Source organism: Malania oleifera, chromosome 4 (assembly GCF_029873635.1).
Source record: "Malania oleifera isolate guangnan ecotype guangnan chromosome 4, ASM2987363v1, whole genome shotgun sequence".
NCBI lineage: Eukaryota > Viridiplantae > Streptophyta > Magnoliopsida > Santalales > Ximeniaceae > Malania > Malania oleifera.
In genome coordinates this window covers 87,493,484-87,565,572 of record NC_080420.1, presented here as the reverse complement: position 1 = coordinate 87,565,572, position 72,089 = coordinate 87,493,484, and the positions used below count along the sequence as shown (strand labels likewise).

The 72,089-nt window shown below is 36.0% G+C and overlaps 3 protein-coding genes, 2 long non-coding RNA genes and 1 pseudogene across 5 annotated transcripts; all 6 read right to left on the bottom strand.

The window, feature by feature from the left end:
• Positions 1–5,468: 5,468 nt before the first annotated feature.
• Positions 5,469–6,201, bottom strand: LOC131154507 (protein METHYLENE BLUE SENSITIVITY 1-like). The gene has a single exon (XM_058107317.1). The coding sequence runs from the start codon at positions 5,922–5,924 to the stop codon at positions 5,610–5,612; it is 315 nt and encodes a 104-aa protein (XP_057963300.1). The 5' UTR covers positions 5,925–6,201; the 3' UTR covers positions 5,469–5,609.
• Positions 6,202–27,472: 21,271 nt separating this feature from the next.
• Positions 27,473–29,817, bottom strand: LOC131154506 (uncharacterized). The gene is made up of 3 exons (XR_009136457.1): positions 29,646–29,817; positions 29,325–29,516; positions 27,473–27,796 (listed from the first exon to the last, which is right to left on the bottom strand). It is a non-coding gene; the product is annotated as an uncharacterized LOC131154506 (long non-coding RNA).
• Positions 29,818–44,309: 14,492 nt separating this feature from the next.
• LOC131153868 (putative pentatricopeptide repeat-containing protein At1g12700, mitochondrial) lies at positions 44,310–45,677 on the bottom strand. Its single transcript, XM_058106318.1, has one exon. The coding sequence runs from the start codon at positions 45,675–45,677 to the stop codon at positions 44,310–44,312; it is 1,368 nt and encodes a 455-aa protein (XP_057962301.1).
• A 1,904-nt stretch (positions 45,678–47,581) lies between these two features.
• Positions 47,582–48,081, bottom strand: LOC131154503 (putative 4-hydroxy-4-methyl-2-oxoglutarate aldolase 2; annotated as a pseudogene).
• A 2,990-nt stretch (positions 48,082–51,071) lies between these two features.
• Positions 51,072–62,293, bottom strand: LOC131154505 (uncharacterized). Its single transcript, XR_009136456.1, has 3 exons — positions 62,084–62,293; positions 61,569–61,701; positions 51,072–51,549 (listed from the first exon to the last, which is right to left on the bottom strand). It is a non-coding gene; the product is annotated as an uncharacterized LOC131154505 (long non-coding RNA).
• Positions 62,294–63,670: 1,377 nt separating this feature from the next.
• LOC131154504 (putative 4-hydroxy-4-methyl-2-oxoglutarate aldolase 2) lies at positions 63,671–64,120 on the bottom strand. Its single transcript, XM_058107316.1, has one exon. It carries the CDS (start codon positions 64,118–64,120, stop codon positions 63,680–63,682), a length of 441 nt encoding a protein of 146 aa, XP_057963299.1. The 3' UTR covers positions 63,671–63,679.
• Between the last annotated feature and the right edge of the window lie 7,969 nt (positions 64,121–72,089).

Below are 72,089 nucleotides of genomic sequence, written 5' to 3'. Positions count from 1 at the left end.
CCCAATTCACCCCCCCTCATGGGTTGCTTGGGCCAACAAAATCCATATATATATATATATAGCATTTTGAAACATGGTGATCTTTCCATCACTTGTCAAGCAATGATAATACAACCACAAGTATCACCTTCTTAAGGGATTTGTATCTTGGGGATCAAAGAAACAAACTTGTATAACACATTCAATTATGGCATTGAGTTTGTGGCTTTAGCTTATGGTAAATTTTATAATGGAAAATCCACATAATTGACTAAGACAAATTTATGTCATAAAATTACTCAATGATGGACCAATAATAATAGGATTTGTAGATTCTTGCGAAATCTAGTGGATCCTCCTACATGAAGACTTACAAAACACTTAAGTCTTTGAACACTCCAAAAAGGATATGGTCTTAAGCCCATTTCTGCTAACCACCGATGATGGAAACACAACTCAATACTTGAAATATAAAGTTCTTGATCTTAATGAGTAAAGTACATCATATGAAATGATTCAGGTGCTTAATGTATATATCCCAAGATAATATAGAGTTGACTTAAATCCTCTTCATAAACTTGAAAGTTCTTGTAATATAGGGGCATTAAGATCACTATACTTATGTGTTTAATGTGGTGCTTTCTTCTATGAGTTAAGGCCTTAACTCTAAAGCACTCATGAATAAGAATATAGACTTAATGGCCATCCATGTGTTAGCTTGCATGAAATATCCAAAAAAAAAATTAAAATTTGTGCATGAAGTTATTTCTAGTAAATCATGTAAGTTATTGGTTTCAAAGACATGTCTCCGAGATGTTCTTAATTAACTTTGATCTGAATTCACTAGGTAATGGTTCAAGCCATTGAGACATCATTACCGAAGCCCAAATTTGCTATGAATCTACAAGAACTTTCTTCATGCATGTTGAAACTTTGTTGGAGAATGTGGGGAAATTTTCAAAATCATTGGATCATTTCGTTGGGGGATTACGAAACCTCTTAACACATTCCGCACATTTCAAAGATGCATAGAAAGTATCCCTCATTGGAAAATTAGGAAAATAAAAATGTTTATGTAAGTGTTTTAAGTGTGTATCACTTTATCGAAAAATGCATGGGCCAAACCATGGATAGCCCACAATTGCAAGTGTGCCCCCTCCCCCCAAGGCGCACACACGTGCACATGTGGCAAGGGCAGTGGGTTATAGGGCGCTAGTGGCATATTGTCATTTTAGTGGTAAACTTTGCAAATGTTCAAAGTGCAAGGGCTAGAAAGTGATGGGCTTTAGCTTCTATTAGTTTATCCACTATTATGCTTGTCAATCCAAGAGGGAGTGTGAAATAAACATTTGAACTTCTACTAGTGTCTTGTTTGATAATTTCTCTTCATTTGTTCAGACTTGCAAGGTGTGAGAGCCAATAGAGAGTAAAAAAGTTTGGAGTAATCTTTGAGGTATTTGCCTTTGGTGACTTATGTCCATAGCTTTTATGAGTGTAGAAGAAGAGCACAAAGAAGCTTCAAGGTTTATTACAAGATTGCTCTCCATTTTTCTATTGTTCTCCATTTTTCTAAGCTTGATGCCTTAAGATCTATGTGAAAAAAAAAAAAATACTCTAGTCGAACAAATGAGGCATGGATTTCACCAAAAGAAATTTGTCCAACTTTTATGTTTTGTGCATTCTACCTCTCCAAAACTTGGATTTATTTGCTAGCCTTAAAAACTAGATCAACAATCAAAAGGTTGAGATGCTGAAGGGTAGAAGTTAGAACTTCAAATATTTGTTTCTAATCATGAAGGGCAACCATCTTTACATTTTGGTTCAAAGTTAAACTTTCAAGGCTTCCATGTCAAATCTTTAGGCATAACTCTATTGAGAATCCTAGTGTTATTGGTTAACATCCATCAAATTGACCACAAATTTTATGACCTCACCACTATGAAACACATTATAAATAATTAAGATAATTGATCAAAGCCAATAAGCCGAGCGATGAACTCTCATATGCACACACAAGCATCCCCACACACACACACACATACACACAAGTATTAATAGTGCAAATCATCGTGTAAATATGAATATGGCAATTTATTATTCAACCAAAATACACTTAGTGTTTTTTACAAATGCCTTAAATTTGAAATTTTATTAAATTTGAATAAAATTATATTTAAATTTGTCCAAATCCACCCAAATCTAAATCTAGCATCTAAAATTCTTACTCCCATACAAGTATTAATAGTGCAAGTCATTATGTAAATATGAACATGGTAACTTATTATTCAACTAAAATACACTATTGTATGCTTTCAAATGCAATGAATTTGAAGTTGTATTGAATTTAAATAAAAAAAATAGTATAAAATTGTATTGAAATTTATTCAAATCCATCCAAATCTAAATCCAGGATCTAAAATCCTTACTCCCAAACACTACTTTCTTTTGTCATAAATGAAACACAATTTTTTATAAGTAAATTTATTTTTAACTTTTATTCACTCCACATCAAGCCTAGTGGAAGCAAGTATGAATAGTGCAAATTATCATATAAATTTCATTTTATAAGAAACACATTTCTTTTTGGATATAACATTTACCATACCATACCACCACACAAGTATGAATAGTGCAAATTATCATATAAATATGAAAATAGGATAAATGAGAGTTCAATTAAATTTGTTTCCCCCATCCTATGAGACTTCTATGGACAAAGTGATAGTTTTCCAAACTTGCAAATTCATTTAGAACTAATTTTAGGGCTATTAGCAAGATACCTCTTGAATTTTGGATAGGATATTAATTGCCTGGCTTCCTAAATTTTGATATATTGTCGAATTGCCCATTCTATCCACGTGTCATCAAGTGATGAGTGTATAATTCTAAAATTAATCAATATGCTCAGATAAGCTTACAAGATTTGAACCCCAAACAATACACATTGATTCACATATCAATATGCAAAACACCTAGAGGAGCTGCTTTTCCACCAAAAGGAGCTAGCACGATCAATGCTGGCCACACTAAAGAACAACTTTGTCAATCTAATTGAAACCTTCTCAAGCCTCAATAAATATATCTAATCAACAAATGAATTCATCACCGTGCGGCAAGCCAAGGCTTTGAACTCCACCTACACAAAACTACGTAAAATTATAACCACCTGTTGGCCGCAAATTTCCTCACCAGCTAGCTTTGCAGCAATTGAGGCATACATTCACAACTCCATCCCCAACACTGTTCATGTCATCTACAATAGTTCCTTGATTGATGTCATATATAGTTGGTCAGCTCTAGATTAGTATTCAGAAGGATGAAATTCAAGATTTGGAGTTGAATGTGTGATTTAAAGTAAACTCAACATAATATTATACAACATTTTCTTCAAATCCACAAAAATTCAAATCTAATTCGCAAAATCTACTCCCCAACACAGGGATAAGGCATGACTCATTATTAATCAGTAAAGATACAAGGTTAATAGTGTCATACTAGCACTACCCTAACACATTGTATATTGAACAATAGTGTCACACTAGTGTTTGATACCCAAACTTTAGTTAAGTTCATTGGGGAGTCACTTAATAATATCCCTAATTATTTATAAAATGCATCAAAATGACATTCCTGCATACAATCTTGATTAAAAAAAACAAAGGCATCAAGGCAATCACACATGACAAATTCAAGTGGAGAATGAATTAACAGTGGCCAAAAATAAAATAAAACCTTCAAAAATGGTTTCTGCACCTAAATTTGTTGGATTCCACACTATAAATACCAAGTGCTAGTTTGTAACCCTTAGTGCTGATAAGAAATCACCAACCAGTTCTACCCCATTGGACACAAATATGAACAAAATAGTACCTAATAATAGAAGACAAACACATCCGTACAATGTAAGAAAAGAACCATTCAAGCAATACAACAGCAACCATCAAAATCGAACATAAATAATGCATCAAATCAATTCATCAAATTACGGCCTAATTCTTTCCATGCTAATTATTGATTCAATCCCCATTGAGTAAAGTCAGCTAAACAAGATAGTTGGCGATCATGGAGCATGCTCAAACTTTGTATTCAATAAACACATGCCAAAATGTCGCAGCATCTCATTTCTCTAGCCCAACAAACAGCATTTGTATTGTAGTAGCAGGTTAAAGACATTCATTGCACAACAGGATTAGGCTAATACAACTTCCATATTAGCACTCTCTTCAAGGAAATAAAGATAGACCAGTGATTATTGAAGTAAGGTATGAGGTCAACCAAATTCACAAATCACAGAGCTGAATCCCTATTTTCATGTCCTATGGCATGCCCTAATATATCATCAATAATCCTCTTAGAAAATTCATAGTAGACTCAGAAGTCAGGACTGCAACCATCAAACATAATGTCCTTAAAACACCACAAATACAATAGGAAAGTTAACACTAGCAACATGTTTGGTTGGCGGAATAGAACGGGATCAGAAAGGAATGGGATGAAAAATTGAATGGAGAGTATGACCAAATCAAGTGATAAATTTGATCTCATTCCCCTTGTTTTCGTTTCACTACTATGTACTACACGTGCAATAAAAAGAGCACAAAAACTGTATTAAGAGAATGAGTCCCTATAAAATTATACAGGTAGAAATTAGAGACTAATATCATATACAGGATATACAGTTTACTACTGTCAGCTGTGCAAATCATCTGTCCAAGTAGGTGCCATTTGTTTTCTTAGGAATGTTTTGACTGGATGTAGAACAGACGGGCTTGCTTAGTCTATTTTTCTCTTCCATAGACAAACATAAGGTGGTGTTTGCTTTAGATTATGGGATAATAATAGAATCCCTACTCATCAAAACTGGTCTACAACATCATCAAGAGCCACAATATAAACTCACAACACCCTATCCCACGCAAACCAGACAGACAATGGACCAATTTTAGAATACTATAATTTTTGAAAATTCTTGTTGAACCACTAGAAATCTACCAAAACAAGGGCAAAGTAGGAAGACGGGCAAAAATGAAAAAAAAAAAAAAGCAAAAATAAAAAAGCAAAACAAAAACAAAAAGAACCAAAATATCTGAAGTTGTTCTATTCATCACTAGAAAATCATCACAGATTTTTCATAGCAAAGTGTCAAGATTTTTCATTAATCTTTTCAGTTTTCACACTAAATAAATTCAAGCAAAACAGGAGAAAATTCTTGCTATGGTTCTCCTTGAATAAAAAATTCTTGGTTTATTTTCTTTGAATAGAGTTCTCGAAATGCACTCCGCATAGAAGCGGAGAAAGGGCACGCAGAAAAAGAAGAAAGAAGAAAATCATAACCATAAAGAAGGCGTATAACCGAAAAAAAAAAAAAAAAAAAAGGAAAACCATAGCAAACACGAAAACAAAATAGCAGCTTTAGACCTATCACATAATAATAATAATAGCAATAACGATAATAATAATAATAATAATAATAGCAATAACGATAATAATAATAATAATAATAAGGGAATTCTACTATTACGCATATCAACGACGCTTTGTAAACTTCACATCCACATACAACACAAGCCAAAGATGAACAAAGTAGAATACTCAGAAGCAGAGACCTTCCTACTCAATGTTCGATTCATTCACTTCTTGAAGCTTCCGCGGACGCCGGGACGGGCCTTGGAGGTCTCCGCCGTATGGACAGCGTGAAGATTCGTGACTTTCGACTCATCAAAAGGTATTTTCGGGTGGCGCGCATCGTGGTGGATCTGCATCGACTTCACGTCGGGCGCAGTGACCTTGCAGTGTGGGCACTCGAACTTCGCGTGCCCGCCCTTGTCCTGCCCCGTCCGGTCAGCATGCCCCGCCTTCCCGCCGCCGCGGTTGGTGGTCGCCGCGTCCACCTTCGACGCGATCTCCTTCGCCGTGTGCTTCTTCGGCTTCGCCTTGCCCGTCATACTCGAAGTGCTATCGACGACGATGCGCTGCCCCTGATCCGATCGTGTATATCCTTAATCTCCGGCGATAAATCGATTATGGTATTTGACCAGAGGTGATACAGTCGATCACGCCTGGTATATAAAGGGGAATTTGGAATGGACGGGAGAATAAGAAACCCTAGTTTTGGGTAGGGAGTGAGAGTGAGGATTGGGGGTTATGGAGTGAGGGGGCAGAGGGGGGGTTGCGTTGCGTGGTTGTATAGGTGAGGTGATTATCTGTATGGAGCGGTGTTGCTATGACTTGGCGTGAAATGATTGGGTGCAGAAATAAAAGTCTTTTGTCCTTGTTTATTTTTTATTGGGTTGGGCCATTGAAACTCGTTTTTTTTTTGTTTTTTTATTACATAGGAATTCCAGTCATCAACAAGCCTTTCGGACCTCCTAATGCGATACCAAATTTATAGATTAGCATCCTCCCCTTAGGTCTCGCTGATTAGGTAAAGCCCGAAATGTGGACATGACTTTCTTGCATCAGTTGGACGTTCGATCAACCTAACCCCTAGGACACATCTCCATTACTATTCACGGTCACCGCTGGCTCATAGAGAACTATCACCATCCATGGTCCCCGCTGGCTCACAGAGCGAATTCTCACCATCCACGATTCTTACTAGCTTACAGAGTAAATTCTCACCATCCACAGGTACCGCTGGTTCCGTGAGTATATCTACCTGGGATTGAACCCTCAATACTCTTTCTTACGTACTGACGTATTTCCACTGCTCCATGCCCATGGGGGCTTTGAAACTCGTGCTCTTAAACATTGTCTTGGTGAAACTCAAATTTTGGATAGCACATAGAAGGGATTTAAGTTTCCAACAAGTTGAAATATGTATATTGAACTAAGAAGAATTTCTTTAAAGAATCTTAACCATAAAACAATAACCACTTGTTAGAAAATTTTAATTTCCTATTGTGAACTCACATATTTAAAATCAATTATGTTACTGAGTGGTTGATGGTGCAGTCGACGAAGAGCCCGTCAGCGAGCTCCGTAACCTGAACACAGGTGAGTGACTTGAGAGTCTTAATTTTGGAATTGTGGTATGGGGAGACGGTGAATTTGGAGACGATGACAAGGGAGGAAGAAGAAGAAGGCATTTTGTTTTTCTTCCTGAGAATTAAGTTGGGGGTTGCTCTGTCTTCTTGGGGAGTGAACTGAGAAATAACGGAGAGATGGATTTGCTATAGTGGCGATGGGGATTCGACTAGGATGGTGGAAGAAGGCTTACGGTGGCTAAGGCTCATGGCAGCGGCGACCCCTCACGACAGAAACGAACAGTGGCTAGGGGGAGAGGAAAAACACGTTCATGCAAATCTCGTTGGATGACCTAACGAGATTTGCTTAAATCTCATTGCAACATCCAGCAAGATTTAGGTGCTACGTGTCAGACTGTCAGTCAAGAAACCCTCTCGTTATTTAAAACTCACTAGATGGTCTAACGAGATTTGTTTAAATCTCGCTGGACCAAGCAACGAGATTACGTAAGCGTCAAATTGGGAAAAATTTTTCCAAACAGAATATTACTTAATATATTATTATAAAATAATAATAAAATGGAAAAAAAATTCGTATAACGGTTGTTCAAATACATGATATTGATGCAATTAATGCTGAAACCAGAGGAGTCATTATTGTACAAGTACACGGTGACTATATATGTGCATGTGCCTCTCTGCGCGTGTTTTTGGCTAGGCATTGTTTCCATTTTTTTTTTTTTGCCTTTTCCTCATCAAAAGGAGGTAAAAAAAATAATAAAAATAAAAAAGGTGGCGTTTCACCTTCAGTGCTTGAAAATATATATATAAAATAAAAGAGGGACTTCAGGCTTCAACGCTTGTGAAGGAAAACAAATTTTAAGATAATTTGTGTATGTCTAATGTTTCAGTATAAGTATATTGAAGTAATAAGTTGTCAAAGTAACTTCTATTATGTAGATGCATTTATATTGAAACATTAGGGACGTATGTGTGTTGCTTGTGCGAGTAATGATCGGCCCAAAGGAGGGTTATTGTTAGGCCAAACAACTTGCATAGTTGTGGTGATAAATACGTTACAATTGTTAGGTTATCCATGTGAATAATAAGTCGGTCCAAAGAAAGACTTGTTGTTTGACAGGACATACTGTAAGTATTTGATCACTGCATGAAGGATACCACTAACAAGTTAATATTTTTGTCCAAAGATAGAATATTAATGTTGTACCAGGTATCTTCAGATGGGGCCCACTTTTATTTGTTAATATACATGTCACGTATAAATGAAACTGATTTAGGAATATAATATGACTTATATATTATGACTAAGCATGTTGTTTGGTTTTTGGTTTTACATTCAGTTACTACATCAGCTCCTACGATTTTCTGCCAACATAAATTCCATTCCGGTGCTTAACGACTCCAACTTTAAAAATTGGAAGGAGAACGTCATGATTGTTCTAGACTGTTTGGATCTGGATCTTGTGATATGGACAGAACGACTTATCGCCCTTACGGATACAAGTACCTTTGATATGAAAAGAGACTTAGAGAGGTGGGAGTGTTCTAATTGCATGAGCCCAATGATCACAAAATGCTCCGTTCCAAAAGCATTCAAGGGCGCAATGTCTGATAAGGATGATGCTAAGGTATTCCTTGAGGAACTACAAAAACCGTACCCAGAGCACAAGGCTCTCACTTTGAGTGGGGTCTGGGAGAGGTGGATGTTGGCAAGCCTTACCCCTATTTTTGGAGAGACCGCACCCAAGTCTCAAACGTGAGACTTGCAAAAAATGAAAATGTTGAAACAAGCAACCTTTTGGCTAGTCTTGTTTCAATAAGGTATAAGGGAAAAAGGTAATATCAGGGAATACATTATGGAAATGTCTAACATCGCTTCAAAGCTAACGGTACTTAAGTTAGAGTTGTTTGATGACTTGCTTGTGCACTTAGTTTTCATTTCCCTTCCTACACAATATAGTCAGTTCATTGTGAGTTATAACACTCAAAAGGATAAGTGGACTTTGAATGAGCTCATTGCTCATTGTATGTAAGAAGAGGAAAGGATTAATAAAGAGAAGACAAAAAGTGCTCACTTAGCAACTTCCTCTAACAAAAGGAAGAAGGATAAGGATGCTGCAGTTGGGACATTCAAAGGAAAATTGCAAAAGAAACCAGACCAAGAATTCGGTTGCTGCTTCTGCAGGAAGGGAGGAGACTTCAAGAGGAACTGTCCCGATTACACCACTTGGAGAGAAAATAAGAGTACACTTCTAACTTTAGTTTGTTCTGAAGTTAATTTGGCTATAGTACCTTTACATACTTAGTGGGTAGATTCAAGTGCTACTGTTGACTTTTGGAGTCCGATCCTTGGTTTTGATAATGACAAACTGCATATTACTAATGTGTGAACCTAGTACTTGGACAGGTCGTTAATTCACTACACACACATGAGAAATGATTGTTGGAAGCCTGAAAGACTTAAAGATCATACTGCTGGCATACTCCATGGAGAATCCGAAGAGCAAAAGAAAGAAGAAGATTCTTATTGTAAATGCATTTATGTTTTAAATTTGGATTGTAATAATCTATATCAGTTTGTAATAATCTATGCATGTCATGCATGTAGGTAATTGTAAGCTCCATAAGACCGTAGTTTGACCATAGGGAGTCAAAGGACGTTAGGGCATCGATCGACGTTGGATTTTTTGAGTGTCCTCAAAAGACCTAGACTGACCTTAGAACTCCCATACTTCATAAAAATATGCCCTATAGTCTTAACATTAATCATTATATGAATAGGGTTATTGTATAAGGGGATTAGAACTGAAATGCATTAAAAAGACATGTTTGTTCGACCGAACCAAGATGTATAAGAACATTCGGTCAACTGAACCAGTCAGGTCAACATATTGACCATAGCATGATCGACCATACCTTGCCAAGTTCATAAAGTTTGGTCAACCGAACTCCCATATGGGTCAACGTTTGACTCCTCGGTCGACCGACCAGATTTATATGGGCAACGCTTTGGTTGATAGAACCCCCACGTGGGAGAATCCAACCTCGCGGTCCTGAACTTCATAGTTCAAAATCATCTGGTTGACCGAACCGCGCGGAAATGGAAAAATCACCCTTGGAACCCTTACTCTAGTCGATCGAACTCTCAGTTCAAATTTCTCCTGGTCGACCGAATTTTGTCACTTGGTCAACTGAACCTCAAGTTTGGTTGACTGGTGCTCTCGGGTTGAAATTTTTTTTATCGAGATTAAAAGTCTTTAAATGGGGTTAATTTTGCTAAATTGTTTTAAAACAATTCTAATAATTCCCTATATGTCCTAAACGGTCATAATTTGGCCTTGGTCTATAAATATGAGTTCATTTGTGAGGATTAGTAGGAGATTAGTAAAAATCATTAGCAAAAATCCTCTCTATTTTGAAAATCCTATTTTGCCCAAGTACTCTCATTTCTTCATTCCTTTGATACATTTTAGCATTGTGAGAGTTCTTTTGATTGTGCTAGTGCTTATTAGAAATTGCTAATACTCTCATTGCTTTGGTTGATTATTGATATTGATTTTAAGAGAGTTTAGGTAAGCTTATCCCATAGATTTGAATATAATAAATCTTGTGTTGGGATAAACTTATAAGTTTAAGGATTTTCACATTGTCATTGCAAGATTCCTATAACTATATTTTGTTGAGCAAACATTTTTACAAGCTATATTATTCTTTCAAACAACTCTTGAGCATATTTCATTAAAGAAAATATTTTTGAGTTGATTTGAAGATTGTTGCAGCATCTTTGAAACTATGATTCATTATTGAGATTTGATATAACTTGTTTAAAAAAAATAGCTTGATTGGAACACTATTGAGCATTCTTGCGATCACATCTTTTTGAGTTTGGCTTGCACAAAAATACACATCACTAAGCTTACATTTACCTATATAGTTGATGTGCATTTGATTGATTTGTATTGGTACATATCTGCTTATCGGAGAAGCATTATATTGTACATAGTTTGTATTGTAATTCGGTTGTATTCCAAGTGTGGCCTGAGGGGGCGATAATCCAGCCCATAAGGATTGTTATGGCCTTTTCCGCCCCGCAAGGAGAATTTGTAAAAGTTGAGGTCAGCCTTGTGCTAATTGACCTGATTGTATTAAGCACCGCTCCACCCGTTAAGTGAGCTTATAATGTAATCCTTGTACGGGTGTGCCAAGGCGGGGACGTAGGCAGGATTGGACGAACCCCGATATCATATTCGGTGTCACTTTTACATTTCTTACATTATATTTTGCTTTGTGCTTGATTTAATTTTCTTGCTGAATATACAACATATCTGATTGACACAACATTGTATCTGGTTGAGATATACTGAAATAGTGGTGCATGTATTGAAAATTGTTTAATATATATGTATCTACAATTTCATATATGCATAGATAGACCCTAGGTTGCGTATTACTATTATTAGACTGGTTAACCTAGGAATGAAATTTTTAAATCTCCAATTCACCCCCCCCCCCCTTAGGAATACATCAAAGCTAACTGCTACTACTCACATAAGTGTGTCAATGTAGGGCCGCCTAAGAAGCTGAAAGCCGGTTGATGCTAAAGATTAATCTACATAGGCAACGACAATAAAGTTGAGGGTGAGGCAATTAGGACATTTAGATTTTTATTTAAATCCGGTTGTATTTTGGAATTGGAAGAGACATATGTGGTACCATCTTTTAGACGGAATTTGATTTCAGTTTCTGTATTGGACAAATTTGATTATTCTTGTTCTTTCAGAAATAATAAATTTTGTCTTTTTCAATATTCAAATATGGTTGCAACATGATCTTTGGTTGACAATTTATATATGTTGGATACTACTGCTTCTAATAACGAGTCCTTGCATATTAGTTCATGAGGTATTAAATGCAAATTAACTGAGGAGGATTTTGCCATCTTATGGCACAAGCGGTTAGGACATATGTCTAAATAGAGAATGGAAAGACTTGTGTCAGACGAAATCCTATGACCCCTTAACTTAACATACTTTATTTTTTGTGTGGAATATATTAAGGGGAAACTGACAAACAAAAGAAATTTAGGTGCCAATAGAGCCTCAGGTGTCTTAGAACTAATACATATTGATATATGTGGTCCATTCCCTATGACTTCTTGGAATGTGTTGACTTTTTGAATTCGATCTCGTTTTGATAATGACAAAACACAATTATCTCATCTGTGCATTAAGCCTTTTAGCAAGATCATTACTTAGCACGCAAAGATGATACCAATGCTATGGAAGCCATGAGGAACTTGAAGCGCATACGACCTAACATATTCCATGAAATTAAAAGAGCAAAAGCATGAAGATACCTCATATTTTCAATTGTAATATGTGTTTACTCTCACTTGTAATTACATATTTCATAAGATATAGTTGGAAGCTCAAATATACCCTAGACTAATCATAGGACTCATGCATTTCATAAAAAAATTATTTACATTAGTTCTAGGTTGGATAGAAATTTTAGAGGTAAAGTAATTCTAGAAAATAGAAGCCTCATCGACGAACCCCATGACCTCATCAACGAAATCATAAGGCCACTCGGCAATGAGTTAGTGCACATGCTTACAAGAAAATACCGAGAGCTCAAAAATTTTAGATAGTCATCCTATCGACAAACTCATGTTCTCGTCGATGAACGAGTGTTGAACATGCGTCAATGAACATGTGCACTTGTCGACGAGTTCTTGGCACAAAACGGTGGTTCAGCACGGACATGGACGTAAATAATTTATTTTAAATGATTTAATGGCCAGGAATTGATCCAATGCCTATAATACATGTTTAAACACTCCTAAAACCCTAGGAGAACATAACAAGACAAGAAGAGAACAACTTTTGCTACCTTGCCAACACTCTATCACGTTCAAACATCTTTTAGGCATTCTCTCAGCCTCACAAAGGGCTCTCACACACATATCTTGCTAGCACGTTTAATATTAAGGTTTGGTGTACAAGGTTTTATATTTGGGCACTTAATCTTCATTGTAAAAGTTTTTATTCTCTCATATTTTAATAGTTTATTAAGAGAGCAAGAACCTTAAGTTTCATATTTTTGTTTGAAAAATATTGTGGGAAAAGTTCATTCTAGGACTTTAAATCTTTGAAGCATTCTTGATATTATTTTTATGCAAAATTTAATATTCGGTTATTCATGCCAAAAGTTATTTGAGAAAACCCTAGATCTCCAACACATATTATTTGAAAAATCAATTTTTGGAGATATATTGCATTGGGTGTAGATCTTTGAGAAAAATCATCATACATATTTTTATATACAAAGATCATATATTTGATTATTATTGAAATCATCACATACATTCATTGAGCTTCAAGTTATATCCTATGTGTAACGACCTCAAAATTCTTATCATTTTTTTAAAAAAATATATATATAATAAACATTCCTACACAGCGGAAACATAAATCATAAAACCATTTATACATAAACTGTATAATACCAGAATCTAGAATATATAGACCATACAAAAATATCCCTCCAGTGTCATCTACTCAAAAATATACAGCTCTAACAAAAACTCACCCTATAACCAGGGTGATCTAACTACTTTCTATCCGCGAGCTTGATCTGCTCGCCTAACTAGCTCACCTGAAAATGGTAAAATAATGGGGTGAGTCGACGCTCAGTAAGTGGAAATATGCTATTGCTAGTGTGTGGCAACTAAGTTAAGAATACTTAAAAATAGCAATTGAACTGTAATGCAATAAATAATCTGTAAAACCGATCTTTCAAATATATCTTTCTTTCTCAATTAAAATATACTATATCATATGTTTTCTACTTTTCATACTGAAAAAATATATATCATACTATTCTCATCATATGCTGTAAAACTGTTTTCATACATATAACTATTCTGTATCCCTGGAACTCTGTACGTCATGATTTGACCCCTTATAACAGGGTTGTGCGGCCCGTAGGCGAGACTCTATCTGGTCAGCCCTCCAGATAAGTCATCATACTCTACACTACCTCAGTTCAGCCAAACTGCATCCTCTCCTAAGCTTGGGACTGGCTACTACCTCGTCAAACCGGCCCCCTCAACCTAGTGTACTGAGGAGCTGCATACTCTCTGAGCACGGCTGACGGTACCTACATACTATCTGAGATATGTGGTTGCACTCTATCTGTATCTAGCAATGGTACCATGCTCTGTAATTTATATCTGTCTGTGTATCGTTCCTCAGGGATATGATACTATATACATATATACATATATATTCTTTTACTGTTTTCAAAATTACCGTAACTCCTTCTTTCTGTACTGTAAATGCTGTAATCTCTGTATATATAACATTCTATATAAAATCGTGATACACATACTGATCTAAATAAATATGCATACATGTATATGTATATATATAAATATCTGTTCATGAAACTACTCGTATAAAAATTGTATATGCATGTAAATTTCTTTGTATATGTATATCCTTATCTGTATAATCTGTATAATCTCTCACTGAGATTGAGGTGTTACGCACCGCCGTCCCTCAATTCTGTATAGTATGATATATTATAATAACTGTATGAATTTCTTCATCTCATAAAAATCTCCTTAGACCACACAAGCATTTAAACTCATATTCTAAAACAAATACTATTTCAAACTCATATTCTGAAAATTATGTACAGTAAAATGGTATAGTTATGCATCTATAAAATCTCTAATATCATTACAAAAACTCTTAGCATAGTATATTTCCTTTACCTCAACTTTAAAAAACCCCTATAAAAATCTGGCTTTATACCCGCAGGATTCCTAACTCAACATCCTGAAAACACAATGTCCCAAAACAAAACATCAATATTTCTTAGTCTACATCATTTCCTATAACTGTCAGAAAGTCAAAAACTCAATAAAAGACCTTACCCTGAATTTGGGATGAAATCCAACTTCGTTTTCTCGACGATCTGCTTCGGCAAACTTGTAAAGAATTCCGCCAAGAGCGTCGCGGTAGAGTAAGTTGTGTCTCTTATAAGCAGTGGAGTAGGAGGAAGTTGTGCCTCTTGTAAGCAGTTGGTTTGTAATGGAAAGCTCCACCTGGGTTTATGGAGCAGATTAGTGGAATCTTTGGGTGTTTTGCCTAAGGCGAGGACGTTGGCCGAGTTTAGCCAAACCTCGTTAAAAATTTGGTGTCTGCGCTCTCTTTCTCTCTCTCTCTCTCTCTCTCTCTCTCTCTCTATATATATATATATATATATATATATTTGCACTTATATCCATATTATATTTGCTATGCATGTTTTAAATATTGGTATATATGAATATCTAAAATACGTGAGAATAATTGGGTAATACTGAATTGGTTGAGATATTCACAATCTAAATTAGTTGAACTGTGTAATACTAAAATCGGTGTATTTCTAAACTTGTATATGTATGGTTGGATTTTCAAATTAGGGATTGAAAGACCTAAATATTTTTAAATACCCAATTCACCCCCCTCTTGGAATTACACCTAAATTAACATTTGGTATCAGAGCCTTATTACATAGATTTAACTGTTTTTGTAAAAGATCACGATGGCTTATGTTGGTGTATCCCCATTTTGTGAGGAAAAATTCTCTACAAGCCCTCCAATGTTTTATAGTGAAAATTTCGCCGATTGGAAACTAAGAATGACTGATTTCATCAAATCAATGGATTGGAGGACTTATAGAGTAATTGCTCAAGGGAATTTTGTGCCCATGAAAATTGTCAATAATGTTGAAATTCTAAATTTAGAAAATGAGTTGAATAAAAATGACATGGAATTAATGCAAGTAAATTTTAGTGCCATGAATATTTTGTTTCTTGCTTTAGATACTAATATCTTTCATAAAATCAAGTCGGGTCAAAGTGTTAAGGGGATATGGGACAAACTTGATAGGAGATTTGGAGAGACCAAAGAAAAGAAGTCCACCACTTGGGAAGATTCATGCTCAAATGATCAGGTAATGGAAAATTGTAGCCTAGTTGCATTAATCGACCAAGAGGTACACTCATCTCCTTCTACTTCTCATAATGATTCTCAAAATGATTCATGCAATGATTGTGATAAATCTTGTGATATATATTGTGATAATTCTAGTAGTGAATCTTATGATGAATCTAATAATGATAACATGTCATCTTATGAGGAATTACAAAAGGGATTTATTAAGGCTCATAAGATTCTAACAAAGATCTCCAAATATAAAACTATGTTGGAAAATGAAAATAAAAACTTGGCAAAACAATTAGAAGATTTTAGAGAGTCTCATACTTCTTGGGAAAAAGAAAAAATTGAAAAGGACTTTGAAATTAAGAGATTAGTAAACAAAAATGAGGTGTCACTGAAGGAATTAGAATAAAAAATTCTTGTTGGAAAAGAAAAGGATTTGAAAATCATGAAATTAGAAATGGTGAAAGAGGTAAAAGAGTTAAGTTCCAAAATTTCGAGTGATAATACAAAAGATCTTAAAATTTCTGAACTTGAATGTAAAGCAAACAAAATGACCAAAGAGTTTATAAAATCACAAGCTGTTTGCAAAGACTTGAAGGATTTAAAAATTCAAGGCTTAGAAAGAAAGATAAGAGGACCAAACTAAGATCATTCACACATTTACTAAGGGCAAATAAAATTTTGATAAGCTTTTAGGTTCTCAAAAGATGACCTTAGATAAGGAAGGTATAAGTTATAATGGAGTTGAAAATAGGAGAAAAAGGAACCTATATATGGAGTACTTTGTTAAAGCATCAAAATTCTACACTAGTACCTCTTTAGGTTTGTATGTTTACACCACCTGCGTCTTATGTAAAAAGATAGGGCATATCAAGTTTAATTGCCCATTTAAAAGGAAAGGTGTGAAATCTAAACAGGTCTAGAGAGTCAAAGAAAAATGGGCACCAAAGACAAACCTCCTAGGACAAGAAGAATGATGGGTTCCAATAGGAGTTATATATCTATCCTTTCTTAGTTCCTAAGTTTAGGGGTAGTGATGACTAAAGGGTTAAGAAGTGATTCAGGCTTAAAATGTAGAATCTTAGTATATGTATCCACTATACCAAACTTTATATACTAAGAATTTTGAAAAATTAAGCCAATATGATTTCTTTTAAATAATATATCCAATCTGACTATCTAATGCTTATATATCATAATGATTGGGTAAAATGTTAAAATATTGGACAACATGCAAACCTTATTCAAAGTAAAGGTTGAAGGCTGAACTAGCTAAAATATCAGGAACCTTGTACCTTTGCAATGAGTAACATAAATCATAATGTTGAAGAATAAATCCACTTCCAAATAGTCTAAAGCATTGTTGTTTGGCGAATAAGTCTTATTGCTTAACCCATGCTTAAATATTAAAATCTTAAGTTAAGCAAATCATGTCCAATGCATAAGAGTGAGCCTTAAGAAATAAATCATACACTAAGCATCATCTAATCCTAAACTCATTCTTGGAGCCTTAAATGCTTAAATCAGTCATCACTTTAGCCATAAGCACTAATAATCATAAGGTCCATATATATCAAGGGCTTATTAAAAGACATCCTATTATAATCAAATCAGAGGCATTCTCTAAGGGATCCAAATTGTGTATCAAAACATTTTAATAAATATTCCCTTTGTGCTTAAAATATAAAATTTCCTAATTTTGATTTACACTAAAGCTATCTCTTCCATAAGAAATCTCTACCATACCATAATCATATCCGATAAAGATTCATCTACCCTTGGCTCATTCGCATAGTTAAAATTGAGATCATACTTGTGGGATACCGTCCAACGGTGGGATAATCAGAAATACCCAAAGATCAGTATTCAAAAATTAATATTCACCCAAATTGCTCTTTGCCTAAGTAGTTGGATATATTTGTTTTCATGAAATATTTTGAATTCTGTCCACTCATAATGAAAATTCTTCTGAACTTAATGATAATTTAATTGTTAAGAGTATTTGTCCAATCTCACTTCACAAGCTCTCAAACCTGAAATCAAATCTATTAGAAGCTTTTGAATATGTCAAATGGCTAAGGTATTTGCAAAAGGTTTCAATCTATATGAAAATACAAATGACTAGGAAATCTATGTGTTGAAATCCATAAGAAAAGAAACAATATAGGCTTATGACCCTGAAGAAGAATTGTTTATGACTTTTTGGTCCTCTAAGCCAAAGCAGGTAAAGCCAAGTATAAATTATTGAAAATCTTAGAACACTCGACTAAACTGGTGAAAAATGATTAAAAGAAAAGGACATAAGACGATAATAAGTGTATAACTGAGGGGGAGCAAATTAACTTGAAAATACTATGACTTTGAAAAATAAGCATATTCACATTTATTTATTCTCACATTTGGTGGCATATTTTGTATTTACATTTGGTATCAAATAATGAATGGTATGTGTAAATTCTTTTGTGCATATTTGATGCAACTTGTTAACTACATGATTTTTTTGAACTATACTGAACTAAATTTGTTGCATGCTTGAAAATATTTAGGGGAACTGAGTGTTCAGGATTTTTATCAATCTATTGTATTGACGGTTCGGGTTGTGAACCGGGTAAGGAGGAAGCTACATCTCTTGTAAGCAGCGGAATAGGAGGAAGTTGTGCCTTTTATAAGCACCGAGTTTGTAACAGGAAGCTCCACCCGGGTTTAAGCAGATTAGTGGAATCCTTGGGTGTTTTGCCCAAGGCGAGAACGTAGGCCAGGTTTGGCTGAACCTCATTAAAAATTCAGAATCTCTCGCTCCCTCCCTCCCTCCCTCCCTCTAGATTCTCTATAAATCTACTGAAATTATTTGTTGGTTAGGTTAACTTGGGAACCATCCCAAATTTTGGGTAAGTTGATTATTTTAATATTTATTAAGGTATTTGGTATTTTTGAACTGGGGAAAGTCATTAGATGAGTTCATACTGAAGTTTTGTTAGGAGAAATGTAAATTTCAAGGTGTTGAGATGGGAACACCACGGGTGTAATTTTGGAGTAATTTGAGGGCTTTTCAATAAGTCAGGTAAGGGGATAAACTAAGTCAGAAATTTTCATGAAATTATTTACCATATTACAACATTTATTTTTAAAAATTATGTACGTATTAGCGGAGTGTTTGGGAATACTGCAGTTGAACAGGAAAAAGGATTTAATGTTATTTATCAGGAAATATGATTTCATATTAGGTTTTATGCTTAAAAGCATTATTCATTTTTGTGTGACATGGGTATAATTTTCATGAAATTATATTATATCAGAATATTGTGATTTTCCCAGAATAAGCATGTTATTCTTAGTTTTCAGGAAAATCATGAAATCAGCATAGCAACTAAGTTTAAAGTTTGGTATTGAAACAGTATAGGGATTTCAAATTATGTATGTTAAGATATATGTCGGCGTAAGGTCCATGAATTTACATGATATAATATGCTGGCATAAGGGCCGTGGTTTTTACATGATATACTATGCCGGCATAAGGGTCGTAGTTTATATGATATGCTATGCCTGCGTAAGAGCCGTGGTTTTTCATATTATACTATGTCAGCGTAAGGGCCGTAATTTATAAGATACAAAATGCCGACGTAAGGGCCGTAGTTTATATGTTATGATATGCAAAATTCATGAAAATATTATCTTGATAGATATTATTATGAAACAGCTATGTATCATTATTTGAGATTTACTATATGTTATCAGAACCCAGATGATTTGGTTTAGACTTTCACGAAGTACGGTACCGTAGCTATATGTTCACAATCATGTATATGTTAGTGTTACCACACGTCGTAAGGGACTGTGGGAGAACGGTAGTGATGTAGTTTTATGATAATGCAGGAGTCCCTTTGGTAGTCCGGACCAGGAGGGCAGACCCATCGTACTTACAGACTTATGTTGATCTAACGTGGTCGGCCAGCCATTACTAAGTCTCGCCTTCAGGCCGCACAACCTAGTCATGTGAGGGTAAGACATGACACGTTATCCATCCAGGGTGTTATTTCATGTACAGTTATATAAGATGATTTCATGTATAGAAAACTCAGTATATTATACCATGTTTTGATATATTATGTTTTATCCAGTTATGATACAGACAGTTTTGCCAAATATGATTTATGTATTGTTATATGTATAACACGAAATTACTCATGTTATCACACACTGATATTAGTTTATTTCCCTTATTGAGAGATGTCTCACCCCAACTATATAAACATTTCAGGAGCCCTACATAGAAGAGCGGATAGAGCTCCACAGTGTTAAAGGTCGACTATCCTACCCTATCAGAAGGGTAGGTCGTTATGCTAGGGTTTGACGAATTTTTGGGTTATGACCCCAGGGCACTTTTTGGTCTTTTTGGGATGTGTATATGTATATGACAGGTTTGATAAAACTCTTGTATTGTGTTGGTTGGATGACTTGATATGTATATGATTCATGTTTTCCGCTACTTAGGTATTAGAGTTATATTTCTGGTATATCCCTAGTACCCATGAGTCCAAGTTGATTATGTTTTATCAACTAAACAAGATATCAGGATTATTAAATTAAGTGTTATTATATAAAAAAAATTATGGTAAAATAGGCAGGTCGTTTTATTTCCTATTCAACAGCAGTATTCCCAAACACTATACTATAACTTATGCAATTTCTGAAAATAAATGCTATATCATATTTATTTACTCATGCCACACAACTTGAGTGATAATTTGGGTATAATGATATGCCTAGAATACCTATATACTTCTGCTGAAAAAAATCCTATACTCAACTCTGAATCTTACTAAAATTCAACAACTGATTTTTCCCATGACATACTTATAATAATTAATTCAAGCTTTCTATTACCTTAAGCTCGATAATTCAGCAAAATCATATTTAATATTTCCATAATCACATGCTCTATTTAAATCAGTTAAACTTTTGAAAATACCTAACATAACTTATTTCCCTTACCTAACTGGCTGAGAGGCTCGCCTCCAACTCTATTTGCATGCCCCCGACGTATTATCCTCAAAATATTGGGCTCCTATAAAGATACCCACTGGGATCCTCAACCCATGCCTACAAGGTCCCGAAAACACCCTAACACTGAAAATAGAAGACCCTACTTTACTTCACAAAACTACAGTATATTCTCATACAACACAAAATCTAAACCCAAATGTGTCACGGCCTACTCATTTTCACATTTTTTTTTTCAACATCAAAACATAAAATCAATATCATACATCTCACATTCCAGCTCAGTAGGTCACCATCCACCTGGACTCGTGGGTACCAGGGATATAAAAAAACATACAGTAGAAGCCTACGCAGCAGAAAGTATAAAATCATATACATCTCATCATAATGTGCATAACATATACCAGAGTACAAACACCATCTCTCAGTATGTACATCCCAAAAATAAATCTAGGGACAATTCCCACAAAAATTTAACTGTCCCAACCAAGACTTACCCTTTCAACAAGGGTAGATAACTGCTCTATATCAGCGGGACTTTTCCCACTTTCCTATCTGGGGCTCCTGAAAAGTTAATGAAATTTAGGGGTGAGACACCTTTCAGTAAGGGAAATAAACTAATACCAGTGTTTGACAACATGAGTAATCCGTGTTTTACATATATTGTTGTTTATCAAATCTTGGGAAACATATGTATATCAAAATATGGCAGAACATACTGCATTTCATAAGAATATCTCATCTCATATCATAATAATAACATAAAACATCCCTGATAGGTTAGTTGGCTGCTGTCATGTATTACCCCCACATGACTGGGTTGTGTGGCCCGAAGGCGGGACCTGACAATGGTTGGCTGACTACTGCCAAGTCAATAGTATAGTCTATAGGTCCGATGGGTCTACCCAGACTGGTCCGTACACCAGGGGCGACAACAGCACACTTCTTGAAAATAACCACATCGACCATCCAATCTCACACCACTCCGTACAGCGGCGTTAACACAGATATCATGATCATGAAGACCATGGACACATAGCAACGGTACCATGCAAGTGCTAGCCTAAACCAAGCCAACTAGGCTCTGATATCATATACATATACTGAAACCGTGATACATAAATATCTCATATCATTTATTTTCACTTCAATCATATCATTTCACATATATACGTGTATCATGAAAATAATCGGCCCGTACGCCGGTATTACAAATTTTATCATAGCTCGGCCTGTACGCCAGCTACACATAGCACAACCCGTACACTGGCAAACCATAATCACATAGCACGACCTGTACGCCGGCAAATCACATCTCATAGCACGGCCTGTATGCCGGCAAATCACATTACATAGTACGGACCGTGTGCTGGCAAATCACATCTTATAGCACAGCCCGTACGCTGGCAAATCACATCACATAGCACGACCATACGCCGGCAAGTCACAGTCACATAGCACGGCCTGTACGCCGGCAAATCACATAAAAATCTCGGCCCGTACACTGGTTTTCCATCATAAAAATCTGTATCATCCACATTCCCAGAAAATAGTATTTCACAACATTTTTACTCATGCCACATAACAGATTTTCCACATATTCAACATACGATCATTTTCACAGTATTTTGCAAATATAAAACATATATATATATATATATAAACATATATATTTTTCATAAATCAAATGATAAGTATATATATAAGCATTTTCTCAAAAACAGAAACTAGCTTAGTTTATCTCCTTACCTAGTTCCTGAACAGTCCCTAAGAAAGTCTTCCCCGCCCCCGCAGGGTTCCTAACTCAACATCCTGAAAATGAAAACTCACAAAATTAAACTTTAGTATTTCAATGTATATAACATTTCTTTTAACTATCATTAAGTCAAATTCGGCTTAAAAGCCTCACCTCAACTTAGGGATGATTCCCAACGTTTCCAATCAACACCTTTGGAAACGAAAACTCCCAATATTAAACTTTAATATTTTAACGCATAAAACACTTTTCTCAATTGTCACAAATCCAAAAATTGAGTATTAAGTCTTACCCTAGATTTAGGATGGTTTCCACCTTACTTTCACCAATGATCCGCTCCAGCAGATTTGGAGAGAACTCCGCCAAGAGCGTCGTGGTGACTTCAGATTGTCGATCCGGCGAAGATCTAGCCCGAAATTGACGAAAGAAGGAGAGAGGACCGAAGGGGAGAGAGAGAGAGAGAGAGAGAGAGAGAGAGAGAGTATTAGCTTCCTTAAGAAGCTTAAATTTTGGATTTCCCATATTTATAAAACAGCAAGATTCGTCGACGAGCTTGACCTTTGTCGACGAATTCTCGTTAATTTCGTTGACGAAATTCAGTCCTTCGTCAATGAAATTCAGTAGATTCATTTCCTCCTCTCGGTATTTTCTTGTCAACAAAACCCTGTGTTCGTCGACGAAGCTTGGAAGCTTCTTTCTGTTTCTTTTTCCCATTCCCCTTTCTTTATTATTTAAATTTCATTTAAAATCCGGGTCATTACAAAATGAGCTTGATAATACTGAAAATACCCACATAATCTACTTACCCTGATTTTGAGATGGCGCCCAAGTTGGCCTAACCAACAATCTACTCCAGCAAACTTGTAGAGAATCTCCCCAAGATCAACGTGGCAGCTTCTGATCGTCGAAACGAGGAGAAACAGGGCGAGAAATTTAGAGAGAAGTAGAGAGAACCGTGCAGGAGAGAGAGAGAGAGAGAGAGAGAGAGAGAGAGAGAGAGAGAGAGAGAGAGAGAGAGAGAAAGCTAAGAGAAAATGATTTCTCTCGTTGAAATGTGGTTTTCAGCTATTTATAGACATCCTGCCACGTGGGCTCGTAGATGAGCCATGACACCTTGTCGACGAGTCCAAGAAGAGAGTTTGTCGATGAACTCATATCCTCGTCAATGAATTTCAGGCCTTGAAATCAGCCCTCTCAGTAAATTCTCATCAACGAGGCACGTGTCCACGTCAACGTGCCCAAAAAGACAGCTCGTCGACAAGACCCAGCTAAGGCCCCCTTTGAAACTCTTTTCTTTCTTCTTTCTTTATTATTTAATTTTTATAATTATCCGAATTACTACACTTACGATCCAGAACATAAAGGAAAATGAGCATTTTATAGTCTTGGGTAATGGAAATCAAACACCAGTTATTGGTGTTGGAACTTTTCGTTTGTTTTTAAAGTTAGGTTATTATTTAGACCTGTTTGATACTTTTTATGTTCCATCTATTTCTAAGAATTTAATTTCCATGTCAAGACTTGATAATAATGGATATGCTCTGTATTTTGAACATAAAGGTTTTCGTTTATTAAGGAATGGTTTATGTGTTGGTTTTGATGTTTTATCCGAGGGGTTGTATAAATTCAATCTTAATGAAAATTTTGCTAAAACACTCCACTCCATGCATCATAATGTTGGAACTAAACGTAGTAGAGTAAATGAAAACTCCTCCTTGGGGCATAAAAGACTAGGTCATATTGTAGTGATTCCAAAAATAAAAATAAAAATAAAAATAAAAATAATAATCAAATAAATAAATATTAATAAATTATATAATAAAATATAATATATTAATATATTAATATAATATAATATAATATTATAATATTATAATTATACATATATAAGATCCAATCTTCCTGAACAATCAGGAAGATTGGAATTGAAATCCATATCATAGAGACCCCCCCTGCGCCAATTCTCTCACTCTCTCTCCTCATACACTCTAAAATTTTTCTCCATTCGTAAGTCAAATCAAAAAACAAACATCACCATGAGATCCTAATTTCGATTCTGGTCATTTTAATCGGAGCAGATTTATGGTTTGATAATCCTAGACACTACTCCAAAGTTAAGGTAAGAAAAATGAATTATTTTTGTCGTTTTAAAATTTAACCAGTTAACAGGAACGTGAGAGTTTAGGGATGTTAGAATAGTAATTATTTCGAAATTTAGCTGATTAAACTAAAATATATGATTACATGATTTTGTACTCTGAACACCGCATGCGTCGGTTTAGGATTCTTGCAGACATATTCTCAGTAATCAGGTAAAATGATAGATTATGTCAAGTATTTTTAAAAGAAATTTACCAGTTAAAATATAGTATTTGATTATAGAAATTATATGTATAATTTTTCTGGATAATCAGGTATACAGAAATGGTGTTTATAATTCAATGTGTATTTTAGGGAAACCAGGTGTTAGAGTCGAGTAAATCTTAGAAGTTGATTAAATATTATTTTTCATCAAAATATGTTCTTTCCAGGCAGTTAGAATATTATAGAGTATTACTCACTTGTATGGTATGAGTATGAATATTTTACAATATATATATATAAGTTGACCAGATTATTTTATGATTACACAGAACAAGTATGGTTTGATAATGATTTTTAAAAAATGCTATAAACATTCAAAAACTATGATATTGTTCAATATAATATGATAGTTTAGTCAGCCTAATGCTTTGACAATTCAGCCGGCCTAGTGCCATGATAGTTCAGCCGACCTAGTGCCGTGACAGTTTAGTTGACTTTATACCGTAATCAGTTATGATATAACAATTTATTTAGAAATTATGATATGATAGTTTTTACGCAGAAATATGCAAACGAGATAAGTTATAGTTATATTATGAGGCTTGGTGATGCAGGACAGCATTAAGGATCTACAATCATGGGAGAATGTAGCAGAGATGGAGGGGAAGAAGAAGATGAATAAGAAGAAGAAGAAAGAAGAGATGGAGATACAAGGGGGAAACCACACATTCACCTTCAATTCAAATTCAATAGTAACAACTCCTACATCGCTTTCACACACTATTATAAGAGAGCCTACAACACATGAAATTACACATATGCCCCTAAAGATACGTGACATTAGAAATAAATCCCTAAAATATGCACAAGCAATACAAACAAGCCCCCAACTACACATAATCCTATACTAATTAAAATAAACACACATAAAAGGTCAACTCATGGTTTTGCTTATTGTGCTACATTACTCAGTTAATTGACTAACTACTTGCAAGTTCAAGTGAAATTTAGGCACATATAACAAAAACGAAAGAGGAATAGAAGGAACTGACAGAATATTGCCAAAACTTGAACCATAAAAAAAGTAAGGACTCAAAACAATTTAGGACTACCAATATGAGAGGAGGCATCAGAATCCAAAATCCAATGTTAGAAGGATGAAGAGGCAAGAAGCTTCAGTATACCTGAATGGGCAATAGTAGCACTAAACGTAAAAGATTAAGTTTGGAGTTGTTGAACCATGCAAAAAGATTGTTAAACTCCTCTCAAGACACAGTAAATGACTTCCTTGTAGAGTGGCTAGGGTCATTTGAAGTGTCAATAGTAGAATTGCCCTTCGCAAGAAATTCATAGGCGCAAGCTAGTTTCCCAAGGAGATACCAACAGCAATCAAAGGCATGATTTTCCTTGCCACAATGTGTGCAAATGCAAGAATTGCCACGTCAAACTCCTCATCCTCTCACACAATCTTTGCCATGCCACAATCCAAACCTCATCCTTGTCCCCCAAAACCCCCCTAATACCGTAGAAGCAATATTCATGGTCAAATTATCGCAGGACGGAAATTGAGGAGAAATCAGGCAGCACACAGTAGCACAAATCAGACTTTTTGAAGACCTGGAAAAAACCAGAACTTACAATCCTTCAGATCTTCCAAAATCCATAACTTCAATAGGCATCTATGGCTACACAGACATGAGCTCACAAAATCCTGGGGGAATTGCTCAACTACAAAGAGCATGGCAGATCACAGAAAAATACTGCAGGCATTTAATAACCAAGCTGGCAGCAGGTACATGGGGCAGCAAATGGAAAGAAAAATGCAGGCAAGAACAGGAAATAAGTCTTTGGACACCAGTTGAAACCAACCATCAATTGGTACAAGATTGCGAGAAATCAATCATGACCAGAAAGTATCATCAATAGGTTAGGTCAAAACCTAATCTGATAATGTAATCATCCAGCTCTATGGATATCATGGCCCAGGTTATAAAATATTAGAACATTGAACACAAAAACAAACCGGGACATAAGTGCTGTTACCAGGTAAAACATGGCACACGTTTTGCTTTTCTAACATTGCAATGGAAGCATGCTCCACAAATTTTTTCAACAGGAAAATGGGTGCTTCTCTGTAAATAATATCAATATTTAATTTTCACATCAATACAACATTGAGACAAGAAATAAACATACTAATCTAATTTCCAAGAAAATGTAATATTAAATTTCTATAAACTGTAGTGTATATCCAAGAAGTACCCTTTGAGAGTCCCTAGTCAACTTTTGGTTCTTTACTGCATGCAGATATCAAGGGAATCTAATGTACAACGTTATTTTCCCAACAAATCATTTCAACTTCCCACCAATAGGAATTACGATTAGCTAGAACAACCAAAAAAAAAAACAAAAAAATACAACACAAACAGAAACTATATTAGTTGTGTCCTAGCATTCATCAACTGGTAAATACTTCTTTTTTCTTTGCATAATTTAAGAATTTAAAATTACAGAATAATAATTAACCTCTTTGTTTGAAGTGGGCTCAATAAAGAAAAGCTTCTCATTTTCTACTGCTTCATTACTGAAATATACACTTCAACAGTTTCGAGTTTCCTTCTTCTGTTACATTTTCTGGGCTACCAAACAGAGCTAGACAATAAGAAACAAATAGACATACAGAAAGGGTTACCCAAATCTTCAGAGTGCTGGCTTCACAAGCTTCAAAAAATCCCATGCTTCATGTATTCACACAACAGTTCTCAGACATGATTCTGTAGCAAAGTAGGTTCAAAAAAGTATAAATGAGGTCTAAAGTCCGTATTATATATGAACAAGTAATACAGTCAAGAAAGCACTGTAAAGCCACGTCATCATTAAAAATAGTTTCACACAATGTATTAAATTTCAATTTCTGACTAAAATTTCAACACTTCAAAAATGCAGAAATTTTGATTGAAATTCTAATGATGATTTCCATTTTAAAAAATAATAGAAATTAGTGGTGAGGGATGAGATTCTTTAATATAACTTTAGAAACTATTAATAGATGTTATAATGCAAGACTCAAAACAAAATATCATAAATAAAATACATCAATGTCAAGTATGTGGGGTATAAAATGCAAAAAACATAATTTAATAATCATATTAAACATATTAAATTAATATAATGAAATTGATAAATCAGTTAAATATTATTTTGATTAGAATACAGATAATTTAGTCATTAAAGCTCAAATTAGAAGGAAAACTTGAATTTCAAGGAAACTTCATTCCATGGTAAAAATTTCAACCAATTTTGATCTTTTGATAATTGATAAATATCAGATGATTTGTGGGCTATTACAATGGATGGAAATTGATTGCCATTTTGATTTTTGTGCATGATGGAAAGAGGGAATGTCAATATAAATTTTGAGTTCGCAGAAATTTAAGTAGATAGTTTCGGAGTAGTACTCCCAATGCATAGTCCATGAAAGATCAAAGCAAGAAGGCACTGATTCTAATAATAAACAAAATGAGATAACATCATGCATTAAAATTGATCTTAGCCATAGTAAGAGGAGCATTAGTATTACTACTGGGCAATTGATTAAATCTTCATATCAAATAAAAAAAAAATTGAGTCATAAAAATGAAGTATAGATACTGCAAATTCAATTCAGACTCCAAAGCAAGTGTGAAAGCAATAACAAAAAATCTAAGAACCCACTACACCTCCAATATTGAGCCAGGCCACCAAAAATCGAAGCCAGTTTAGTTCATCCTCTTTAAGGCATGATTTGCATCATTGGACAACAACTTAAAAGCTTCATCTTTTTCATGAAGACGTTACTTAACATGTTAAGAGACCTACGGTCGCCAAGAAGTCCTAGATTAAATTCTAGTTGCCCGTGTTTATCATCTGTTTGTCAAAATTTATCTTACTCCCTCTAATGTTTGTTAACTGTTGGTTTACCTCTCAAGAACTCCACATGCACTTGGGCTGCACATGCAAGACAGAATTAAATCTTGATATGCTGTTGGCCGACCAGCTAGCAGCATAAGGTTTTAGGTAAACTGGTGCCACAACAATCCTCAGTGGTGATTCTGGGCTTACCTAGTCAAAAGAAAAATTAGCATAATCCCTCAACTCCTGCAGCTGTAGCGGGAAAGGGGGCAATGAGGGAGTTCTACCTCAGCAAAGACAGATTCCTTTTTTCCAGGGGCATTACACTATTATTAAAAGGCAAAGATGAGGTTCAACCATGGCAGACAAATCCACAGACACCAACAAGCAGGCAGAGAGATCAGGGTTTACCCATTGTTGTAGAGCTGCTGCAAATGAAATTGGCAATGTCACTCCTAAAAAAATGTTGAACACTCCAACCAATTGATCAACCGAAAGATGAATGTCAGCCTCTCACCCAAATATATACAAGGACTGCCCAGTAATTCTGACAAGTTGAAACCCTCCCTTGCAAATTACGCTGATACCCAAGGAGAAAAAAAACTGCACATATAGACAGAGAGAGAAAGAAATGGAGTTGATAGCTTGGTGAGGTAGTTAAAAGGGGACAAATGTGATGACTCAGGCATAACCCCCCATACCACTAAATCCATCCAACCAATCACCCATTACCTGCATCCCCTTTACTTTCATAACCAAGGTGCTGGCTCCAACGTTCAGAGAGAGAGAGAGAGAGCTTTTCATGCATCATTTTAAATTTTCTCATCTTTGTTCAGAAAATAAATTATGCCGCTTATCATAATGAAGGCTCAGAATGCTGCACCATGAAATCTTGATAGTTGTCCTGCATGTTATGCACAGGATCCAGTTTAAATATAGTTTATAGATTCTAGGTAACTCTGACAATGAATTGGAGTTACCACCATTGTTCCATATATAAAATAAACCATAATTTTCATCTTTACAAAAACAATTTCCAGTCACTAACTATTTTCTTTTAATTGTTTGTGGAAACTAATACACATCAAAATCCAAATAACTCATACAATTAATTGGAGTTATCACCATTGTTCCATAGATAAAGTAAACCATAATTTTCATCTTTAAAAAAACAATTCCCTGTCTCCAAGTAATTTCTTTTAATTGTTTGTGGAAACTAATCTGCAACAAAATCCTATTAGTTCACCATTCACTGGTATTGATCATGTTGAGCAGCTTAGCAATGAAACCATCCCACCATCTATTTTGATAAATTTCTTCCTAGCCAAGTCTCAGCATCACTAGTGCCTGGCTCAGAAGAAATTTACGTTGTTCAAGGGCTTCTTCAGCACGGGATGTATAGAAAGCTACTGCGTTTTCTCTATCCATGAAGGGGTCTTTGGAAGAAGAGGCACAGGGAGCTACAGTGAGCCTCCCACATGAAAGGATCATACATACGAATGTGAGATTCAAACTACACAATCTGTTCCCACTCTACCATAAGTAGATCATCCTTCTTGTTTTTTGTCCCACATTGGTTGAATAGTTCCACATTGGTATAAAAAGTTGTTTTGAATTTTTTGTATTATTTGTCTCACATTGGAGAGAAGTGTTTTTTGGACTTGAGGTTGAAACTATATAAAGAGCTCAACTCTCCATTTGGAAAACACAACTCAAAGTTGTACTTTGTCAAGAAGCAGTGAATTGATCGTCAGTGCCCGAGAACGAAGGTAATTCTATACCAAACCTCGTTAATTTCTTGTCTTATTCTTTTTACTGTTTTATTATTAGTTTCTGCATTACTTTAGTTTCTTATATATTCAATAACAATAGTTGTAGTATTGGTGTTTGGCACAAGTGGGGTGCCCGACACAACAATTGGTATCAGAGTTAGGTTGAATAGTGTCGATACGGAGGTGTTTCACAGTTAGGTTGAATAGTGTTGATACGGAGGTATTCCTTTGTTAGGATCCTTGATTCCACGTTTGATGCCAAAAAAAGACCTTGTCTAAGCGAGTGCTCAGAGACTATTGCAGCTCAGTCGTTTCCTGGAGGTCGGTCTAGTCAAAGTGGAATTTCATAAGATAAAACAGAGTAGACACAGTTGGTACACACTATTCATCCTTAGGCCTTTTGCTTTGTTGGTTGCTATTGAATATATAGAAGATGGCAAAAACTAGTGCAGCAGTAGAAGAAACCATGTCCACACGAACTCCAACCCCTTCGGCTTTAACATCGAAGACGATAGCTAATGCTCGGTTTAAGGTCGAGAAATTTGATGGTACCAATAATTTTGGTATGTGGTAATGCGAGGTGATGGACATCCTGTATTAGCAAGAGTTAGATATTGTTTTGGATGATAAACCAGTAGATATGGGTGACAAGGATTGGGAAAAGATCAATCGTCAGTAATGTGGTACGATTCGTCCGTGTCTCACTAAAATTCAGAAATATTGTGTTATGAGGGAGACATCTGCAAAAAAATTATGGAAGACATTAGAAGATACATTTATGACCAAAAGTCTAGAAAATCGGCTCTATTTAAAAAAGAAATTGTTTCGCTTCTACTATCAACCAAGTATTTCGATTAATGACCACATAAATGCTTTCAATAAAATTTTGGCTGATTTGTTAAATTTAGATGAAAAGGTGAAAGATGAGGATAAAGTCATATTGTTACTGAATTCTCTCCCTAATGATTATGAACATCTGACCACCACTTTATTGTATAGGAAAGATAAAGTTACTTATGAGCTCTTTGTACTGCATTGATTAGTACTGAATGTAGAAAGAAGGATCAGAGGGTCCATAAGGAAACAGCACAAGCACTAACAATAAGGGGACGTTCTCAGAGTCGTATGCGGGGAAGGAGGAGTAAATCTCATGGGAGGCGTAAATCTGGTGGGAGACCTGCTAAAGATAAATGCTCCTTTTTTCATGAGAGAGGGCATTGGAAGAAAGATTGCCCTAAATTACAGCAGAAAAATAAGAGCAAAGCACACTCTAATGCCAATATAGCCAATGATGACGGAAGTGAGTCAGATTTTTCTTTGGTTGGAACATCTTCGTCACATTATTTTGGTGAATGGATTTTGGATTCTGGTTGTTCCTATCACATGTGTCCCAATAGGGAATGGTTTCTAATTTTGAAGAATTAGATGGTGGGATTGTTTTTATGAGAAATGATAATACTTGTAAAACAACTGGAATAGAATCAATACAATTGAAATGTCAAGATGGAACTATTAAGATCTTGACTGATGTTAGGTATGTTCCAAGCCCAAAGAAGAATTTGATTTCATTGGGTACCTTAGAATCTAAAGGGTTCACTATCACTTTGAAAGATGGAACCTTAAAGATTAAATCAGGTGCGCTGGTGGCAATGAAAGGAATAAGGAAAAATAACTTGTATTATTTACAAGGTAATGTTATTGGCTCAGCAGCCGTTGTTTCTGAGAAAGATGCAGGTTCAGAAACAACCAGGTTATGGCATATGTGATTGGCACATGCAGGAGAAAAATCATTGCAACAATTAGCTAAGCGAGGTTTGTTAAAGGGTGCAAAAGTGTGCAAACTTGAATTTAGTGAGCATTACATTATGGAAAAACAGACTAGAGTGAAATTTGGCACTGCAATCCACCAGACTGAAGGTATTTTAGACTACATTTATACAGATGTATGAGGGCCCACAAAAACGGCTTCGTTGGGTCGTATGCATTATTTTGTCACTTTTGTTGATGATTTTTCCAGAAGAGTTTGGGTGTATTCTATGAAGCATAAAAATGAAGTGTGATATTTTCCTTAAGTGGAAAAAATTAGTTGAAACTCAAACTGGTAGAAAGATTAAATGGCTTAGATCAGATAATTGTGGTGAATACACGAGTGACCTGTTTATGAAGGTATGTCAGGATGAAGGTATTATTCGACACTTCACAATTCGAGATACACCACAACAGAATAGGGTGGCAGAGCGCATGAATCGGACTTTGCTGGAGAAAGTTCGATGTATGTTGTCTAATGCTGGGTTAGACAAAAAGTTTTGGGCTGAGACTTTTAGATATGCATGTCATCTAATCAATCGTCTACCATCGTATGCAATAGGGGGAAAAACACCCTATGAGGTACGGTCTAGAAAGCCAGCTAGTGATTATGATTCTTTACATGTATTTGGTACTATGACTTATTATCATGTAAAAGAATTTAAGTTGGATCCAAGAACCAAGAAAGCAATATTCTTGGGGATAAGTGCAGGAGTCAAAGGATACCGTCTTTGGTGTCTAGAGACGGAAAAAATGATTTTAAGCATGGATGTGACTTTTTATAAACTTGCGATGATGAAGAAAACAATACGCATGAAGTCACGAGTTGAAGAGAAGACCAATGGTACTCAACAACACGTGGAGGTTGAGATAATTTTCGGAAACCCAGTGAGAAATGAGACTACACAAGGTAACTTTCCAGTTACGGTGGGGAATAATGTACAAGAAGAGAGATTTCAATTCGAGAATCTTTATAGCAACAAGAATCAATTGTTTCTCAGAGGTCAAGACGAGAAATTCGAAAAGCTGCTTGGTATATTGATATGGTGGGCTATGCACTTCCAGTTGTGGATGATAATGTTCCTTACACTTCTAAAGAAGCAATGAGAAACTCTGAATCAGGCAAGTGGAAAAGAGCGATGGATGAAAAATTGTAGTCTCTTCATCAGAATCAGACTTGGGAGCTAGCCCAGGTACCCAAGGGTAAGAAAGCAATTAGTTGCAAATGGGTTTATGTAAAGAAAGAAGGATTCCCAGATGCAAATAATATTCGCTTCAAAGCAAGATTGGTAGTTAAGGGCTATGCACAGAAGGAGGGCATTGATTATAATGAGGTATTTTCTCTAGTTGTTAAACATTCTTATATTCAAATTTTGTTGGCTTTGGTAGGACAATTTGATCTTTAACTAGTTCAGCTCAATGTAAAAACTACATTTTCACATTGTGATTTGGAAGAGGAAATCTATATGACTCAACCAGATGAATTTCAAGTTGCTGGAAAAGAAAATTGGGTACAAAACAAGGTAAATCGTTGTATGGTTTAAAACAGTCTCCAACACAGTGGTACAAATGATTTCATCAGTTTATGATGGGTCAGAAGTACATCAGAAATAAACATGATCATTGTGTTTATTTTCGCAGACTACAAATTGGATCTTTTATATATTTACTCTCGTATGTTGATGACATGTTGATAGCTTCAAAAACAGGGAAGAAATCAACAAGTTAAAAAGTTAGTTAAATCAAGAGTTTGAGATGAAAGATCGTGGTGAAGCAAAGAAGATACTTGGCATAGAGATTCGCAAAGACAAAATGAGAGGAAGAGTTAGTTTGTCTCAGAAACAATATTTGAAGAAGATAGTACAGAGTTTTGGCATGTCTTAGCAGTCAAAACCAGTAAGCACTCCTCTTGATCCTCATTTCAAACTTAGTGCAACTTTATCTCCTAAATCAGACGAGGAACGTAAGTATATGTCACAAGTTCCTTATGAAGTGTTGTTGGTGGTCTGATGTATGCAATGGTTTGTACTAGACCTGATATTTCACAAGTTGTTAGTATGGTGAGCAGGTATATGCATGATCTGGTTAAAGAACATTGGCAAGCTTTGAAATGAATTTTGAGATATATTATGAATACGATTGATGTTGGTATAGTATTTGAGAAAACTAATACTATAAATCAACGTATTGTTGGATATGTGGATTCTGATTTTGCAGGTAATCTAGACAAACGTCGATCAACTACTGGATATGTTTTTACATTTGCTAATGGTCTAATGAGTTGGAGGTCTACCTCACAGTCTACCATTGCCTTGTCTACAACAGAAGCAAAGTACATGACAGCTTCAGAAACTGTTAAGGAAGCTATTTGGTTGCAGGGTTTACTTGAGAATTTGGGAGTTGTTCATAAGCACATTGTTGTATTCTGTGATAACCAGATACTATTCATTTGGCAAAGAACCAAATCTACCATGCACAATCGAAGCACATCGACGTTCGGTTTCATTTTATGCGGGATATTATTGATGGAGGCAAGATACTTCTTCAGAAGATTGCTACAACTGAAAATCCAGCAAATATGTTGACCAAGATTGTGACAACAATCAAGTTCAAACATTGTTTGGACTTGATCAATATCCTGCAAATCAGAATATTTTTGCAAGGTGCCGATGATATGGAACTCCGGAAAATGTTGGTGACTGAAAAATTTGTTTAATTTATTGTCAAGGTGGAGATTTGTTGTTTTTTGTCCCACATTGGTAGAATAGTTCTACATTGGTATAAAAAGTTGTTTTGAATTTTTTGTATTACTTGTCCCACATTGGAGAGAAGATTTTTTTGGACTTGAGGTTGAAGCTATATAAAGAGCTCAACTCTCCATTTGTAAAACACACCTCAAAGTTGTACTTTGTCAAAAAGTAGTGGAATGATCGTCGGCACCCGAGGACATAGGTAATTCTATACCGAACCTTGTTAATTTCTTGTCTTGTTCTTTTTATTGTTTTATTATTAGTTTCTACATTGTTTTAGTTTCTTATATAATCAATAGCAATTGTTGTAGTATTGGTGTTTGGCACAAGTGGGGTGCCCGACACAACAATCCTACCATGCAACATTTCTAGTGTACTTGCCTATGCCATCTGAGATCCATAAATCCTAGGAGAAGAGAGAGTTTGGGAGATAAAAATTAAAAAAAAAAATGATGTAAACACCCATCCACACCAAGGGATAAACACTAAAATTGCAATTTTAATTCCAATCCTTGTAATAGTGATGTTAAAGGCCTAGCATACTTGAAAACAAGGAAAATAAAATAGGGAAACCTAAAGACATTACTTTCCCAATGGAAAGAAACCAAGAACTACTAATTTATGACCTAATAAAATACTATATAAAATATTGCAAAATAGAAAAATATTGTCTAAAATTTTAAAATAATATCAGAAATCTCAAATGCCTTGAATTAGAATTTCCAGCCTTGTTTCTAATAATGTATCATCTTGTGTTTTAAAGGAGAGCAAAATAAACATCTTTGTTTGATTGTCACCTAGGAAGAGAGGTGTGGTTTGTTGCAAATTTAATGGAAACTACAGCTTCTCAGTATTTTAAAGTGGAATATGCATAAAAGCTAGAGGATTGCTTCCAAGCATCATGGTCAATCAAATAAGAGTAAATGCCACACACTAAGTTAAAGCCATTACCCTCAGAAAAGTACCCCAAGTTGCAAATATACACACTTAGGAAGTCGAAGACACATGTTTTCAAAGGTTTTTCTTCTTGCTGAAAAATTCCAACTTCCCAACCCCCTCCACACAAAGCCCCTCTTCCGTTTTCTGGCAGCATATTTTCTTCTCCTGAAGATTTTTCTACCCGACTCAAAGCAGATGAGCTTAGTCATGAAACTTCCTTTATTGGGTCAAAGAGGGAATAGTCTATCCAAACGGCAATCAAATAATGTTTTGGCATCATAAGTGTAAAGAATGCTAAGGGCAGCATCTATGAGGTGTTCAAGCTCAAGGTTAGGGATATAGGGGATGCAATTGTTAATGAAAATATGCCAACAAGATAGCCAGCAGCGGAAGGTGATGATACAGTGATGCTCACTCTAACAAGTTGATTTCCTATAAGAGATATCTACACTGCAAATCAAATCATATTTACCCTTCTCTCTGTTTTTTGAGCTATTGAAAATTCTTGGCAAATGGTTTTTAGCCCAAAGAAGAATGAGAGAAGAATTAAGGGGTGGAAATAATGACCTCCGGTGGTTGACTGGCGGTAGACAAACACAATGACTACTGCCATGACTTAGTCTAGTAAGCTTTCCTGTAATTTTTTGTGGTTTCTTGGAACATGGTCAATGGAGAGAGCTAAATCTTCCCTTCCTAATCATGGAGAGAGTTCTTGGCCTAGTAGCAGTGAGGGCATGGGGCGACATGAGCCACAACTGTGAAACAAGCTTAAGCACACATGGATGAACAAATAATAGAGGGCTTTGTTGCAAGGTCAGCTTGCCAGTTGCCAGGGGCACACAACAATTGTCAAGTGCTTTTATTTTTCTTTTCAAAATGAAGATGGCATAGCTGTGAATATGAGATGGAGAAAGGGAGAACAAAAAGTCTGTAAATTTAAATGGTCAAGGTCCATCAAATTTTTCACTCTGTGATTGTAAATGAAGTGGATGGACCAAAGCTTGGGCTCTGATACCAAATTGATAAAAAACAATAGGGGATGGGAGAGAATAGAAGAGTATTAAAATCCCAAGTATCATTGTAAATAATGAACAAATTTGGAAAGTGGGTAAATGTGGGGGATTTGATATTATTCAGTAAAGGGATTGTTTCCTTGTTTAGAATAGGTGATTGTATTATATAAGATTATGATGTACATATGAAAAAATTAATTCAATGTAATTCAAGGCTTCCGCTTACATGGTATCAAAGGTAGGGTTTCTTAACCTTAGCTAACAATGGCCAGCAGCACCAGCAAAGGGGCAACCTCATCTGGAAAATCCGACAGGGATTCCGAGGTTACGTCCACTGGGGGTTTGAATGGGCTGGACAATACAACCTTTCCACTCTCAGTGGAGAAATTGAACGGGAAAAACTTTCAAGAATGGGCTCAATCCATAAAGTTGGTGATTAAAGGAAAAGGGAAACTAGGTTACCTTACTGGAGAAAGGAGGAAACTTGACCCTACTAATGTTGTCGCCTTGCAAACATGGAGATCCGAAAACTCCATGGTCATGCCTTGGCTCATTAACTCGATGAAGCTAGCGATTGGTAAAATATACTTGTTCTTACCCACGGCGAAGGATGTCTGGGACGCCGTTCGCGAAACCTACTCCAATGTTAAGAGCTATTCACAAATTGTTGACATCAAATCTCAATTGTGGCAAATGAGGCAAGGTGATAGGGAAGTCACGGAGTATTTCATGGAGATGACCCATCTCTGGCAGGAGCTCGATCTTAGCATCGACGAGGAGTGGGAGTGCTCCGACAACAGCACACAATACCGAAGGAGACTCGAAAACGAAAGGATCTTCGAGTTTCTTGCTGGCCTCAACCGAGATCTGGACGATGTGAGGGGACGCATCCTTGGCCGGCGACCTCTTCCTTCAACTCGAGAGGTCTTCGCAGAAGTTAGGAGGGAGGAGAGTAGGAGGCGTGTGATGCTGAGGCCCCAAGGTGACCAGGTCGAGCTGGACCTATCCGTATTCGCCCCAAATTCAAATGGGAACACTAATGGGCTCGATGTCTTGGCCCTTGTATCAAAAGGCCCAGGGGGATCCAATCAACGACCACAAAAAGGTAGATTATGGTGTGGACATTGCCACAAAACAGGTCATTCAAAAGATACCTGCTGGGAGATTCATGAAAAACCAGCAAATTGGAAGCCGAGACAATACCAAAAAAATCATGGGTATAGGATAGCACTGACGGGTCAACTAAAAAATTACAAGGAGAAAAAACCAATAATACCTCCCCAAGTATAGTGCATTCAGTCTTGAGTAGTTAGATCAGCTGTATAAAATGATTTCATCAATTCAAACATCGGGTCAGTCTTCCTTTGGTTCCCTGGCTCACCGAGGTAATTATTTGTCAGCCTTAAATACTACATCCTGTTACAAATCTCCATGGATAATTGACTCGGGTGCATATGATCATATGACTGGTTCTTATCAATTGTTTTTATCCTACTCACCATATGTTGGGAATTTGAGAGTAAAAATTGCAGATGACTCTCTCTCACCAGTTGCCGGTAAAGGAAGTATTCGCATATCTGACTCTGTAACTTTAAAATCCGTCCTACATGTTCCCAAGTTATCTTGCAACCTGTTATCCATCAGTCAGTTAACAAAAGATTCAAATTGTTATGCTAAATTTGTTTCATCTCATTGTGTTTTTCAAGACCTGTCATCGGGGAAGACGATTGGCATTGCTAAGGCATATGAGGGACTCAACTACTTTGAGGAGACAAGCTTGAGTGAACTATGTAATACTGCAATTTGTGATTCTGCATCTATTTCTAGAGATAGTGAACTTTTGTTATGACATTCAAGGATGGGATACTCCAATTTCCAATATTTAAAACGTTTGTTTCCTTCTATTTGTTCAAATAAAATGTCTTCTGAGTGTCAATGTGAAGTGTGTGAGCTTGCAAAATACCGCCGTACTTCTTTCCCATCATCCATATACAAACCATCTCGCTTATTTACTATGATTAACAGTTATTTGTGGGGTCCCTCACTTTCCCTCAATCGCACCAATACAAAATGGTTCGTTACTTTTATTGATGACCATACTTGTCTTTGTTGGGTATACTTGCTGAAAGACAAAACTGAAGTTCGCTCCATTTTCATCAGTTTTCATTCCATGATTCATACACAGTTCCAGACTCATATTCAAATTTTACACACTGATAATGGTACGGAATATTTTAATACAATTCTGGGAACTTATTTTCAAGAAAATGGGATTGTTCATCAGAGTTCTTGTGTGGATACTCCTCAACAAAATGGGGTTGCTGAACGAAAAAATAGACATATACTTGAAGTAGTTTGGGCATTAATGTTCACTGCCAACATGAAAAACTATTTGTGGGGAGATGCCATCTTAACAACTACACATCTCATTAATCGAATGCCGAGTCGAGTACTTTCCTTTGCCACCCCTCTTCAGAAACTCTAGGAACACTTTCCTACCTCTCGACTCCCCTCCAGTCTCCCGCTGAAAATCTTTGGTTGTACTGCTTTTGTTCATGTTCATGCACACCAGGATAAATTGGATCCCCGTGCCGTTAAATGTGTCTTCCTTGGTTATTCCCCTACCCAGAAAGGCTACAAATGCTATGATCCTGTCTCAAAACGGTTGTTTGTTAGTCTTGATGTTACTTTCTTTGAAACCAATCCTTATTTCCCATAGCCCTCTCTTCAGGGGGAGAAATGGAGTGAAGATCGGTTCTTTGACTTCTTTACTACTAAATCCGCATCATCTAAACCCGTACCACCTATTGAGCCTCCCATCGCTTCATTTCCTGATCCATCTATCGAGCCTTCCATTGCATCACTTCCTGACCTGCCAAACACAACAGAACACTTAACCTTAGGGGGAGATACAGGAAAGCAAAACAACGCAAACATACTTGTTTACTCAAGAAAGCCAAACACAAAGAATAGGGAGAATCTCATGCCTGAGGCACCAAGAGCATTGGAACCGGTGATGACTCCGAATAACCATGAGTCCACGCCCAATCCTGATCTGGTAATTGAGCTTTCTTCTGATAATCTTGTACTTGATATCAATTTACCTATTGCAATCAGAAAACAAACCAGGTCATGTACTCAATACCCCTAGTCTAAATACATGTCTTATAAAAGCTTGTCTATAGGATATCATGCTTTTGTCTCTAACATTGACAGGATGAAAATTCCAAAGAACATTCAGGAAGCTCTAGAAATACCTAAATGGAGAGAGGTAGTCATGGAGGAAATGCGAGCCCTAGAAAAAAAAATGGAACTTAAGAGTTGATAAATTTTCCGAGAGGGAAGAAGCCAGTGGGTTGTAAATGGGTCTTCACAGTGAAATATAAATCTGATGGGAGAGTTGAAAGATATAAAGCCAAACTTGTTGCAAAAGGATTTACACAGACTTATGGCATTGACTATACGGAGACATTTGCACCAGTGGCAAACTTAAATACAGTTCGGGTCCTCTTGTCCTTGGTAGCCAACCTAGATTGACCACTACAACAACTTGATATTAAAAATGCATTTTTAAATGGCGAGTTAGAAGAAGAAGTATACATGACTATACCACCAGGATTCAATGGGAAAGGTGAAGAAAACAGAATGTGTAAACTCAAGAAGTCTTTGTATGAACTCAAACAATCTCCCAGAGCATGGTTCGAAAGATTTGCATAAGTAGTAAAGAATCAAGGTTATCGACAAGGGCAATCAGATCACACCCTATTCTTCCAACAGTCTGAAAGAGGTAAGAGAACAATTCTAATAGTATATGTTGATGATATAATCCTTACTGGTGATGATACAGTAGATATGGAGAGATTGAAGAAAATTCTGGCTGCTGAATTTGAAGTTAAAGACTTGGGACAATTGCGATATTTTTTGGGCATGGAAGTTGCGAGAACGAGAAAGGGAATTAGTGTTTCTTAGCGAAAGTATGTTACTAATCTCCAAATTGAAACTGGCATGCTTGGATGCAAACCCAGCGAAACCCCAATTGAAGCAGTAAAGAGGGTTGAAGACTGTGGAATACTAGTTAAAAAGGAAAGGTATCAGAGATTGGTTGGCAAGCTAATCTACCTATCACATACTAGACCAGATATTGCATTTGCAGTCAGTGTAGTAAGCCAACACATGCATTCACCAAAAGAAGCCCACTTAGATGTCGTGTACAAGATCCTTCGATATCTTAAGGGATTCCCGAGAAGAGGACTCTTCTTCAAAAAATGTGAAAGCAAGGAAGTAGTTTTTACAGATGCAGATTGGGCAGGATCAGTGGAAGATAGAAGTTCCACCACAGGTTATTGCACATTCGTCTGGGGAAATCTGGTAACTTAGAGAAGCAAACAACAGAATGTAGTGGCTCGTAGTAGTGTTGAAACTGAATTCAGGGTAGTTGCTCAAGGGATATGTAAATGACTGTGGTTACGGAAATTCTTGGAAGAAATATAGGTCCCGGTGAAATTTCCTATCAAATTCTATTGTGACAATAAGACAGCTATCAGCATCTCTCTCAATCCAGTTCAACATGATAGGACTAAGCATGTGGAAGTGGACAGACACTTTATCAAAGAGAAAATTGAAGAAGGAATTATCTGTATGACTTATGTACCTACCAAGGAACAAACTGCAGATATCTTCACTAAAGGGTTGGGACGACAGAACTTTGATGATCTCATTAGCAAGTTGGAGATGATTAATATTTATGATCCAACTTGAGGGGGAGTGTTAAAATTCCAAGTATCATTGTAAATAATAAACAAATTAAGAAAATGGGTAAATATGGGGGATTTGATATTGTTCGGTAAGGGGTTTGTTTCCTTGTTTAGAATAGGTGATTGTATTATATAAGATTGGGACGTACACATGAACAAATTAATTCAATGTAATTCAAGGCTTCCGCTTACAAAGAGTAAAGAGAGAAATAATGTAGCTATGCAACACACCAAGGGGCAAATCCTAGAATTCAATTTCAATCATAAATAAAGTGTCCCAGCCAATTGAATATATTAAAGCTTGATATACATTGTTGGTCCGCAACGAAACAACTTAAGCTTTTACATAAAGTGGCAAACTAACTTAAGCTTTTACATAAATTCGTAAATTAACATGATATCAAAGCTATAGTTGCGAGGAATTCATGGTTTATAGTCTTGATGCCCATGGTTATTGTGTGGTGATTAGAAATTATCTTATTCCATGTAACACTAATTATTTATCTTTTGCTATCTCCACGAGCAATCGGATTGCATATGCAGGGGATTGTTAGAGCTTGGTATACATTGTTGCCCACAACCTAATAGCTTAAGCTTTTAGCATCATACATTGTAGCCATTCATGTTCATAGGCCATATGTTGTTTTACACTGTATTGACCAAAAAATTACACATATAGAAATAGAATTTTTAAAATAAAACCTTTCAAATTCCATCATTCACATTTCATGTGTTCATTAAAAATTCAATATTTTTGTCCAATGAGGCTTTTTCTCTCTTTCATTCCTGCAAGAGCCTTCGCACGTCTATAGAACCGATTGAAGGAAGGTATGGAGGAGAATTTCCTCAAGTCGATGCAGATTGAAAGTAAGACTTTCAATCTGTGTTTCGAAAGGATTGGGGAAGAGGGTTTTGTTCACTTGGAGTAGAAATCTCAAGTCAGGAATTGACAGATCAAGATCACCCTTTCAGCCACAAAGGGGGATTGTGATTTGTCTCCCTTAATTTATAACTTGGAGCATTTCTCTCGTCGCAAAACGATTGCCATACTTTCTTTTCTGAGCGGTGAGTAGATAGAATCACAAAGGTAAATTCTTGGAAGTGGAAGTGCAGCTGAACAACAAAATAAATTCTATATTGGTTTTAACGTGTCACAAGCCAAGCTTGTTCAAGGCATTATGCTTTTCCGTGACTGCTTGCCGTGTGTTCATGGGATGGGTAACCATCATGTAAGTAATAATATATGTTTTACTTTCATTGAGTGTGCTTATGCCTTAGTGTAGAATGAGAGCATGACTCTTTAATCAGTTTGATGTTTCCAAGTGTCAAAATTAGAGTATGATATAAAGCTATTTAGGGGAGGTTACTGCTCATCGGTCTAGTAAAACTCACTAGCATTTGTAAACATGTTTAGCCTACTTGCATCCGTCACTAAACACAATTTGCCTAAAGAGGAAGAGTTAATGGATTACATTTCTTCAATGTTTAATGTGTGCTTATCATTTGCTTACATGAATTGCTTATTGCTTCCGCTTACTTTAATAAGATAATAGGAAATTGTAAGAGTTGGTACACAAACAAGTTCTATATTTTCCCATAAGTAGGCATGGGTCAATCCAAACAGCATAAATATTATTTATTTCTCCATAATATAAACATTGAGCAAGCTTCCAAGTTAAATTGTCAATACAGAACTATAAATATGTTATTTTGTCACTTTAGAGAATCTTCGATAACATATCGCAACAACGTGATCCTAAGAAGAATCTACACATGAACAAAGAAAAATAGTTGCTATGGAACAACAATACACAACCAGTACCAGCAACTAATGCTAGATGTGAAACAATAAGCACCAAATAACAATAAACATGAAAAAATTCTCAACCTGCTTCCTTCCCAACATTCATTGCTAGGTCTTAGTTCATGTTCATAACTGTCACAAATCCTTATGCATCTCATCCAACAATGATAATCTAATTTACCAATAGATTGCTACTCTAGTAACATGGTCATAGTGTTTGCATCCACTAAGAAACCCCGACTAACCATTATGTGAAGGAGTTTCATTGCTCTCAATATCTCATTGTCTCAAAGAAGTCCTTGGATAATTATATTATAAGTGAAACCATTTGTCTTTCATTTTTTGAAGCAAGTCATTTGCTTCATTTAACAACCCTCTTTTACAAAATGCACTCATCATTATATTACATGTATGAATAAAAGGTTGTAGTGTTTTGGCCGAGAGATTTTGAAAGGTTTCCTTTGCAAATTCAAGCTTCCCAACTTTGCACATACCAGCAATAATGATATTGTAAATAACTATATCAAGACTCATTCCACTATTTTCAATTGTTTTAAACTAGGCCATCGCCACATCAAAGTATTTGCTTTTGAATAGACCATCCGCCAAGGTTGAGTACATCACAATATCAGGAGTTTGGCCATGAGCTTGCATCTTATCTAGAAGCATCTGTGCATCCTGCGGCCTGCCCACCTCAAATTGGCCGCTTATAAGAGTTGTGAAAGTCACAATGTCAGGAATCAATCCATTTTGAGACATTTCTTCAAAGAGCTTCATGGCTTCCTCCATTCTTTTACTCTTGCAAAATCCATGGATCAAGATGTTATGACTATAAACAGTAGGCAAACAACCTCTGCCAACCATCACATCAAATATATCCAATGCCATGTTCATTTGGCCTTGCAAAACAAATCCATCCATAAGGGCATTGTAAGTTATAGTATTAGGCTCTAGACCTCTTCCAATCATCAATTCCACAACATCCTGTGCTTGAGCAGCCATCCCCTCTTTACAAAGGTTATCAACCAATATGCTTAAGGTATACAGATTTGGGGTGATTTCTTTATCTATCATTTCATTCAACAAGCTAGTAACTTCTTTCCACTGACATAAACTACAGTAGCCACGGATTAATGAGCTGTAGGTGACAACATTTGGAGTAATGTTTTTACCAATCATTTCTAAGAAGAGGCTGAAAGCCTCATTTACTAGCATGTCCTTGCAGAGCCTATCAATGATTGGGCTATATGCTACTACAGTTGGCACGCAACCTATTTCTTCCATCTTCCTTAGCAACTCAAGGGCTGCACTATTTTCCCCAATCTTACATAACCCATTTATCATCGTCGAATAAGTAAACACATCCAATTGATAACCGTCCTCCATCATTAGGTTAAATAACCATGCGGCCTGAGCAACTTCACCCCCAAAACAAAGGCCCTTGATAAGAGTATTCAAAGTGGCGGTGTTTGGCCCCAAACCGAGCTTCAAAATTTTTCCTAAAACAGAGAAACCAAAATCCACTCGATTCAAGTTGCAAAAACAATTTGTGAGGATATTCAGACTATTCATGTTGGGCGTAACTCCTACAGAATCCATTTGATTAATTACGGAAATTGCAGTCGGATTATGTTTCATTCTCACAATCAAACCCAACAATTGATTATATTCGACAATGGAAGGCGAGGGTTTCATCCAAACCGTGCGACAGAACAACCCTATGGCATCATCAATACTGCCAGCAATGCCAGATTTGCAATGCTCCTTCACAATTTGACGAAGGTGAGGTGTGAATGGTGCTGTTATGCTTTTGCTGGTAGTAATAGTAGCGTAAGTGCAAGTTCGAACGAGGAGAAAAGGCATCACAGCATAAGTACTTACAGTGGCAAAAGCACCATCTCTTCCAAAAGCTATTCCCCGCACCATGCTGGTCAAAAGAAAAGAAAAATGGGCAGGAAAAGCATCTTGAGCACGTTAAAAATAGCGATGCTTTGGATCCAAAGATGTTATTTTTCATGATGAAAATAGTTATTGGGTGGGGGGTGTCAAAACATTAGTTATGATGCTTCAATTGGATCTTAGATTATCTTCACAAAAGGAAGAATATTTTAAAGTTTGACCTAGAAAAAGGATTTTGGTCATAAATATAATATTATTTAGAGGAGAGTTTTACTATTTTATAAGAACCATTTTTGTCACATGGTGTAATTCTTTGAAGCTAAAATTGAAATTTACAAATTAAATCTTGCAGCCAAAGGTTTTAAAAAAAAATTTCTTATTTATTTTTATATACTTTTTATCCAATTTCAATAAGAATGTCTATTAGCTTATATGAACATGACTTGCTAACCCTTGGTTAATGAAACAAAAGATATGCTTAAAGATCCAAGTGAAGTTAATGTTTATCTAGTTGCATTAGGAGTGTAAGTTTTGACACTCTTGATTAAAATTCATATTTCTTATAAATAAAGTATTAGAGTTACAAGAGCATTCTTGACAAATTTCACCTAATGAGCATAAGGGTAAAATCTTCTTTGCAAAAAATAGGGGAGAGATTAATACAAGATTAAAATGTGTTGGTCGTAAAGCTCATGTCAACACCAAAATTGTTGTGTAGATAATTTGTTTCCCTTAATCACAATTTATATTAACACATAACTAAATGATATTCTTTCACCTAGTTAAGGTTTAATGCAACACATTTATTATACACAATTATTCCTCTTTGACAACAAACTCTCTTCAAAGTTTAATAACATTAAGATGAGTGGGAAATTGTGTGCACTTTAGTATCAGGAAATCAATATTTTTTGAGTATATATTGAAAAAGGAAACTTATCTTGGAAAGGGAAATGCAAGTTCAATTCATTAAATCATTAATACATAAATTCATAGAATAATGAATTATAAATAGGGTTAAAAAAATTTAAACTTATAAATTTTCGTTAAATACAAGTTAATTCACTAATGTTAAAGGCATACTTCCTATTACAATTAATCCAAGTCTTTTTTATATCATTATTTTTTTAATTTTTGTTTTCATTTCTTTATAATAAAAAAAATAAATTATAAAAATATGCTTGTCAATGTTGGCAATTTTCTTGTTTCTGTGATTCGGAAAGCGTCCAAATCACAACAATTCCCGCTTTTCTGTGATTCTAAAAATATGCAGGAGAGTTGTTATAGTATAAACAACTTTTACCTTTTTTATACAGAAAAACTATTATTTCAGACTCCAACGGAAGACCAATCTATCACAAATAAATAAGTCGTTCTAAAAATGGAAACAAAAAAAAAAAAAAAACAAATTTATTACTAAAGTTGGTAAAGAAATAAAAATATTACAAGGTCCAATGGCCAGCAAAAATGAACAGATGCCAGAGTGAAATGCCAGTATAATGACGGGGCAAAAATGAAAAAATATTTTTGATGGTACAAGTAAAGATCAATTATTGTAGGCCATACAAGTGGAAGTGGCGACAAGTTAAGTCCTACTAAGATCCCATTTATTATTTATACCAGAGTGTTGCTGAAGTGGTTAAAGGCTTAAAGCTGACATATGACAAATCAGTGTATGAATTTCTTTTAGAGATTTCCAAACAGAAGCATAACCTCCAAGCGAATCTTCATGCAAACCCAAATATTTTGCAAAAAGAAGCAGCCCTTTTAGAAAGCTAGAGTTTCTATTGAAGTAGTATCACTCTGAATGAAGAAGCATATAAACACAGAGGCGAGTTTTTTGCCAAACGTTCCAAACATGAGCTCAGAAACAGAGTCTACAAACAAAAGCATCACACACACAACTTAATGACATTTGTAAGGAAGAACGCTCAGATAGATAACTCTGTTCAAGAAATCAGAATTCCATCTGTGTGTGCACAAAGCCACTCCCCATCGCAGATTCTAGTACTAGCAATGCTAATTGGAATATGCTTCTCCCCAATCCCCTTCTTGTTAGCTTTCATTGGATGTGAAGCCAAAGCTCTCACTCCAATATCACACCCATTTATCTCATCAACATCCCTCACACAGCCATTGACCACTATACCCGCCCATCCATTATTAGAAGCTTGTACCACATGATTGCCCCCCAATATTGCACACCGCTTACTTCCTCCCCATCAACAACGAGAACTCTGCCATTGCCCTTTTCTTGAAGAAACTCACGAACCAAAACATTGTCTTCAAACACTTTGAGGGTAACTATAGGTCCAGAGAAGACTTAGCGTGAACCTTATATCTGGAAAATCGACTCAAGCGCTCGAAGCTTACCACTCACAATAAGTTGGGGATTTGCATCACAAACTTCAGCAGTTGTAACAAAGGCCATTTTATTTCTAAGACCAGGAGAGAACAAAAATCAAATGCATTTAAATGGCCACCAAGCAAATCATACAACATTTAATTCCCCCAGAGAATATTAGCTAGAAGATTTTTTTAAAGCTTCGATGTAATGTTCCTAAAATATTTATTGTTTTCACAATCGTTTTAGCTTTCCTATTTCAGAACGTTAACCAATGAATTGAGCATTATTTAAAAGAATCGGTGAAATTGTGGAATTAAGGAAGATGAGATGCGAGATTAATAAACTAGCTGAACAAAAAAAGAGAAATAAGAGAAATATTTTAATCTTTTCCTGTCTCTCTCTCTCCCCCCTTCTCTCCCTACTGCCCTACATCACCTAGTCATGATGAAACTCATTTATGTTCCAGTCTTGACATTCACCCAAGCAGATTGAAGTGACATAAAACATCATAGGACTGCTAAGATTTCATTAGGTCGGAGGTCTGTTCTAACAAGAAACACAACGCAAAAAAAAAGTTCATGGAAGAGAGATTATTGATACAAGTGCACTCATGACATGTCTTCCTTTCTTAAAAGAACCTTGAATTATGCTACTGTGAACCTGGCAAAAAAAAATGACACTTAACGGCCAGGGTATGGGCTCTTTATTGCTTGATAAAGTGGATACTGCCAGTAAGTTTATTGTTCCAGCCAATGTAGTTATGCAAATAATGGATTAAATGCACTCGCGGCCATGGTCACTAAACTATTGACTGAAATAAGCAAGACACTATTTTTTTTTCTAGTGCATCAAGATCACTCAACCATGAAATTGTTGCAATCTCCCTCTTTCTATCCAAAAATGACATCCCTGAATTAAAATTGCTCACATGGCAGTTCAGGGACATGCTTACCACATTTTTTATTTTCTTTGGTGGTTTATAAGGCGGGGAGTGTGTGAGTGGGAGTATTGGCAGCATGACTATTGATCATGAATACCGCAGCAAGGGAGACAGAGATAGGGTTTGATTGATGCCTTACGAGGGCGCTCAACAACTCCATGAGGGCCATGACATAAGTAGCATGAAATTTTACCCTTTCCATTGGATGTGTTGAACCCTCGAGACGATGAAGCTTCTTTTAAAGTTGTTGCCTTATAATCGGTTCCCCCACTTTTGGGTTTGTCTTTCTTAAAAGACTTTCGACTGTATCCACCCACACCACTCTCTTTGGACGAAGGGGTATTATCACTAGCGTAGTCAGTCTAACGTTCCGTGGTAGCTTGTGCAATAGACAAGTCTTGAACTCTTTGCCTATGAAGTTTTGTCCTTGCCCATGATTTCAACCCCTCAAGAAAATAGAACAATGTGTCCTTTTCCGTCATGTCCCTAATATCCAACATCAAAACAGAAAATTATTTCACATATTCCCTGATTGACCCAATATGCCTGAGATCTCTCAACCTCCTCCTAGCATTATACTCAACATTCACACGAAAGAATTGGGTCTTGAGCTATCTCTTCAAGTCTGCCCAGCAATCCACTACACAGTGTCCTCTCTCAATTTCACTGTACTTAGCACACCACCACAATTTGGCGTCACCAACCAAGTATATAGTTGCTATATCCACTTTCACCTGCTCTATGTCCATCTTCAAAGCACGAATGTACTGCTCTATAACAAACAAGAAGTTTTCCAACTCCTTGGCATCACGGGCAGCCCCATACGTCTTACGTTTTGGTACCTTGGTCTTGCTAACCCTAGAGTGTTAAAGTTTCTCATAGAAAGAACCATAACATTCATCTTTGCAATCAAATCAGCTATCTGAGCTTGCAAGATCTCCATAGTGTGGTGAAAGTCCTCTGAAATTTCCACCATCGAACTTTGTTGATGCTTTTGTGATCGCGACAATTCATCAACATGATCCGTCAGTCAGGCCATCTCTATGGCCACATTGTTAGCTATCGTCTCAACCTGTGCTTCCAGGACATCAATTCTCTAGGCATTAGTCGGCATGGTCATTTACCAAAGCTTTTACAATCCCACAACAAAGTCAACTGAATTCACGTAGCAACTAACCAAGCTCTAATACAAGGTGTCATGAGCCGAATATCTCACACCTTTGTGAAAGGACCGTGCAGCATAAGCTAAAGCCCTCTTGTTTAACTAGCTAGCCTAGCGTTTACCACAATTCACCAATGGAACGCTTTTATTGTCATTCAAGCAAATATAAGTGAAAGCAATAAGCAATTTATGAAAGCAACGACACTTAAGCAAGTAAACATTAAAACAATGTATCAATACCTCCATTAACAATGTGCGTTTAGCGAGAGAAGCAAGTAGGCTAAACACATTGGCAATCATGGGAGAATGTAGTAGAGATGGAGGGAAAGAAGAAGATGAATAAGAAGAAGAAGAAAGAAGGAAGAGATGGAGAAACAAAGGGGAAATCACACATTCACTTTCAATTCAAATTCAACAGTAACAACTCCTACATTGCGTTCACACACTATTATAAGAAAGCCTACAACGCATGAAATTACACATATGCCCCTAAAGATACATGAAATTAGAAACAAACCCCTAAAATATACAAAAACAATACCAACAAACCCCCAACTATTCATAACCCTATACTAATTAAAATAAACACACATAAAAGACAAATTAATTTAACACACCAGCCCTTGTCCAATTCTTCTCCATTAATTTCCAACCGTTCAACTCATGGTTTTGCTTCTTGTGCTACATTACTCAGTTAATTGACTAACGACTTGCGAGTTCAAGGGAAAATTAGGCACATATAACAAAAACAAAAGAGGAATAGAAGAAACTGAAAATATATTGCCAAAACTTGAACCAAAAAAAAAGGTAAGGACTCTAAACAATTTAGGACTACCAATACAGGAGGAGGCATCAAAATCAAAAATCCAATGTGAGAAACATGAAGAGGCAAGAAGCTTCATTGTACCTGAATGGGCCAAAGTAGCAGTAGACCTAAAAGATTAAGTTTGGAGTTGTTGAACCATGCAAAAAGATTGTTAAACACCTCTCAAGACAAAGTAATGACTTCCTAGTAGAGTGGCTAGGGTCATTTGAAGTGTCAATAGTAGAATTGCCGTTTGCAAGAAATTCATAGGCCCAAGCTAGTTTCCCAAGGAGATACCAACAGCAATCAAAGGCATGATTTTCCTTGCCACAATGCATGCAAATGCGAGAATTGCCATGTCGAACTCCTCATCCTCTCACACAATCTTTGCCATGACCACAATCCAAACCTCATCCTTGTCCCCAAAAACCCCCTAATACTGTAGAGGCAATATTCATGGTCAAATTATTGCAGGAAGGAACTTGAGGAGAAATCAGGCAGCACACAGTAGCACAAATCCGACTTTTTGAAGACCTGGAAAAAACCGGAACTTACAATCCTTCAGATCTTCCAAAATCCATAACTTCAAGAGGCATCTACGGATACAAAGACATGAGCTCACAATATCCTGGAGGAATTGCTTAACTACAAAGAGCAGGGCAGATCACAGAAAAATACTTCAGGCATTTAATAAACCAGCCGGCAGCAGGTACATGGGCCAGCAAATGGAAAGAAAAATGCAAGCAAGAACAAGAAATAAGTCCTTGGACACCAGTTGAAACCAACCAGCAATTGGTACAAGATTGCAAGAAATTAGTCATCAACAGAAAGTATCATCAAGAGAATAGGTCAAAACCTAATCTGATAATGTAATAATCCAGCTCTATATATATCATGGTCCAGGTTATAAAATATTAGAACATTGAACACAAAAAAAACCAGGACCTGAGTGCTGTTACCATGTAAAAAATGTGTACACGTTTTGCTTTTCTAACATTGCAATGGAAGCATGGTATACCAATTTTTTCAACAGGAAAATGGGTGCTTCTCTGTAAATAATATCAATATTTAATTTTCACACCAATACAACATTGAGAGAAGAAATAAACATACGAATCTAATTTCCAAGAAAATGTAATATTCATACTTCCTACACATGTTCCAAACAACCAAGAAATGAGCATCATAAGTAATTTTCTAGTATTTTGAATGAAAAAATAAAGAAAAAAATAACAAAACCCAGAAAATTGACAAGCAAAAAATTAAATTTTTATAAACTGTAGTGTAAATCCAATAAGTACCCTTTGAGAGTCCCTAGTCAACTTTTGGTTCTTTACTTCATGCAGATATCAAGGGAATCTAATGTACAACGTTATTTTCCCAACAATTCATTTCAACTTCCCACCAATAGGAATTACGATTAACTAAAACAACCGAAAAAAAAAAAAAAAACACAAACAAAAACGATATTAGTTGTGTCCTAGCATTCATCTACTGGTAAATACTTCTTTTTTCTTTACATAAAGTAAGAATTCAAAATTACAGAATAATAATTAACCTCTTTGTTTGAAGTGAGGCTCAATAGAGAAATCATTTTCTACAGCTTTATTACTGAAAATATACACTTGAACAGTTTTGAGTTTCTTTCTTCTCTTACATTTTCTGGGATACCAAAAAAAGCTAGACAGTGAGAAAAAATTAGACATACAGAAAGGGTTACCCAAATCTTCAGAGTTCTGGCTTCACCAGCTTCAAAAAATCCCATGCTTCATGTATTCACACAACAGTTCTCAGACATGTTTCTGTAGCAAAGTAGGTCCAAATTGAAAGTATAAATGAGGTCCAAAGCCTGTATTATATATGACCAAGTAATACAGTCAAGCAAGCACTGTAAAGCCATGTCATCATTAAAAATAGTTTCACACAATCTATTAAATTTCAATTTCTGACTAAAATTTCAACACTTCAAAAATGGAGAAATTTTGATTGAAATTCCAATGATGATTTCCATTTTAAAAAATAATAGAAATTAGTGGTAAGGGATGAAATTCTTTAATATAACTTTAGAAACTATTAATAGATGTAATATTGCAAGACTCAAAACTAAATATTATAAACAAAATACATCAATGTCAAGTATGTGGGGTACAAAATGCAACAACCGTAATTTAATAATCATAATAAACATATTAAATTAATATAATGAAATTGATAAACCAGTTAAATATTATTTTGATTAGAATACAAATAATTTAGTCATTAAAGCTCAAATTAGAAGGAAAACTTAAATTTCAAGGAAGCTTCATTCCATGGTAAAAATTTCAACAAATTTTGATCTTTTGATAATTGATAAATATCAGATGAATTGTGGGCTATTACAATGGATAGAAATTGATTGCCATTTTGATTCTTGTGCACGATGGAAAGAGGAAATTTCAATATAAATTTTGAGTTCGCAGAAATTTAAGTAGATAGTTTCGGAGTAGTACTCCCAACGCATAGTCCATGAAAGATTAAAGCAAGAAGGCACTGATTCTAATAATAAACAAAATGAGATAACATCATGCATTAAAATTGATCTTAGCCATAGTAAGAGGAGCATAAGTATTACTACTGGGCAATTGATTAAATCTTCATAACAAATAAAAAAAAAATTGAGTTATAAAAATGAAGTAGAGATACTGCAAATTCATTTCAGACTCCAAAGCAAGTGTGAAAGAAATAACAAAAATCTAAGAACCCACTACACCTCCAATATTGACTCAGGCGTCGAAGCCAGTTTAGTTCATCCCCTTTAAGGCATGATTTGCATCATTGGTCAACCACTTAAAAGCTTCATCTTTTTCGTGAAGCTGTTACTTAACATGTTAAGAGACCTACGTCGCCAAGAGGTCCTAGATTCAATTCTAGTTGCCCATGTTTATCATCTGTTTGTCAAACTTTATCTTACTCCCTCTAATGTTTGTTAACCGTTGGTTTACCACTCAAGAACTCCACATGCAATTGGGCTGTACATGCAAGACAGAATTAAATCCTGATATACTGTTGGCCGACCAACTAGCAGCATAAGGTTTTAGGTAAACTGGTGCCATAACAATCCTCAGTGGTGATTCTGGGCTTATCTATTCAAAAGAAAAAGTAGCATAATCCCTCAACTCCTGCAGCTGTAGCGGGAAAGGGGGCAATGAGGGAGTTCTACTTCAGCAAAGACAGATTCCATTTTTTCAGGGGCATTACACTATTATTGAAAGGCAATGATGAGGTTGAACCATGGCAGACAAATCCACAGACACCAACAAGCAGGCAGAGAGATCAGGGTTTACCCATTGTCGAAGAGCTGCTACAAATGAAATTGGCAATGCCACTCCTAAAAAAATGTTGAACACTCCAGCCAATTGATCAACTGAAAGACGAATGTCAGCCTCTCACCCAAGCATCTACAAGGACTGCCCAGTGTTTCTGACAAGTGGAAACCCTCCGTTGCTTATTATGCTGATACCCAAAGAGAAAAAAACTGCACACATAGACAGAGAGAGAAAGAAATGGAGTTGATGGCTTGGTGAGGTAGTTAAATGGGACAAATGTGAAGACTCAGGCATAACCCCCCATACCACTTAATCTGTCCGACCAATCACCCATCACCTGCATCCCCTTTCCTTTCTTCACCGAGGCACTAGCTCCATCTCTCAGAGAGAGAGAGAGAGAGAGAGAGCTTTTCATGCATCATTTTAAATTTTCTCATCTTTGTTCAGGAAAATGAATTATGCTGCTTTTTGAGAATTCTACTTGTGAAGTTTGTCCCAAATTGGAAAAAAATGAGTATTTGATGGGTGCTTATATACATGGTGTAGCCCAAGACCCAGTGGGCTTAAACTTTTAGGTCAAGTTGGTACTCACCCATGTGTATCAAGCACACATTTGGACTCCTCCGATTATAACAAGTGGTATCAAAGCCGACGGTTCATAACTCTGGGTGTGGGAGTGTGTGATCGGGGCTAAGAAGGATCATCTAAGCTGCCAATATGGATCCAAATTGGGTCAAAACGCAATAGATAGGATTGGTTTGGAGGCGCCATTTGTAATACAATCTGAGACACGTAAGACGGCCCACTTGAGCGAACTGTTGGAGAATTTGTCCCATAAGAGAGAAGATGGATTCCGTTCAAGGGGGAGCAGTTGGAACTCACAAGTGAGGGGGAGATTGTTGAGAATTCTACTTGTGAAATTTGCCCCACATTGGAAAAAAGTGAGTATTTGATGGGTGCTTATATAGATGGTGTAGCCCAAGACCCAATGGGCTTAAACTTTTGGGCCAAGTTGGTGCTCACTCATGTGTATCAAGCACACCTTTGGACTCCTCCAGTTATAACACCACTTATCATAATGAAGGCTCAGCATGCTACATCATGAAATCTCGATAGTTGTCCTGAATGTTATGCACAAGATTCAATTTAAATATAGTTAATAGATTCTAACCAACTCATACAATTAATTGGAGTTATCACCATTGTTCCATAGCTAAAATAAACCATAATTTTCATCGCTAAGAAAAAAATTTCCTGTCCCTAACTATTTTGTTTTAATTGTTTGTGGAAACTAATGCACATCAAAATCCAAATAACTCATACGATTAATTGGAGTTATCACCATTGTTCCATAGATAAAGTAAACAATAATTTTCATCTTTACAAAAACAATTTTCTATCACTAAGTATTTTCTTTTAATTGTTTGTGGAAACTAATCAGCAACGAAATCCTATTAGTTCACCATTCACTGGTATTGATCATGTTGAGCAACTTAGCAATGGAACCATCCCACCATCTATTTCGATAAATTTCTACCTAGGCAAGTCTCAACATCACTAGTGCCTGGCTCAGAAGAAATTTACGTTGTTCAAGGGCTTCTTCAGCAAAGGAAGTATAGAGAGCTACTTCGTTTTCTCTATCCATGAAGGGATCTTTGGCAGAAGAGGCACAGGGAACTACAGTGACCCTCCCACATGAAAGAATTGTTGTTTTTTGTCCCACATTGGTAGAAAAAGTTGTTTCGATTTTTTTCTTTGTTTGTCCCATATTGGTGAGAATTGTTTTTTGAACTTGAGGTTAAAACTATATAAAGAGTTCAACTCTCCATTTGTAAAACACACCTCAAAGTTGTACTTTATCAACAAGTAATGGATTGATCGTCAGTGCCCAAGGATGTAGGTAATTCTATACCGAACCTCGTTAATTTCTTGTCTTATTCTTTTTACTATTTTTATTATTAGTTTCTACATTACTTTAGTTTCTTATATATTCAATAACATTAGTTGTAGTATTGGTGTTTGGCACAAGTAGGGTGCCCGACACAACAATTGGTATCAGAGCTAGGTTGAATAGTGTCGATACAGAGGTGTTCCTTTATTAGGATCTTTGATTCCACGTTTGACGCCTAAGAAGGACCTTGTCTAAGTGAATGCTCAAAGACCATTATGGCTCAGTCGCTCCGTGGAAGTCGGCTTGGTCAAAGTGGAATTTCATAGGATAAAACAAAGTAGACACAGTTGGTACGTACTATTCATCCAAGGCCTTTTGCTTTGTTGGCTGCTATTGAATATATAGAAGATGACAAAAACCAGTGCAGCAATAGAAGAAACTGTCCACATGAACTCTAACCCCTTCGGCTTCAATATCATCATCAAAGATGATAGCTAATGCTCGGTTTGAGGTGGAGAAATTTGATGGTACCAATAATTTTGGTATGTGGCAATGTAGGGTGACGGACATCTTGTATCAGCAAGAATTAGATATTGCTTTGAATGATAAACCAGTGAATATGGGTGACAAAGATTGGGAAAAGATCAATCATCAGGCATATGGTACGATTCGTCTGTGTCTCGTTAAGAATCAGATATTGTAATTATGAAGGAGACATCTGCAAAGAAATTATGGAAGACACTAGAAGATACATTTATGACCAAGAGTTTGGAAAATCGGCTCTATTTGAAAAAGAAATTGTTTCGCTTCTAGTATCAACCACGTATTTCGATTAATGACCACATAAATGCTTTCAATAAAATTTTGGCCGATTTGTCAAAATTTGGATGAAAAGGTGAAAGATGAGGATAAAGTCATATTGTTATTGAACTCTCTCCCTAAAGATTATGAACATCTGATCACCACTTTATTGTATGAGAAAGATAAAGTTACTTTTGATGTTGTTTGTTTTGCATTGATTAGTACTGAATGCACTAACAATAAGGGGACGTTCTCAGAGTTGTAAGCCTAGAAGGAGGAGTAAATCTCATAGGATGAGTAAATCTCGTGGGAGACCTGCTAAAGATGAATGAACCTTTTTGTCATGAGAGAGGGCATTGGAAGAAAGATTGCCCAAAATTACAGCAGAAGAATAAGGGCAAAGCAAATTCTAAAGTCAATATTGCCAATGATGATGGAAGTGAGTCAGATTTTTCTATTGTTGGATCTTCGTCACATTATTTTGGTGAATGGATTTTGGATTTCGGTTGTTCCTATCACATGTGTCCCAATAGGGAATGGTTTTCTAATTTTGAACAATTAGATGGTGGGGTTGATTTTATGGGAAATGATGATACTTGTAAAACAACTAGAATAGGATCAATACAGTTGAAATGTCAAGATGGAACTACTAAAACCTTGACTAATGTTAGGGATGTTCCAAGCCTAAAGAAAAATCTGATTTCACTGGGTGCCTTAAAATCTAAAGGGTTCACTATCACTTTGAAAATGGAACCATAAAGATTAAATCAGGTGCGCTGGTGGCGATGAAAGGAATAAGGAAAAATAACTTGTATTATTTACAAGGTAGTATAGTTATTGGCTCAGCAGCTGTTTTTTCTGAGAAACATGCAGGTTCAGATACAACAAGCTTATGGCATATGCGATTGGCACATGTAGAAGAAAAATCATTGCAACAATTAGCTAAGCGAGGTTTGTTGAAGGGTGCAAAGGTGTGCAAACTTGAATTTTGTGAGCATTGTATTCTAGGAAAACAAACTAGAGTGAAATTTGACACTGCAATCCACCAGACTAAAGGTATTTTAGACTACATCCATACAGATGTATGGGGACCCACAAAAACAGTTTCATTGGGTGGTATGCATCATTTTGTCACCTTTGTTGATGATTTTTTCAGAAGAGTTTGAGTGTATTCTATGAAGCATAAAAATGAAGTATCTGATATTTTCCTTAAATGGAAAAAATTAGTTGAAACTCAAACTGGCAGAAAGATTAAACGGCTCAGATCAGATAATGGTGGTGAATAAACGAGTGACCCATTTATGAAGGTATTGTTCGACGCTTCACAGTTAGAGATACAAGACAACAAAATAGGGTGGCAGAGCGCATGAATCGGACTTTACTGGAGAAAGTTCGATGTATGTTGTCTAATGCTGTGTTAGACAAAAGGTTTTGGGCTGAGGCTGTTAGATATGCGTGTCATCTCATCAACCGTCTACCATCATCTGCAATAGAGGGAAAAACACCCTATGAGGTATGGTCTGAAAAGTCTGCTAGTGATTATGACTATTTACATGTATTTGGTACTATGGCTTATTATTATGTTAAAGAATTTAAGTTTGATCCAAGAGCTAAGACAGCAATATTTTTAGGAATAAGTGCAGGAGTCAAAGAATACCATCTTTGCTATCTTGAGACGAAAAAAAATGATTTTAAGTAGGGATGTGACTTTTGATGAACTTGCGATGATGAAGAAAACAATGTACAAGGAGTCATGAATTGAAGAGAAGACTAGTGGTACTCAACAACAGGTGGAGGGTGAGACAACTTTGGGAAACCCAATGAGAAATGAGACTACACAAGATTACTCTCCAGTTACAGTGGGGAATAGTGTACAATAAAAGGAGATTTCAATTCGAGAATCTTCACAGCACAAGAATCAATTGTTTCTCAGAGGCCAAGACGAGAAATTCAAAAACCTGCTTGGTATATTGATATGGTGGCCTATGCACTTCCAGTTATGGATGATAATGTTCCTTACACTTTTAAAGAAACAATGAGAAACTCTGAATCAGACAAGTGGAAAAGAGGGATGGATGAAGAAATGCAGTCTCTTCATCAGAATCAAACTTGGGAGCTAGCCCAAGTGCCCAAGGGTAAGAAAGCAATTGGTTGCAAATGGGTTTATGTAAAGAAAGAAGGATTTCCAAATGCAAATAATATTCGCTTCAAAGCGAGATTGGTAGCTAAGGGCTACGCACAGAAGGAGGACATTGATTATAATGAGGTATTTTTTCTAGTTGTTAAACATTCTTATATTCGAATTTTGGTGGCTTTGGTAGGACAATTTGATCTTTAACTAGTTCAGCTCAATGTAAAAACTACATTTTCACATTGTGATTTGGAAGAGGAAATCTATATGACTCAACTAGATGAATTTCAAGTTGCTGGAAAAGAAAATTAGGTACAAAACAAGGTAAATCGTTGTATGGTTTAAAACAGTCTCCAACACAGTGGTACAAACGATTTCATCAGTTTATGATGGGTCAGAAGTACATCAGAAATAAACATGATCATTGTGTTTATTTTCGCAGACTACAAAATAGATCTTTTATATATTTACTCTCGTATGTTGATGACATGTTGACAGCTTCAAAAACAAGGAAGAAATCAACAAGTTGAAAAGTTAGTCAAATCAAGAGTTTGAGATGAAAGATCATGGTGAAGCAAAGAAGATACTTGACATGGAGATTCGCAAAGATAGAATGAGAGGAAGAGTTAGTTTGTCTCAGAAACAATATTTAAAGAAGGTAGTACAGAGTTTTGGCATGTCTTAGCAGTTAAAACCAGTAAGCACTCCTCTTGATCCTCATTTCAAACTTAGTGCAGCTTTATCTCCTAAATCAGACGAGGAACGTAAGTATATGTCACAAGTTCCTTATGCAAGTGTTGTTGGTAGTCTGATGTATGCAATGGTTTGTACTAGACCTGATATTTCACAAACTGTTAGTATGGTGAGCAGGTATATGCATGATCTGGGTAAAGAACATTGGCAAGCTGTGAAATGAATTTTGAGATATATTATGAATACGATTGATGTTGGTATAGTATTTGAAAAAAATAATACTATTGATCAACGTATTGTTGGATATGTGGATTCTGATTTTGCAGGTGATCTGGATAAACGTCGATCAACTACTGGATGTGTTTTTACATTTGCTAATAATCCAGTGAGTTTGAGGTCTACCTTACAGTCTACTATTGCCTTGTCTACAACAGAAGCAGAGTACATGACAGCTTCAGAGGCTGTTAAGGAAGCTATTTGGTTACAGGGTTTACTTGAAAATTTGAGAGTTGTTTAGAAGCACATTGTTGTGTTCTATGATAGGCAGAGTGCTATTCATTTGGTAAAGAACTAAGTCTATCATGCACGAACGAAGCACATCAACGTTCGGTTTCATTTTATGCGGGATATTATTGATGGAGGCAAGATACTTCTACAAAAGATTGCTACAGCTGAAAATCCCACAGATATGTTGATCAAGATTGTGACGACAATCAAGTTCAAACATTATTTGGACTTAATCAATATCCTGCACGTATGAATATTTTTGAAATGCGCCAATGATGTAGAACTCGAGAAAATGTTGGTGACTATAAAATTTTTTGAATTTATCGTCAAGGAAGAAATTTGTTGTTTTTTATCCCACATTGATAGAAAAAGTTGTTTTGAATTTTTTTCTTTGTTTGTCCCACATTGGTAAGAAGTGTTTTTTAGACTTGAAGTTGAATCTATATAAAGAGCTCAAATCTACATTTCTAAAACACACCTCAAAGTTGTACTTTGTCAAGAAATAATAGATTGATCGTCGGTGGACGAGGACGTAGGTAATTCTATACTGAACCTCGTTAATTTCTTGTCTTGTTCTTTTTACTGTTTTTATTATTAGTTTCTACATTGCTTTTGTTTCTTATATATTCAACAACATTAGTTGTAGATGTAGCATTGGTGTTTGACACAAGTGGGGTGCCCAGCACAACAAGGATCATACATACGAAAAGAGATTCAAACTACACTATATGTTGCCACTCTACCATAAGCAGATCATCCTGCCATGCAACATTTCTAGTGTACTTGCCTATGCCATCTGAGATCCATAAATCCGAGGAGAAGAGAGAGATTGGGAGATAAAAAAAAACTGATGTAAACACCCATCCACACCGAGGCATAAACACTAAAATTGCAATTTTAATTCCAATCCTTGTAATAGTGATGTTAAAGGCCTAACATACTTGAAAACAAGGAAAATAAAATAGGGACACCTAAGAACATTACTTTCCCAATAGACAGAAACCAAGAACTACTAATTTATGACCTAATAAAATACTATATAAAATATTGCATAATAGAAAAATAATGTCTAAAATTTTAAAATAATATCAGAAATCTCAAATTCCTTGAATTAGAATTTCCAGCCTTGTTTCTAATAATGTATCATCTTGTGTTTTAAAGGAGAGCAGAATAAACGTCTTTGTTTGATTGTCACCTAGGAAGAGAGGTGTGGTTTGTTGCAAATTTAATGGAAACTACAGCTTCTAAGTATTTTAAAGTGGAATATGCATGAAAGCTAGAGGATTGCTTCCAAGCATCATGCTCATTTATCATCGTCGAATAAGTAAACACATACAATTGACAACCGTTCTGCATCATTCGGTTAAATAACCCTGCTGCTTGAGCAACTTCGCCACCAAAACAAAGGCCCTTGATAAGAGTATTCAAAGTGGCGGTGTCTGGCTCCAAACCGAGCTTCAATTTTTTTCCTAAAACAGAGAAACCAAAATCCACTAGATTCAATTTGCAAAAACAATTCGTTAGGATAGTTAGACTACACACGTTGGGCATAACTCCTACAGATTCCATTTGATTAATTAGGGAAATTGCAGCCGGATAGTGTTTCATTCTCACAGTCAAACCCAACAACTGATTAAATTCGACAATGGAGAGCGAGGGCTTCATCCGAACCATGTGACGGAACAACCCCATGGCATCATTAATACTGCCAACAATGCCCGATTTGCAATGTTCCTTCACAATTTGACGAAGGTGAGGCGCGAGTGGTGCTGTTATGCTTTTGCTGGTAGTAATAGTGGCGTAAGTGCAAGTTCGAAAGAGGAGAAAAGGCATCACAGCGTAAGTACTTACAGTGGCCACCTCTTCCAAAAGCTATTCTCCGCACCATGTTGGTCCGAAGAAAAGAAGAAATGGACATGAAAAGCATTGCACCCGATATCCGATCAAGGGAAGTCACAGGAACTTATTTATCTGCACATTAACATGTATCGGATGGGTCCCAGCCGAGCCCCCCTACTGTCTCAGTCGAAGCAATAGAATATCTTGAACACGTTAAAAATAACGATGCTTTGGATCAAGAGAAGTTATTTTTCATGATGAAAATAGTTATTGGGTGGGGGGTGTCAAAACATTAGTCATCATGCTTCCATCGGATCTTAGGTCATCTTCTACTCCACAAAACGAAGGATATTTTGAAGTTGAAAAGGATTTTGATGATAAATATGATGTTATCTAGAGGAGAGTTTTACTACCTTATAAGGATCCATGGTGTTATTTTTTGAAGCTATAAATGATATGGCATGAAATTGGAATTTACAAATTATATCTTGCAGCAAAAAATTTTAAACAAAAAAAGAAAAAAATTCCTTATTTATTTTTTAAAACTTTTTATCCAATTTCAATAAGGATGTCTATGAGATTATTAATTATAATTGCTGATTAACAAATTCATAAATGGGTATGAAAATTATTATTATTATTATTAATTAGGGATCTAGCTAGATAAAGAAACTGGGTCAAACTAAAGGCTTTGTAGAGCTTGGCTATGAAAACCAACTAATTACTTAAAGAAACTCTATGGCTTAAATAGTCCCCAACACAATGACATAAAAGGTTTAATTCCTATATGATTGGAAATGATTACAAAATAAATGAGTTTAACAAGTGTATTTGACTAAAAATTTTGGAAAGAATCACTCTTACTTGCTAATTCTTGGTTAATGAAATAAAAAATATGCTTAAAGGGTATTTTGAAATGAAAAATCCAAGTGAGGTTAATGTTTTCTAGGTATGAAAATTACGAGAAAGTGTGATGGTGTTTTCTTTGATTAGTTACACTACATTGACAAACTTCAGAATAAGTCGTTCTAAAAGGGAAAAAAACAAAATCCGCAACAAATTATTACTAAAGTTGGTAAAGAAATAAAAATATTAGAAGGTCCAATGGCCAGCAAAAATGAAGAGATGCCAGAGTGAAATGCCAGCACAATGATGGGGCAAAAATGAAAACAAATTTTTGATGGTACAAGTAAAGATCAATTATTGTAGGCCATACAAGTGGAAGTGGCAACAAGTTAAGTCCTAGTAAGATCCCATTTGTTATATGTACCACTGATACCAGACTGTTACTGAAATGGTTGAAGCTGACATATGACAAATCAGTGTATGAATTTCTTTTAGAGTGCTTCCAAACAGAAGCATAACCTCCAAGTGCATCTTCATGCAAACCCATATCGTTTGCAAAATGCAGCAGCACTTTTTGAAAGCTAGAGTTTCTATTGAAGTAGCATCACTCAGTCTGAATGAAGAAGCATATAAAAGGAGAGGCGATTTTTTTGCCAAGCGTTCCAAACATGAGCTCAAGAACAGAGTCTACAAACAAAAGCATCGCACACACAATGACATTTGAAAGGAAGAACGCTCAGATAAATAACTCTGTTCAAGAAATCAGAATTCCATGTGTGTGTGCGAGCATAAAGCCACTCTCCGCCGCAGATTATTAGTGCTGGCAATGCTAATTGGAACATGCTTCTCCCCAATCCACTTCTTGTTAGCTTTCATTGGATGTAAAGCCAAAGCTCTCACTCCAATATCACACCCATTTATCTCATCAACATCCCTCACACAACCATTAACCACTATACCCGCCCATCCATTATTATGAGCTTGTACCACAGGATTGCCCCCGAATATCGCACAACGCTTACTTCCTCCCCCGTCAACACCGAGAATTCTGTCATTGCCCTTTTCCTCGAGAAACTCACAAACCAAAATATTGTCTTCAAACACTTTGAGGGTAATTACAGGTCTAGAGAAGACTTGGTGCCGACCATATATCTGGAAAATTGACTCAAGCGCTTGAAGCTCACCACTCACAATGATTTGCATCACAAACTTCAACAGTTGTAACAAAGGCCATTTTATTTCTAACAGCAGGAGAGAACAAAAATCAAATGCATTTAAATGGCCACAAAAAAAATCATACAACATTTAATTCCCCCAGAGAATATTAGCTCGAAGATTTTTTTAAAGCTTCGATGTAATGTTCCTAAAATAATTATTGTTTTCACAATGGTTTTAGCTTTCCTATTTCAGAATGTTAACCAATGGATTAAGCATTATTTAAAAGAATCAGTGAAAATGAGGAATTAAGGAAGATGAGATGCAAGATTAATAAGCTAGCTGAACAAAAAAAAAAAAGAGAAATAAGAAATATATTTTAATTTCCCTGTCTCTCTCTCTCCCCACTCTGCTCCCTACTGCCCTACTTCACCTAGTCATGCTGAAACTCATTTATGTTCCAGTCTTGACATTCACCCAAGCATATTGAAGTGACATAAAACATCATAGGACTGCTAAGGTTTCTTTAGGTCAGAGGTCTGTTCTAACAAGAAACACTACCCAAAAAAAAAAGTTCATAGAAGAGAGATTATTGATACAGGTGCACTCATGACACGTCTTCCTTTCTTGAAAGAACTTGAATTATGCTACTATGAACCTGGCAAAAAAAAAATGACACTTAACGGCTAGGGTATGGGCTCTTTACTGCCTCATAAAGTGGATACTGCCAGTAAGTTTATTGTTCCAGCTAATGTGGTTATGCAAATAATGGATTAAATGCACCCGTGGCCATGGTCACTAAAACTATTGACTAAAATAAGCAAGACACTATTTTTTTTTCTTAGTGCGTCGAGATTACTCAACTATGAAATTGTTGCAATCTCCCTCTTTCCATCCAAACATGATATCCCTGAATTAAAATTGCTCATGTGGCAATTCAGGGACATGCTTACCACATTTTTTATTTTCTTTGAAGCCTCATAAGGCGGAGAGTATGTGAGTGGGAGTATTGGGAGCCTGACTATTGGTTATGAATACCGCAGCGAGGGAGACAAACATAGGGTTTGAGTGATACCATATAAGGGCGCTCAACAACTCTATGAAGGCCATGACATAAGTAGCATGAAATTTTACCCTTTCCATCAGGTGTGTTGAACCCTCGAGACGATGAAACTTCTTTTGAAGTTGTAGTCTTATAATCAGCTCCCCCACTTTTGGGGTTGCCTTTCTTAAAAGACTTTCGACTGTTTCCACCTAGACCACTCTCTTTGAACGAAGTGATATTATCACCAACATAGTCAGTCAAGCTTTCCGCGATAGCTTGTGCAGTAGACAAGTCTTGTACTCTTTGCCTATGAAGTTTTGTCCTTACCCACGATTTCAACCCCTCAAGAAAATAGAACATGTCCTTTTCCGACATGTCCCTAATATCCAAAAAGATTATTAAACTCCTCCCAAGACACAGTAAATGACTTCCTAGTAGAGTGGCTAGGGTCATTTCAAGTGTCAATAGTAGAATTGCCCATAGCAAGAAATTCATAGGCCCAAGCTGGTTTCCCAAGGAGATACCAACAGCAATCAAAGCCATGATTTTCCTTGCCACAATGTGTGCAAATGCGAGAATTGCCACGTCAAACTCCTCATCCTCTCACACAATCTTTGCCATGACCACAATCCAAACCTCATCCTTGTCCCCAAACCCCCCGGCAATATTCATGGTCGAATTATCGCAGGAAATGAACTTGAGGAGAAACCAGGCAGCACACAGTAGCACAAATCAGACTTTTTGAAGACTTGGAAAAAACCAGAACTTACAATCCTTCAGATCTTCCAAAATTCATAACTTCAAGAGGCATATATGGCTACACAGACATGAGCTTACAATATCCTGAAGGAATTGCTTAACTACAAAGAGCAGGGCAGATCACAGCAAAATACTGCAGGCTTTTAATAAACAAGCTGGCAGCGGGTACATGGGGCAGAAAATGGAAAGAAAAATGCAGGCAAGAACAAGAAATAAGTCTACGGACACCAGTTGAAACCAACCAGCAATTGGTACAAGATTGCAAGAAATCAATCATGAACAGAAAGTATCATCAAGAGGTTAGGTCAAAACCTAATCTGATAATGTAATAATCCATCTCTATAGATATCATGCTCCATGCTCCAGGTTATAAAATATTAGAACATTGAACACAAAAACAAACCGGGACCTGGGTGCTGTTACCATGTAAAACATGTGTACACATTTTGCTTTTCTAACATTGCAATGGAAGCATGCTGTACCAATTTTTTAAATAGGAAAATGGGTGCTTCTCCGTAAATAATATCAATATTTAATTTTCACATCAATACAACATTGAGACGAGAAATAAACATACTAATCTAATTTCCAAGAAAACGTAATATTGATACTTCCTAGTTCCTACACATGTTCCGAACAACCAAGAAATGAGCATCATAAGTAATTTTCTAGTGTTTTGAATGAAAAATAAAGAAAAAAAGAACAAAACCCACATAATTGACAAGCAAAAAATTAAATTTTTATAAACTGTAGTGTATATCCAATAAGTACCCTTTGATAGTCCCTAGTCAACTTTTGGTTCTTTACTGCATGCAGATATCAAGGGAACCTAACGTACAAGGTTATTTTCCCAACAAATCATTTCAACTTCCCACCAATAGGAATTACGATTAGCTAGAACAACCAAAAAAAAAAACAACACAAACAAAAACTATATTAGTTGTGTCCAAGCATTCATCTACTGGTAAATACTTCTTTTTTCTTTGCATAAATTAAGAATTTAAAATTACAGAATAATAATTAACCTATTTTTTTGAAGTGGGCTCAATAAAGAAAAGCTTCTCATTTTCTACTGCTTTATTACTGAAAATATACACTACAACAGTTTTGAGTTTCCTTCTTCCTTACATTTTCAGGGCTACCAAACAAAGCTAGACAATGAGGAACAAATAGATATACAGAAAGGGTTACCCAAATATTCAGAGTTCTGGCTTCACCAGCTTCAAAAAATCCCATGCTTCATGTATTCAAACAACAGTTCTCAGACATGATTCGGTAGCAAATTAGGTTCAAATTCAAAGTATAAATGAGGTCCAAAGTCTGTATTATATATGAACTAATACAGTCAAGCAAGCACTGTAAAGCCATGTCATCGCCAAAAATTGTTTCACACAATGCATTAAATTTCAATTTCTGACAAAATATTCAACACTTCAAAAATGCGGAAATTTTGATTGAAATTTCAATGACGATTTCCATACAAAAAATAATAGAAATTAGTGGAATTCTTTAATATAACTTTAGAAACTATTAATAGATATAATAATGCAAGACTCAAAACTAAATATTATAAATAAAATAGATCAATATCAAGTATGTGGGGTATAAAATGCAACAACTGTAATTTAATAATCATATTAAACGTATTAAATTAATACAATGAAATTGATAAATCAGTTAAATATTACTTTGATTAGAATACAAATAATTTAGTCATTAAAGCTCAAATTAGAAGGAAAACTTTAATTTCAAGGAAACTTCATTCCATGGTAAAAATTTCAACAGATTTTGATCTTTTGATAATTGATAAATATCAGATGATTTGTGGGCTATTACAATGGATGGAAATAGATTGCCATTTTTGATTTTTGTGCGTGATGGAAAGTGGAAATTTCAATATAAAATTTGAGTTTGCAGAAATTTAAGAAGATGGTTTGAGTAGTACTCCCAACGCATAGTCTGTGAAAGATCAAAGTAAGAAGGCACTGATTCTAATAATAAACAAAATGAGATAATATCATTCATTAAAACTGATTTTAGTCATAGTAAGAGGAGCATCAGCATTACTAATGGACAATTGATTAAATGCTCATAACAACTTTAAAAAAAAAATTGAGTCATAAAAATGAAGTACAGATACTGCAAATTCAATTCAGACTCCAAAGCAAGTGTGAAAGCAATAACAAAAATGCCACCAAAAGTCAAAGCCATTTTAGTTCATCCTCTTAAGGCATGATTTGCATCATTGGCCGACAACTTAAAAGCTTCATATTTTTCATGAAGCTGTTACTGAACATGTTAAGAGAGCTACGGTCCCCAAGAGGCCCTAGATTCAATTCTAGTTGTCCATGTTTATCATTTGTCTGTCAAAATTTATCTTACTCCCTCTAATGTTTGTTAACTGTTGGTTTACCTCTCAAGGACTCCACATGCAATTGGGCTGCACATGCAAGAGAGAATTAAAGCTTGATATACTGTTGACCAACCAACTAGCGGCATAAGCTTTTAGGTAAATTGGTGCCATAACAATCCTCAGTGGTTATTCTGGGCTTATCTAGTCAAAAGAAAAAGCAGCATAATCCCTCAACTCCTGCAGCGGTTGTGGGAAAGGGGGCAGTGAGGGGGTTCAACCTCAGCAAAGACAGATTCTTTTTTTTTCAGGGGAATTACACTATTATTGAAAAGCAAAGATGAGGTTCAACAATGGCAGACAAATCCCAGACACCAACAAGCAGGCAGAGAGATCAGGGTTTACTCATTGTTGTAGAGCTGCTGCAAATGAAATTGGCAATGCCACTCCTAAAAAACTTGTTGAACACTCCAGCCAATTGATTAACCAAAAGACGAATGTCAGCCTCTCACCCAAATATGTACATGGATTCCCCAGTATTTCTGACAAGTCAAAACCCTCCGTTGCAATTTGTGCTGATACCCAAAGAGAAAAAGAACTGCACACATAGACAGAGAGAGAAAGAAATGGAGTTGATGGCTTCGTGAGGTAGTTAAAGGGGAGAAATGTGATGACTCAGGCACAACCCCCCATACCACTAAATCCGTCCAACCAATCACCCATCACCTGCATCCCCTTTACCTTCTTCACCAAGGCACTGGCTCCATCTCTCAGAGAGAGGGAGAGACCTTTTCATGCGTCATTTTAAATTTCCTCATCTTTGTTCAGAAAATGAATTATGCCACTTATCATAATGAAAGTTCAGAATGCTGCATCCTAAAATCTCAATATTTGTCCTGAATGTTATGCACAGGATTCAGTTTAAATATAGTTTATAGATTCTAGATAACTCGTACAATTAATTGGAGTTATCACCATTGTTCCATAGATTAAATAAACCATAATTTTCATCTTTACAAAAACAATTTCCTGTCACTAACTATTTTCTTTTAATTGTTTGTGGAAACTAATATGCATCAAAATCCAAATAACTCATACAATTAATTGGAGTTATCACCATTGTTCAATAGATAAAGTAAACCATAATTTTCATCTTTACAAAGCAATTTCCCTGTCACTAACTATTTTCTTTTAATATTTTTGTGGAAACTAATCTGCAACAAAATCCTATTAGTTAACCATTCACTGGTATTGATCAGGTTGAGCAGCTTAGCAATGGAACCATTCCACCATCTATTTTGATAAATTTCTTCCTAGGCAAGTCTCAGCATCACTAGTGCCTGCCTCAGAAGAAAATTACATTGTTCAAGGGCTTCTTCAGCAGGGGATGTATAGAAAGCTACTGCGATTTCTTTATCCATAAAGGGGTCTTTGGCAGAGGAGGCACAGGGAGCTACAATGACCCTCCCACGAGAAAGGATCATACATATGAATGTGAGATTCAAACTACACAATCTGTTGCCACTGTACCATAAACAGATTATCCTGCCATGCAACATTTTTAGAGTACTTCCCTATGCCATCTGACATCCATAAATCCTAGGAGAAGAGAGACATTGGGAGAGAACAAAAAAAAAAAAAAGATGATGTAAACACCCATCTACACCAAGGGATAAACACTAAATTTGCAATTTTGATTTCAATCCTTGTAATGGTGATGTTAAAGGCCTAACATACATAAAAACTGGGAAACTAAAATAGGGAAACCTAAATACATTACTTTCCCAATAGACAGAAACCAAGAACTACTAATTTATGACCTAATAAAATACTATATGAACTATTGCAAAATAGAAAAATAATGTGCAAAATTTTAAAATAATATTAGAAATCTCAAATGCCTTGAATTTGAATTTCCAGCCTTGTTCCTCATAATGTATCACCTTGTGTTTTAAAGGAGAGCAGAAGCAACATCTTTGTTTGATTGTCGCCTGGGGAAGAGAGGTGTGGTTTGTTGCAAATTTAATGAAAACTATGGCTTCTCAGTATTTTAAAGTGGAATATGCATGAAAGCTAGAGGATTGCTTCCAAGCATCATGCTCAATCAAATAAGAATAAATTCCACACACCAAGTTAAAGCCATTTCACTCAGGAAAGTACCCCAAGTTGCAAATATTCACACTTAGGAAGTCAAAGACACATGTTTTGAAGGGTTTTTCTTCTTGCTGCCAAATTCCAACATCCCAACCCCCTCCACACAGAGCCTTTCCCCTTTTTTGGCAGTAAATTTTCTTCTCTTGAAGATTTTTCTACTGACTCGAATCTAATGAGCTTAGTCTTGAAGCTTCCTTTATTGGCTCAGTATAGGGAATAGTCTCTCCAAATGGCAATCAAATGATGTTCTGGCAACATAAATGTAAAGAATGCTAAGCGCAGCATCATATGTTCAAGCTCAAGGTTAAGGATTTAGGGGATGTGATTGGTAATGAAAATACACCAGCAAGATAGTAAGCAGTGGAAGGTGATGATACAGTGAAGCTCACACCAAGAAGTTGATTTTCGGTGAGAGATATCTACACTGCAAATCAAATCATATTTACCCTTCCCTCTTATTTCTGAGGTATTGAGAATGCTCAGCAATGGTTTTTAGCCCAAATAAGAATGGGGGAAGAATTAAGGTGCGGAAATTATGGCTTCTGGTGGCTGACAGGCGGTAGACAAACACAATGACTGCTGCCATGACATAGTCTGGTAAACTTTCCTGTAATGTTTTGTGGTTTCTTGGTCCATGGTCAATGGAGAGGGCCAAATCTGCCCCTCCTAATCAGGGAGAGAGTTCTTGGCCTGGTAGCTGTGAGGACCTGGGGCGGCAGGAGCCACAACTGTGAATCATGCTTGAGCACACATGGAAGAACAAATAATAGCGGGCTTTGTTGCAAGATCAGCTTGCCAGTTGCCAGGGGCACACAACAGTTGTCAAGTGCTTTTTTTTTTTCCTTTCAAAATGAAGATGGCATAACTGTGAATACAAGATAAATAAAGGGAGAACGATAAGTCTGTAAATTGATAGTCAGAGACAATCAAATATTTTACTCTGATCATAAGTGAAGTGGATGAACACTCACCCTCCCTTAAAGAGCTTTCTATGCGATTCTCACTCAGACACTAGGAAACACCAATATGACCGAGGAGTCATACACCCCTTTTTAGCCTCAGGAAAAACTATCACTAAAAAATAATCCTACACTAGTATTCACATGATGGAAACCTATCCCAAATGCACGAGACAAGCGGTCATAGGCAAGCATAATGCCCTAAACAAGCACAGCTCGTGACGTAGCTAATCAACTTTATCATAATATGGATACTGAACTGAGAAAGAACCAATGCTTTCTAAAAATGAGAACCTATAAAAACCATAAGCCTTTGTCAGTTCAGTAGCACACAACAAGACACATGGAAATAGAATGTCACTGTGATGTTGTGGTTGGTCCAGATAGTCCTGATGGTGGTGTTCTCAAACATAGGAAGTATAATCATTACATCCTTAATGATTACTCATATGCGATCAAGAATATTTTAAAGATATGATTTTTTTCAGAACACCAGCTTTACATCCTACCTCCCCTGATTAAAGGTGTATTTCAGTCGAGTCGATTCGATACACTAAAATACCTTGAACTCGACTCGAATAGAAGTTTATAAAACTTGAGCTAGACCTGATTACAAATTTATACAAAATACAAATATATATATATATATATAATGTATATACAATATTAAATATATAATATAAAATTAAAAAGCTCGATTAAGCTCAAAACTCGATTCAAGTACTATTATTGAGTTTGAACTCGACTTGT

Coding starts and splice junctions, on each gene's coding strand:
- LOC131153868 (XM_058106318.1), bottom strand. CDS start 45,677: ATGGTGCGGGGAATAGCTTTTGGAAGAGATGGTGCTTTTGCCACTGTA.
- LOC131154507 (XM_058107317.1), bottom strand. CDS start 5,924: ATGACGGGCAAGGCGAAGCCGAAGAAGCACACGGCGAAGGAGATCGCG.
- LOC131154504 (XM_058107316.1), bottom strand. CDS start 64,120: ATGCAAATCATTGTGAGTGGTGAGCTTCAAGCGCTTGAGTCAATTTTC.